At 48.6% G+C, this 70,730-nt stretch overlaps 8 protein-coding genes across 8 annotated transcripts; 6 read left to right on the top strand and 2 right to left on the bottom strand.

The window, feature by feature from the left end:
* Window positions 1-4,725: 4,725 nt before the first annotated feature.
* PtA15_14A284 (uncharacterized protein) lies at window positions 4,726-5,375 on the top strand (the record flags this gene model as incomplete). The annotated part of the gene is made up of 2 exons (XM_053162983.1): window positions 4,726-4,981; window positions 5,050-5,375. 2 exons carry the CDS (start codon window positions 4,726-4,728, stop codon window positions 5,373-5,375), a joined length of 582 nt encoding a protein of 193 aa, XP_053026955.1.
* A 739-nt stretch (window positions 5,376-6,114) lies between these two features.
* Window positions 6,115-6,428, bottom strand: PtA15_14A283 (uncharacterized protein; the record flags this gene model as incomplete). Its single annotated transcript, XM_053162982.1, has 2 exons — window positions 6,115-6,258; window positions 6,336-6,428. 2 exons carry the CDS (start codon window positions 6,426-6,428, stop codon window positions 6,115-6,117), a joined length of 237 nt encoding a protein of 78 aa, XP_053026954.1.
* A 144-nt stretch (window positions 6,429-6,572) lies between these two features.
* PtA15_14A282 (uncharacterized protein) lies at window positions 6,573-8,779 on the bottom strand (the record flags this gene model as incomplete). The annotated part of the gene is made up of 5 exons (XM_053162981.1): window positions 6,573-6,719; window positions 6,798-6,991; window positions 8,445-8,586; window positions 8,679-8,691; window positions 8,769-8,779. The coding sequence occupies 5 exons, from the start codon at window positions 8,777-8,779 to the stop codon at window positions 6,573-6,575; spliced, it is 507 nt and encodes a 168-aa protein (XP_053026953.1).
* Window positions 8,780-18,701: 9,922 nt separating this feature from the next.
* On the top strand, window positions 18,702-19,700 carry PtA15_14A281 (uncharacterized protein; the record flags this gene model as incomplete). Its single annotated transcript, XM_053162980.1, has 5 exons — window positions 18,702-18,927; window positions 18,998-19,126; window positions 19,236-19,361; window positions 19,455-19,559; window positions 19,636-19,700. 5 exons carry the CDS (start codon window positions 18,702-18,704, stop codon window positions 19,698-19,700), a joined length of 651 nt encoding a protein of 216 aa, XP_053026952.1.
* A 587-nt stretch (window positions 19,701-20,287) lies between these two features.
* PtA15_14A280 (uncharacterized protein) lies at window positions 20,288-23,282 on the top strand (the record flags this gene model as incomplete). Its single annotated transcript, XM_053162979.1, has 6 exons — window positions 20,288-20,358; window positions 20,454-20,463; window positions 20,549-20,704; window positions 20,777-22,139; window positions 22,210-22,815; window positions 22,882-23,282. The coding sequence occupies 6 exons, from the start codon at window positions 20,288-20,290 to the stop codon at window positions 23,280-23,282; spliced, it is 2,607 nt and encodes an 868-aa protein (XP_053026951.1).
* A 7,000-nt stretch (window positions 23,283-30,282) lies between these two features.
* PtA15_14A279 (uncharacterized protein) lies at window positions 30,283-31,332 on the top strand (the record flags this gene model as incomplete). Its single annotated transcript, XM_053162977.1, has 7 exons — window positions 30,283-30,427; window positions 30,506-30,613; window positions 30,671-30,715; window positions 30,773-30,817; window positions 30,875-30,919; window positions 30,976-31,086; window positions 31,148-31,332. The coding sequence occupies 7 exons, from the start codon at window positions 30,283-30,285 to the stop codon at window positions 31,330-31,332; spliced, it is 684 nt and encodes a 227-aa protein (XP_053026950.1).
* Window positions 31,333-48,339: 17,007 nt separating this feature from the next.
* Window positions 48,340-50,463, top strand: PtA15_14A277 (uncharacterized protein; the record flags this gene model as incomplete). The annotated part of the gene is made up of 6 exons (XM_053162976.1): window positions 48,340-48,506; window positions 48,777-48,868; window positions 48,983-49,108; window positions 49,184-49,785; window positions 49,851-49,965; window positions 50,024-50,463. The coding sequence occupies 6 exons, from the start codon at window positions 48,340-48,342 to the stop codon at window positions 50,461-50,463; spliced, it is 1,542 nt and encodes a 513-aa protein (XP_053026949.1).
* A 7,066-nt stretch (window positions 50,464-57,529) lies between these two features.
* PtA15_14A276 (uncharacterized protein) lies at window positions 57,530-58,479 on the top strand (the record flags this gene model as incomplete). The annotated part of the gene is made up of 2 exons (XM_053162975.1): window positions 57,530-57,730; window positions 57,934-58,479. The coding sequence occupies 2 exons, from the start codon at window positions 57,530-57,532 to the stop codon at window positions 58,477-58,479; spliced, it is 747 nt and encodes a 248-aa protein (XP_053026948.1).
* Window positions 58,480-70,730: the final 12,251 nt, after the last annotated feature.

Genomic DNA, 70,730 nt, shown 5'->3' with positions numbered 1-70,730 from the left:
TCCGAGAGTGCAACTTCAATGAACATAGCCACTTGGTGATGCGATAAGATGCAAGGAAGGGAGCAAGGTGTGATGAATGGGGATGAGGGGCTGCTGATTCAAGGTGCAGATGATAGGGGGAGGGTAGGTTCACAATTGGATTTTTGGTTGCTGGTGGCCCCATAAAATGTTTCTTGCTGGTGCAAATTTGGGCCATAAAATTACCACCAGAAATTTAAAACTTTGCTGGTCACCCAACAGGGACCAGCCAACAGTGCTTCACGGGGTCTAGTGAATGTTGGGGGGGGGGGGGGGGGGGGGTGGGGGGAGGGGGGGATCAATCATGGGGGCATTCACATATCGGCAATCTTGGTAGCTAGGGCCCTGACGTCGTCCTTGGACGGGCAAACACAGGCCAATTTATCTAAGTCCTCCAACATGGGGGACTCACCGAAGAGTTTGGTGTCCTTCTGGCAAATCAGGCAATGCCACCTACAATACAGAAAAAAGGTCAGATTGACAGTAGATCGCAAGAGCCATCAATACTCCCGCGTTGATGTGATTATTGTTGAGGGTCCTGTTTGCCTGGAGCTGGTGATCTATTGTGTCCCAGTGGGACACGGTCTTGACGTCGGGATCAAAGTGATTCTTGAGCGTGGCAAGTCAGATGTAGGCCCAGCAGGCCTTGAGCATGACGTGGCAATCCTTGCCCAACATTGAATTGATTTCCCTGTTGGTTAGCCAAGGGTTGCCCATGAGCAAGCGCCACATATCTTGGCAGTACACCGCGGGTCAAATTCAACGTCAAGTTGACACCCCTCAGGGCGTCCCTGCGGCCCCGCACGGCCAAAACGCCCCCCCAACGCATTTCTAAGGGCGCCCAGGGGGCCAGCTGTGGCGTCCTGGGAACACCTACTAGGCGAGATCTAATGGCGTCGCCACAACCCCAGCGTCAGAAGGGCGCGATACATGGGCGCTATGGTGGCGCCTCCAGTGGACGCCCATGGGGTGGTTTTCAAAGGTTGCCTTGTAGGCGTCCGGCCGGGGCGCCAGGGAGACCCGCAAAAGGCGCCTCGGAGGGGGTCGTGGGGCGGCCGTTGGGCGGGTAGGCTCTGCCGGGGCGTCATCTTATTAGTCGGGCTTCTACACCAATTTCTGGATGTTGGGAGATCATCGAAGTCTTGATCATCCAGGCGTTGGTCAGGCTGCCTCGCAGATGGCACTCTGGCGTCTGGATTAGTAGGGAGCCCGCGCGAGATTGACCTCATGGCTGCGTGATGGGAGGTGCCCGAAGAGCGCAGCTCCAAGGGCCCCGGTGTCCACGTAGCCACAGGGCCAGGTCCGGTGCTACCTGAGTTGGGTTTCCTATTTCTGTCTATTGGCAAGCTAGTCAGTGACAGGATCAACTAGCGTAGAGCCTGCAGGTAGATTGGATAGGCTTGGGAGTGTCCCAAGACGATGATGACGCCATGAGACCAGCACAAGACATGCAGCAAGGTCTAGAGCCAGGCAAGCAATGCCTGGGCGTCCGTTTCCCGGAGAAACAGAGAGCCTCATAAAGAGGCCGGCAAGCAAGCAAGGCAACAGGAATTCCCCTGTTCCACCTTGTTTCTGCTTCCCGGGAAACACTTTCCTTTTTTGCACCACAGTCATTACTGCAAGATTCCCTTAGCATAAGCACACAAACACTATCTCTTCACTAGGGAACCCGCGGTGTATAACGCCGCTGGGTTCCCTTGAAACTGATAACTGCTGCAGGTACTGAAACAGAGTTTTGAACACTGTAAATTGTAACTGATTATACTGTACCTGTTGCCTGATTTCGTGACCTGTGAGCGAGTGGTAAATAGAGAAGGGGGGAAGCATTGCAAGGGACCAAGTTTTTATAAAAAAAAAACGCCCCTAACCCTAACACCTAACATCTTTATTTGCCAATTTACACTTATAACATGGGAGTCACAATGTATTCATTGTATTAGTGTTGGGTTCCTTTGTTTTTGTGCAATATATTGTTTTAATTGGATGTGATGTTTTTTTTTGTTGCATTTGCTCATCAACAGAAGTTCTACAATGAATTTCAGGGGTAATACAACATTTTGAGACAAACTTTAGGAGGAAAATTCGCCCAGTTTCTTGGTTTCATTCTTGGAATGACTGATTTGTAAAGCTCAAGACTGTGTATGAGATAGGACCGGCAAGTCTGTTTCTTGGTGAAGTTGAAAAGTCAGGACCAAGCATTGGAATCATGCCCACAGGAAAAAAAAACTTACCAAGTCCTCCCATGACGTCTCCTGATCACATCCAGATTCACAACATTAGTAGTTTTTGATTTGGAGGCAGGATCTCCAACAATGCAAATTGATAAGCCGGCGAGATTAGTGACTTGCAAGAGCGCAGCGTATAGCTAACCATGTCCGAAAACGGGTTGGGGCAAGTAGACTGAGACCGCAGATAAGGACTGCCCTTGGGCCTTGTTGATAGTCATTGCAAAAGCCACAGCGACTGGGAATTGATATCTTGAAAAAGATACCCCGTAAACTTGGTTGGCTTTGTGAATGAGCTTCAGTTTAGGAATCACAACCTCTTGTCCAATGCAACACCCGCTGATAATCCAACACCACAAAGCGCCACCTCGGATCCCGAGAATAAGCAGTTGGGTTCTGTTTGAGAGTCCTCTCTTCAGATCAAGATTTTGCAGTAAGATAGCAGGAGTGCCAACTTTGAAGTTTAATTTGGGCCCCGGGAACCAAGGGATTGAGATGGTGTTGAGTACTTCTTCCGGTACCGCTTCATATACCTGTGAGCCGCGCCTCCCACGTACTCACAGGAACAATCATCAGCCTGTCACAGACGCCGGACCGGGCGCCCTCTTAATCCCAGTTCCCCCGCCCCCTCCTAACTCAGCAGGGAAGTACTAAGACTTCCCCTGAGTTAGGTGAGCAAGACCCCTTTTTCATTCCTTCCTTCCCTTTTTCTCTCTCCCCTTTTTGTAGTTAGAGCAGGGAAGTACTAAGCTGACTTCCCCTGAGTTAGACCCTTTGCAAAGCAGATACAGAGGTTCTGGAACTCCCCTCGTGCCCCTCGCCCTTGTCCTCGCCTCGTCAGTAAAGCACTTGTTAGTGAGCGCTTACAATACCATTCTTGTTGCGAGATGGATGCATCTAGGAGGCTGTCAGTCTCAATGGGATGGTAAACAAAAGGTAACTGAAATACTAACTTCAATCCGTACCACTGTCCATGCCATGGATTCACCCTTGCTTGCCAAAAGGGAAAAAGATGGGGTAACAAATGGGAAGATAGCCACTGAACTCGTCGGTAATATGGAAGAGCCCCCCATCAATCGTCCTGAGTACAATATCTTGCGGAGCAATCCCATCTGGATCGTTGTTATCAATGACCATACCAACTTCCAAAGTCCGTGGCGCGTTATAAACTTGTAGATCTTGTCCTGGTCAATTATAATTTCTGAGTATGTATCGGACGTCGTCTTCTGGGTCTGAGTCCCACCCAATCATTCTGAAGAACTGAGCATATGAGTTATTCCTTGATAAGTATTGCTGAATCCTCAGAAGCAATTGGACATTGACGGGTGACCTCGCTTGTCCGGCCCGATATTCAGCTTCACTTAAATCGTTTCCACCAATAACGTAAATCTGAGAGAAAGCTGGTCAAGCGTCTGTCCAAGGGAATACAGTACCCATGTCGTGATAGAGTGCTCCAGTGACCCTGAATGTATATATCCCTCTTTGTCCTTGAACTGAGCGGTCAATCTCGGCGCCACAGGAAGAAAACAACAGCGCATTGTTATAAGCCCTGATCTGACTTTGAAATTCTAACAATACTACAAATAAAAAGATTTGAAGGTGTTTGGTTAATTCACGCTGCTTATTTCCTACTATTTCAGTACAGAAAAAAAGAGCTCACCTTGGTCGAGATCAGTAAGTAATTTGTGCATGAACCAAGGGTATTCGATCTCATTGTATCTGACGGGCATGTTCACCGTCCCTTTCCCACAGCAGCTCGAGTAGCTTACAGTTTCTTTGTGGAGGTCGTTCTTGGTTCGTTCCATTTTCCAGCGGAGGGCTCCAAATGAAGCACATGTATTGTTCAGCTGCCCAAGATCCGCTGGAAAGTGACCGGGGGAGGAATTAACGGCTCGGATCTGGCACTATTTATAAACTTTTGGGTAAGCGTACACGGTGAGCTGATCAGGATCGGGCTAGTGCATCCGATCAAGTTCCTGCTGTCGTCGGAGTGGAGGTACCAGAGTTCTGAGAAAGTTCACCTCGAGTAGATGGGACTGGAGGATATAAATAATAATCCTGCCCTCAGGCAGCTCAAGTTCTGCCACTGTGGGCCGTCTGTGGATAATCTAATCCTTCATTCGGTGCCACCTGGGACTTGATAGCACAGAGAATTTAGAAATAGAAAAAACATGGCTTTTGAGAATTGAAAAAATCAGAGAATTTCACACATGGAAACTCAGAGGAATTCGACACCTGGGAACTAAGAATGAGACAAAAGAGAACAAAAACTTAGAAATGAACCTGAGATCAAACCAAAAAGGCTTTTTTTTTTCTTGGTCCTGAAGACACCTGAGGGTCCTTGCAGCTCGGAACTTGTGTAAACTACAAACTTTTAAGGTATTAATTAAGGTATTAATCAATTAATACCAACAATCTTTTGATCTCGACCGATCTAAGCTGAGACGCACTCGCTTACTTACATAAAACTACCTTTGAAATCATGTCTGATATCGATAACCTCACCGGAGATGTTCTAGGTTTAGAGACCAACCCAAACGCCCCAGCAGAGTCACTCGCGGCAGGCTCCAACTCCAGAAACCCAACCTCCAAAAAGATGGGCAGGACGGTGAAATCGTGCCTATCGCAGGCTGCAGAGAAGTCGAACCCCACCGCCGGAACTGGAGACCAGTCCGATGATGACGAGGATGAAGACGACCCGCAGATTATAGACTGCCTGAGAGCTGCGGAAAAACGAGGTGAGTTTTTACAACCCATCCGCTGTCCCAAAGAGCGTAGTAGATAACAAACCTTACCCAATCCACAGGAGACGAGACAAGCGTGGACGCCGAAGCCAGATTGAAGATGTTGAAGGAAGCGCTAGAAGCCCAAGTCGCCGGCAACTCAGCCAAGGCAGACCAGATCCTGGCGAAGATCCAGCTAAAGATGGTTACCGCCCCCGCCGCACCAGCAGAGAATGCGGTCACGGTAGCAAAGAGAGCTCGAATCGAAGAAGGAGGCAACGATAGAGTGAAGGAGAACGGGTTTGTGTTCTATAAAGCCGAGGTGAACTCGTTCTTGGGGCTAGGCCTCCCCCCGTTCTTCGACAAGAACATGAAGGAACTAAAAGGCAAGCTCTCTCCAGAGGAATAGATAGAAGCAACGAGGCAGACAGGAAGCTGACAAAGCATTTATGAAATACACAAACAGGCCCCTTGCCTATAGCCATCTTCAACAAGAAGTGGCAAGATGCGGCGATCCTCCATTACTCGGAGAAGAAAGCCCGACTCAATACCTCCTCAGATGAGAAGGACAGGCAGTTGCTGTTTCTACTCGGGAATACGGCTCGACACTGCAGGCCAGGGAGAACCTTGCCTCAGAAGAAGTGAAGAGCCACTTTTCCCTTCGACCCACACGCGACTAGGCACTTTGTGAGACACGGGTTACAGCCTAGCCACGTCGGACTCAGTAGCCCACACGGGTGAGCGGCGTGAGAGCTGATCCGCTGCGCTGCGCAAGAGGATAGCACGCCGCGCAGCCCGCATCCACACGGACGCCAAGCCTTGTGCGCTTAGTGGATTCAGAGCCTTGTCGTGGACGACTTGGTGCAACCACGACGGCGATCAGGCGGAGGGCACCGGAGGGGCAATATCTGCGGCGGATGGACGAGCCCAGCCCTTCTGGGCGTCATGCGGCCGGCGGGACATGGTGCGCGTAGGGGCCACTCAGGGGGGCGCGTAGAATCGGAGCAAAAACGGATGGCATTGCAGTAAAATAAAGTAAAAAAACTGCATGGCAGTAACAACTCATAGGGGTTAGGGTTTGGTAGAGGGACGTGGAGAAAAGCTGGTAGAAGGAAAAAAGATGGGGTAAGACGGGGGAGGGGTTAGGGTTAAGCATCCGCCATGTCCACAGCGAGGGCGGCGACTTGCTTGGCGGTCGGGCAGACACAATCGGCCCGGTTAATGTCGGCCAACAGCGGTGGCCGGCGGCATACCCCGGCGGGTAGTGGGTACGTAGGTGGGCAGGGGGTTGCCTGTTGATGTTGGCCTGGGGGAGAGAAGGTTAGACAAAGGGGAATGTGTGAGGGGCAGGATTGGGAACCAGGCTTACCATAACTAGTCGGAAGACAGATCGCTCGCGGTTGTCCCTTGTGTAGGCCTTGATATCCGGGATCAGCGTGGCCTCCCGGGACCTGCTGTGCATGAATTCCTGAATAATGGGAGGGGGGCGAGGCGCAAGAACAGATGAGAGAGAGCGGAGAGAGGAGCACTTGGGGGGTCAGGGTTAACATACCCTCTTGTTGCCGTGGTAATCAAACCGGCGGATCTGTTCCGCCTTGCTTGGGGCCTAATCAAACCGGCGGATCTGTTCCGCCTTGCTTGGGGCCTTGGATCTATCGGGGCCGGTGGGACCTGCGCTGGGCCCGGCCCCACCGCGTCCAATAAGGACCCGCAATGAGGACATTATAATGACGGCCCGCTCCATCTCAGTCATCTGAATGGGTGTGAGGGAGGAGGTGTGTCACATCAGCGACGCCAGAAAGGATGGTGGAGCACCCGCTCCATTACTCACCAGCTCAAGGGCCGCGACTTCGGCCTGCGGAAGGACAGTGACGCCAATATTGACTAGGTATTGCTCGTTGGGAGGCGAAACTATTGGGTCGATGGGCAGGTTGGGGACGGGTGGCGCCCCACCGAGGGGCTGAAAAGGGTTAAAGCCCGGTGGCAATTCTCCATTGCCCGTACGCTGGCGACGGGCAGGGCGGTCTGAATCATCTGGGGAGTGAGGGTCAGTCAAAATTTTTGCAATATCTGACCATCCTGGGTTAGCGGTCACCGTGATGAAATAATCCGGCGGGCCAAACCTTGCGACCAATGCCATCGCGTCTTGGTACAATTGAGCCATGGCCCGTGGGCCACCGATGAAAGATGATGGTAATACAATCTTTCTGCCCGATGGCTCCGCATTTTGCCCTATTGCTTCTACCAGGCAGGAGTATGCATGTAATGCTTACGGTAGCAGACAGGGACAAGCCGAACACTTCTGCAAAAATCGACAGTGTAGTATTGGCAGAGATACCTGACCCAGAGGCAGAGCCCAAGCTCTACCAGATTGTGACGAGGTGCATGTTACATGGGCCGTGCGTTGGGCGTAGTTGCTATATCAAGGGTAGATGCCGCTTTCGATTCCCGAAGCAATTTGCCGACGAAACGACTTTGGTTGAGGGCGCCTATCCACAGTACCGCCGGCGAGACAATGGCCGTTGCATACGGAAAGGGCCGTTCAATTTTGACAATACTGCTGTAGTTCCATATAACAAGTTTCTTTCGCTGCGAATGAACTGTCATGTCAATGTCGAGGTAGCCATCGGTATCCAAGCAGTGAAGTATTTGTACAAGTACATTTGCAAAGGCCACGACAGGTCCTATCTAGCTTTAGAGAACAACGATGAAACGGCAGCCTTTCTTGATGCCAGATATATAGGCCCACCGGAAGGTGAATCCATTCATATATTAACTTGGGTCCCCATTTCAAGCTGTATTGACTCTTTGTGTTTCTTCTATAGCAGCGTGGCGTTTGCTCCAATTCGAAATGTCTGATCGACATCCAGCAGTCCAGCAACTAGCGCTACACACTGAAGACGCTCAAACAGTGAGTCGGCATACAAAATATAAAAACAGGTACCCCATTGAAAGACTCAAATTTCTCAGATGAAACAAGTGATTGACCCATTGCACAGTTGACCTAATGAGGAGGTATAAAAACAGGTCAATGTGGGCTTTCAGATTAGCCAGATAATCCGCCATTTTATCAATGTGCGTCTGGAATATATATGGAGTGAGCTTGCACAGTGCAATCCAAATCAATTTCTTCTCAGGCAACAGCAAATCCGACAAGAAAAACGGGCCTGCCTGGAGCAGAATCTTGAAGTCTTTCCCAACTAAGCTCTTGACGTGCTTTATGAGGTAGATGGGCTTGATTGATGAAATGTTAAGTGAGTCCTTCGAGAATGATTGAAGCCGCCCTGTTAATATGTGTTTTTTGCTATCGTGCACACTTCCTACTAGGTCCCGCACGATGTACTTGACAATGCCCAGAAGCACCACATGCAGCACTTCTACAGGAGTATCCAGCACACCACCAAAACCTGACGGTGACAAGCTGCTGTCAACACCTTACTGCACAATGCAGCAGAATAGATAGAAGGATTACAAATACCTTCTAGCTCCAAGATAGGGTTGTAGAGCCTCTTACTGCTGTTTTCATTGTTTGCCCAATCGGATATTTTCTTTTGAATAGATGGGTCGTCCTTGGCTTTGGCAAGGAGCTTGCTGGTGATTGCATCCTTGACCCCATATTCCTTGGATTTGATGATGGATTGGTTCAGACTAACTGTTTGCGCTATATTGAAGAGCTCATGTGTATGTACTCTGGTTGTTTCCCAATCCCGACCTTGAACGGCCCGCTAATTATAAATGAACACCACAGCCTTAATTCAGTAGATGATATTGATTTACTTGGATAAGTGATGCAATCACTCACCTTTCGCCCATCTCTATCGCTCTGGAGGAAATTTTGAATGAAGGTTCTTGTTTTCTTGAACTTCTTCATGCGGACCAATAAGGTGCACATTTGACAGGGATTGAGACAGTTCCCAGGGATTGGAGTATTCATAATTTTGGCATGCATGGAAGAGTTGGCCAGGAAGCAGAAAACCAAAGAGCGTACCAAGACTGGGCTTGAGAGACCATGATCATACGCCATAAATCCTTCAGGCCCCATGAAGCTATCAATTTGAATGAGGACATGCAACCCAAATCTGTTCTTATTTGTAATCAAATAGCTCACTTTAGTTCCTCTACAATATTCTCCAACATCTCACATGCACTTGCAAGATTGGAAGTTGCCAGGAAATGACAGTGGTATTCTTGATTAGATATTTGCGGCAGGAGCCCAGCCAAGGTGAAGTAGAATGAGATATGCTTGTTAAACTGCTTGGATACATTCCCTGAAGTGTCATCCAAATATAGGGAGATGGGGAAATCACGCATCACACGTCCATTGGCAATTTTCCTCCACGGATTGGGGAATTTAATCACTGTATCCGCCTGGCTACCCGCAAACATTTCTGGAAAATGAAAATTCAATGCTGATCAAGCGGAAGCTGGGATTTTAACAGCAGGACTAGAACACTCACCATAAATCTTCCCTCCACATGCTTCAGAGAGGTGGCGCCCACTATCAATCATGATAATTGAATTGTAGGTACGTGCAAAAAGATGCGCTGGAATCTGTCTCAAACTGGTGTTGTTAAAGCCCAGGTTCCCAGGCATTAAGATTTTAAGGTGGTTGTTCACATTGCGCGCATTAGATTCATTGATTTGAATGCACTTTGTGTGTAACGTTCCCTGGTAATTGAACAGAAAGATTGGGACAAACACCTCTAGAGACGTCAACTGTGCCGGCTCAAAAATGTAAAAATGCTTGCCCTTATTTTCAAACATTTGGGGGCCTGGGCGGGGGATAGGAGTCTGAGCCACTTGGATGATTGAGAAAATTTGTGGATGTTATTATCATCATCCAGCTTGGGATAAAAATCAATGTGATCAGTGACCTGTGTAAGAATACACGCCAAGGGGAACGGGCCCCCTTGCCTAAGGCAAGGAGGGTTCCGCGAACCACAATAGCTGCGGAAGAAGGTAAGCCACGCGAACCCTTCTCCGCAGCCCAAGCTGCTTATGTGGCCGGGAAAACTGAGAACATCTCCCCAATGAATCCAGGTACCGACCACGTGGGCAGCAAGACCGACGCAAGAGGAAACCTTTGTCGATTGTTGTTACTGGAAAGGATCTCATCAACCACCATCGGTGAGTAGGAGAGATCCAGAACAGTTAATCAACAAGGAGGTGTGATGTGACGTCGAGACTCTTTGTTGTAAATCTTTGACTTTATTTTCAACCAGTAGTAATAGAAAACTAAACAAGTAAAAATAATCAGAAATCAACAATGAGACATAAGACACAAACAACCAAGAGTGAAAAGATAAACACGACGAACTGAATAGAGATAATATCCTAGACAAGACAACTGAAAACAATGACAACGACAATGATAAGAACTCAAACTAAAGAACAATTAACTAGAAACAACATGGATTTAGTCAGAGAAACAAGATTATTAAACATTAGAGATAAAAGAAACCAACGTGTTTTACTCCTAATGTGTTTACTTGAAGTTACTCCTCCTAAACCGACTTGATGTTTCCTTGACTTGAGCGAGCTGAGTTTATTCAAAGGGTGTACGAGGTTAATGTTAAGTTGAATACTTGATGTGATAGTCACTCTGTACTTGTATTGCTGATTCTCAAATCACTAGGGCTTTCAGAGTCTTGATCTTCTTGTACTTGATTCCAATCGACTCGAGTGGTTGTAAGCGAGAAAGCCGAGAGAAAAAGAAACTTCCGAGTTTGCGAGTTCAGGAACACCCAGCCTCCACGATTGCATTTACATAATGCATATCCAAAATGCATAAGTGCTTGAATTACCCTCAACACTCCTCCTTAATTAGATAACACTAGATTTAATTGCTTAATAGCACAAGCCACTTTAATGAAACCAAGTAACTTCGTCAGGATGTCGGCAATCATATCATTAGTTGATATATCTTCAATGGTGAGTTGATTCTTTGTCACAATATCTCGCAAATATTGATACCTGATTTCAATATGCTTCGAGTCTTCAGATAGACGCAACTCTTTGCTGATAATTACTGCCCCCGAATTATCATTCTTGATGCACGGAACGCCAACCGGAATTTTCATATCAACTAGGAGATTCTTGATCCAACAAATTTGTTTTGCACAGACATTTATCGCAATGAACTCCGCCTCCGTAGTCGACTGCGCTACAACAGTTTGTTTCTTCGACTTCCAACAGATAACATTGCCTTGAAACGTGACAACGTACCCCGTAGTAGACTTCTTGTCAGGATTTGACATAGCATAATCAGCGTCAGCATATCCAAGAAGTTCCCAAGGCGCGCCGCGTGCCTTAATTTCTAGACCAAGTTTTTTAGTCCCTTTGATGTAACGCAAGAGATGTTTAACCAAACTCCAGTGATGCTGTGTTGGCTTCGAAGAAAACCGAGACAAGAGATTTGTTGCAAAAGCTATATCAGGACGGGTATGAATAGCAAGATAATTGATGTAACCCATTGCTTTCTGCATAATTGAGGCGTCAAACGGCGTGGACTCCAGTTCTACTTGATGAAACGCATTTGTTGGCAGCGGAGTTTTGACTGAGTTCGCTCCTTCCATATTGAACGCACGAAGAATTTTTTCAGCATACGCCTGATGGTGAAGAATAACCGAATTAGTTTTCCACTCTAACGTGTACCCAAGATGCTGGTTTGGTTTTTCTTTCACTTTTATTTTGTATACTTTTTCCAACTCCGACAAGAATGAAAGAATCAGGGATTTATTTTGACCTACAATGAGGCCATCATCTACATAGATGTGTAGAAACAACGTCCGGTCCAAATTATAGAACAACGCATTGTCCATGATCAATGGCGTAAGTCCCAACAATTTCAGAGTTGCAGTTAAGTGATTCTTCCACATCCGAGGAGCTTGCTTCATGCCGTAGAGCGACTTGTTAAGCTTCCAAACCCAGTTTTCCTTTCCTTTTACCTCGAAACCGGACACTTGACGAACATACACATCGGCGTCCATCTTGCCATGAAGAAACGCAGTCTCAACATCGAACTGATAGACTTGCCACTTGTACGACACCGCAATCGACAGTAAAAGTTTGAACGTCTCAACCCGACCAACCGACGCATAAGTTAGATAATAGTGCTTGTTTGGTTCTTGATGATTTCCAAAACCGACCCATCGCGCCTTGTACCAAATAACTTCATTTGCCTCATTCAGCTTCCAACAAAGGACCCACATACCGCCAATGATCTTCTCGCCATTTGGTGGAGGAACCAGATCGCCCGTAATGTGCGCCAATTGCGACGCATGCTCATTCGTCATAGCTTCAATCCACAACGGTTTTTCCTTAGGACTATTCATAGCATCGGTGACCGAAACCTCCTGGACCAGATTGACAATTTCTGGCTGCTTAGCAATAGCTGACGACGACGATTGATTTAACGGTCGGCGTCTGGTTGATACAATGTTCGACTGATCAACATCACCACGAATCTCCTTTGACGCATTGGGATTTGATGACCATTCCCAACTCGGCCTCAGATGGCCAAGAACCTTCTCAGGCAAACTGAAATGTCGGCCTTGATTAGGAGGAGGATTCGTCGAGTTATCAACACGATTAGGCCGAGTTGTGGCATTATTATGTATTTGTCGACTAGCCTGTTCATCTCTTAGTTGTTGTCGACGTCGCATCCACGCAGCTTTTGTGCCTTCTGACACGTCCGAATCATCATCACTATCCTGAATCGAACGTTCAACTTCACGCCTTGATTCAGATGTATCTTGTTTAGACTGTGACTCATCCGAAGACTCCGAGGACTCAGAGGAGTCTGACGTATCACAATCTTCACTTTTCGACGACGAATCTGACTTGAATTTACCAGGAAGACGCGCAACCAATCGAGGAAGTTTGCTTTCCGAAACCTTGACAATTTGCGGCAATGACTTTAAGTCCTTCGTTGGCGGAACATTACTGGAGGTAACTTGAATAGTCGGAACAACATAATCCCGACTTATAATTATGCGATGAACTAGTGGATCATAAAACCGAGTGGCATCCGAAAATGGTTCAAAACCTAGAAACTGTAACTCGATGCCTTTCGGTTTAAGCTTGAGAGACCCAGGTCTATGAACCACGACCCTTGCGCCAAACGGAATCAGTGGCATGTTAGTCCGATCCGGTTCAATTAACGAGTTTAATTTGTCCAGCATTGACGTAGGTGAGCTCCAGTTGATAGACGAATGGGGCAAAACATTCAGCAAGGTTGAAGCGTGTGCTGCGGCCTCATGCCACATTGATTGTGGAACCTGAGACTGTAACAGCATGCACCGGATTTTTTCAAGAAGTACACCATTGAAACGCTCCGCAACGCCATTGGTTTGTGGGCTGTTTGCTGGACCCCTCTCAACTGATATTCCAAGTTCACTTAATTGGTTTAAGAATTTTGTAGAACTGAACTCCCCGCCTCGATCACTGTGAAGATACGCCGGTACTCGTTGTAATTTGTTCTTCAGTTCTTCAAACAACGACAACAATTTGGTTTCAGACTCAGATTTGGCCTTAAGCATGTACAACCGATTGAACCGAGTAGCATCATCAATCACAACCAGAATATAGCGATATCCAAGTTTTGATGGTGGAGACAGCTGAAGTACGTCCGTGTGGAGTCAATGAAACGGCATACTTGATGAGGGGAGTTTCCGAGTATGTGCCGTACGGTGAATCTTGCCTTTTGAGCATATTTCACAGTCCTTGGACTTTGTCGACGAAGAGGATGAAACATTATTATGTCTGCAAAATAATTCAACATATTTGTCCAAAGCATGCCCCAGACCGAAATGCCAGTCGAACTCGTCAGGTATTTTCATGTTCACAACACATATATACTCTGAGATTGGAGTCATAAACAGTTTCCCTATTCGAGGAAACGTCGCCACAATCTTGTCACCACCTTTAATCAAGAATTGATCGGTCTTGAAATGTGGTTTGAGACCATGATCGATGAGTTGTGTAGCCGAAACAATATTTGCGCATCCATTCGGAACATGAAAAACCGGATTGATAAAGTAGTCGCCCATCTTCAGTGTACCAACATGTGTCGCCTCAACCGGTGAAGAAAACGTATTCATGAAATGATTCGTCAAAGGTTGAACGTTGGTAAGTAATTCCAGATTAATTACACAAGACTGAGTGGCGCCAGTATCAAACACAAGAAACCGAGAAAAATACTCTCTTGATGCGTTTTGAACCGTAGCAACAAAAAAGTTTGATCGGTCCGAGTCAACATCAAAAGGACCACGATTAGAGTCCGAGACATGTTCTGAGCCATGCACCATTCCTAACATGTTAGATGACGCAAATTTCTTCATCAATTCGGTAAGATCGTTGACTGATTTTTCAATCTTATCAATTCGGTTTTCAACTGAATCGTGCGCAGCGGTCTTTGAGGAGGAAGGAGTATTCGTTTTCAACTTGTTTGCTGAAGGCTGACTACCGTTATTTATGGTTGGTGCAACAGCTTTCGGCTTTGGAGCAGATGAGTTCTTAGATTTTTTCTTGTTTGACTTCGACGCTGGAGTAGACGTGGATGCGAACATGACTTTTTCTTGCGATTCTTGACGATTGTTCCGGCGTAAAGCTTCAATAATGATTCGATCACTGACATTCTTTAAGTTAAAGGGTTTAATATCATAGCACGTTTGTACCAATGACACCAGTTCCGTATCAAATTCTAGGCTATCGAGAAACAAAGCTGCAGCCATAAACGACGTGACCGTTCCAAATTCTTGGAGGTGATTTGCAGTCAAATCCGCGAGACGAGTGTATGTGCTCTTAAATGCTGAAATGTGTTCGGTTAGTGAAGTACCAGGTTGGTACTTCATCGAATGAACCTTTTTATACGCTGCGCATGTCGTAATGACCGAATTTTGTCCGCAAGCTGACGCTAACGCATTCCAAGCATCGAGAAACGAGTTATCATTCTCCAGAATTTCGTTATGGAGATCTCTACTGACTGCGCCACACAACGCGTCCAACGCCTTAGTGTTCTTTCTTTTATATACCGCTAGGTTCTTCTTGTCTTCCACCCATTTTTTATCGAGCAAATCTTGCAACTTGTGACGCTTGAGATACAAGGTAAAGCGAGATTTCCATTGTACCCAGTTGCCTAAGGTAAGTTTTTCGACTCGACTGGATGACCGATTATCACTCGATGAATCGGAATCGTCCGACATATTGGGTGGTGTGTTCAGTTACTACACTCGTTTTTTCTTTAACTCTGAGTTGAAAGATTCAAGAGTTGACTCTTGCTACCATGTGATGTGACGTCGAGACTCTTTGTTGTAAATCTTTGACTTTATTTTCAACCAGTAGTAATAGAAAACTAAACAAGTAAAAATAATCAGAAATCAACAATGAGACATAAGACACAAACAACCAAGAGTGAAAAGATAAACACGACGAACTGAATAGAGATAATATCCTAGACAAGACAACTGAACACGATGACGAGAACAATGATAAGAACTCAAACTAAAGAACAATTAACTAGAAACAACATGGATTTAGTCAGAGAAACAAGATTATTAAACATTAGAGATAAAAGAAACCAACGTATTTTACTCCTAATGTGTTTACTTGAAGTTACTCCTCCTAAACCGACTTGATGTTTCCTTGACTTGAGCGAGCTGAGTTTATTCAAAGGGTGTACGAGGTTAATGTTAAGTTGAATACTTGATGTGATAGTCACTCTGTACCTGTATTGCTGATTCTCGAATCACTAGGGCTTTCGGAGTCTTGATCTTCTTGTACTTGATTCCAATCGACTCGAGTGGTTGTAAGCGAGAAAGCCAAGAGAAAAAGAAACTTCCGAGTTTGCGAGTTCAGGAACACCCAGCCTCCACAATTGCATTTACATAATGCATATCCAAAATGCATAAGTGCTCGAATTACCCTCAACAGGAGGATGCTAACAGCAAACCACTCCCAAATAGGCAACCAGCCCAAAACCAGAACCCGAGCAGCAGCCACCGTGAGCCACAACGGCAACGCAGGAGGTAAGCAGCCAGTTCCTTAAAAGCAAAGGAAAGCAAAGTCAGACAACTAATAAGCCGACTCTGATAAAACAGAAACCGCAGCTAGTCTTGAACAACCGCACCAAAGCTAAGGCGTAACCAAGAGGAGTTACCTCAGCCAAAGTAAGAAAACCTTACCCAATCTCCGAAGGAGAAATAGGAGTGGAGACTGACATCCAGACTCAACGCCGAAAACAGCAACCGTGCTGAAGAGCAGCAAACTACTCCTTTCCTTAATCAAACCTAGACAGCGGCCAGACAGACTGCTTCTAGGTAAATTTCTTTTCTCTCAGTCTCACTTGTCAATGTTACTAGGATTGTCAATCTAAGCTAGAACAGTTGTCTCATGAAATATCATTTCTAGTTCTCCAATTTCTCTCAACCTGGGGGTTTGATAACTCCTGAAAAAAATGGTTGCATTCTATCAGTGTCACACTTACCAATCCTTTCCACCGACTACCCAAAACTCACCTCTGAAATAATCCTTTGGCGCTCAGCAAAAATAGGGTGTGTCGAACACAGAGACGCTGGCCTGCACTTTTGAACCCAAGAGGAGATTGATTTGGGCACATGAAGCGCGCACAGTCAACCACGCAGGGTATTTAATACCACAAACACGCAACACTGTGCATATCTTGTTGTACTGTGTCCTTGATATCATTAACCGGGTATGACCAACAATCATAGAACCAATCAGTTCCTGAAATACCCAAGTCAGTTGTTAGTATTAGCCTAATAATGGATTAATGGAATGCAGGCAAAGCAACAACACACCCACTGGTTCCGGAATGGGTACCAAGGGGTGCTGGCCACTGTGCGCGTATTAGTCGACCGTGCTTGAGAGTGAGAGTGAGTGATCCCAGCGGGTGCCAACGAGATATTGTGAAGCTCGTTGTTCATCACCTCTTGCCAGTCGGCATTGGGGTTTACAGGCGGTTGTGGATTGTCATTCTCCTCGAGCTCGTCGTCCATTGTCCTGGCTTTCTTAGTGGCGGCCTCAATATCATTCCAAAACCGGCTATCAACAAGGTTGTCCTCATATCGCAATGGATCAGCTGTTGTGGGATCCTCTTGATCAAGTGTTGGTTCCGCAAGTGGCGGGGGCCCTTGAGACTGGGGACCAGCGGCTTGCGGGGGCCCTTGAAACTGGTTACCCTGGGCATCGGCCCTCTGGGCCATCCGAAGACCAACGTTAAGTCGGTGTACCGGAGTGCGTGTGTGACGCAGCCAACTGATGTTCCCCCTAGAAAGGGGGCAGGACTTACATAGGTACTTTGTACCATTTTATATGTAGTCTAGAATCAACAAACAAGGAGAGTTGGTCAGTTCTGACATGATTAGCGTGATTCACTGATGCAACCTTACCATCTGTCTCGATGCGCTGGTTGCCGTCCTCCATGATATGATTGGGTTGGTTGTGAATGCAGCCACGCTTTTGCGGGTGGGGCGGGTGTGGCTTGGATCAGATTGCTTCTCTGGGCTGGAACATGAAACATGGGGTCATTGTAACAGCCCCATGTATAATGTGACCGAGATGGCTTCACCATCAGTCATAATGACTCCTGGAGGGAGAAGCGATGACGGCCGGCATGGCCGGATGCCAGTGAGCCATCCCTTTAGCCCAGGCTCTCCAGGGCCCGAGGGCAGCATGGTGGCCGCCAGGTGTCGCCTCCGGGCTGCCACAGGCACAGGCAGCCGTGGTGTCTTGGGGGCGTGGCCTGAACGCATCATGGTGGCCGCCGGGGGTCGCTTCCGGCAGCAATGGGTAGTTACGTTACGTTACGTTATTCACGTAATTTGGGTAACGTAACTACCCTCGTTACCCGCAGCTGCCCGTTACGTTATTTGTAACGGGGTCTTTGCATGCCTTGCGCGTAACGTAACGGGCTGTTTTTTTGAGGTCGTTACTGCGCGTTATCCACCAGATAACGCGTAACGGTCCAAAATTGGCCGTTATCGGGCGTTATATGGCGCTCCGCAGGCGCCAGTAACGTAACGAACACCAATATTTTTCTGTCACGTTCCAGCGGTACCGTAACGCACTGCCGTTACGAATAACGGTAACGATAACGGCTGAAAAATCGTTACGTTACCGTTACGTTACCGTTATTGGCAACGTAACTACCCACCGTTGCTTCCGGGACGCCGCGGCGGCGGACAGCCATGAAGTCTCCGGGGCGTGATGGTCTCACAGCCGCCTCGGATGGGGGCGCAAGGTGGGCGACCCCGGGGCCGCCCCTGTGACGCTGAGTCATTCGATGGTCTCGCCGGCGACTCGGTGCCGCCCTGACGGCCGTGGCGCCCAGGAGGCGACCGTTGTGGCGCCACCTCGTCATGGGTCACCTCTTCGCCATGGTGGCGCAAATTGTGGTCCTTGTGGCGTCCTGGGGGCTGAAGAATACGGCCGCGCGATCGTGGCGCCACAGCCTTTTCGAATTCGCCCCGCGGTTTACCCGCGAATCAAAGACATCAGTATCACACTAGGGACAGCTGTATAGTAGGCCTCTGTATCGCTTTAACGCGGGCGAGGCAGTTGAACATCCTGCAGGGCGTCCCGGAGGCAAGCAACTGGTTGTCCAGAGGGCGTGTAATTCTGGGTTTCTAGAAATACATAGCCGTAGCTCGCTTTTGCCTCTTCAACCTTCACACCAACCAAAAATCCCAAAACGCTTGAAATCTTCACCACCAGTATGTTTGCAGCCGGTGCGACCTGGAAGCTATACGTTATTTCGGCCGTCATTGCTCTGGCCGGCCTACCCGCCGTCCAGCTTGCCGAAGTCCAGGGACACGCCCTTTCACGAAGAGCCCCGACACCGAGGGACGGAGTCAAAGCAAATGGTCCCGTACGCTGTGGACGCAGCTGGAATACTCAACCATATCCAACAAAAGCTCCACCAGTGGTAGGGCGCCCTGAGCGTAAGCTTACAAATCAAGTGATTGTTTTTCTGAAGGGAGTTGCTCAAGCTCTATCTCCCTCAAAACCCAGCATTGAATTTGGCTACATCATGTAGAGGGGACGATGGTCTGGGTTACCTGTGCAACTTCGACTCATGTCATCAGGCCGAGAAGCAAAGCAGCTACCATAGGTCGAAGACCGAAACCTATCATTTACCTCGTAAGTTCGATTTTTCATTAGAATCATGGTTAAATTTTCGACAGTGCCAAACTAAGACTAACAATCGTCTCCTCCCCTTAATACTCTCTATTGTCTCATCATCCGTCAGTCGAGTCTCTTCGCTTTGTAGGATGCACACGGTACCGCAATGCTAACGAGAAAGGGCCACTCCAATCGAAAGTAGAATTCATGCATCCACACCAAATCTGGCCCGACGATGGATCTGGAAAGATAGGTGCGTGATTTATGTAGCTCTCATTTTGGCCATACGTATAAAGTAGCTCTGAAGCTCATCCCCTATGATTGGAAATCTTCGGGCTGTATGTAGCGGTCATGGGTGTCGACGTGGCCAGTGGTTGGAACTATCCAAAAGACAGCATAGATCGTCGGCATGAATGCTCGAAACTGGAACCAGTCAACAACCGCAGACCGGGTGAGCCCAAGCTTTGAATCCTGAGCCATACCAAGGTCATTCTGCTAAAATTGTGTACTTACTTCCACCTTCCCAGTGTGTGATGAATGCATTCACCATACCTTCAAAGAGGTCGCCCCCCCTGCAATCCCGAAAAATTAGTCTGCTGGTCAGATGCATACGGCCACCCCAATATTCTGATTCACAACACCGTCCATCTGTCCTCGTCAGAGTTGAAGCGGCAAGGCTACAAAAACAAAATATACAAAGCTACTAAGGGACTTTCTGTGGATCTCACAAGATGGAGGGCTGCAGCGAGACCATGTGGATTTCGAATGTAGGGACCGATATGGAGGTCTTTTTTTTTCTTTTGAATCTTTCCCAGAAATCTTCTACTTGAAGAGTATGCAATTGTAAAGGAAATGTAAATACCAAAATTGAGGACTTTCTTGAAAAACTTGTGAGCCTCAGGTCACCAGGGTCATTTTTCTCCTGAGCAGGGGACGCTGCTCGGAGGGGCTGTTGAGCTCGACGTGAATATTTACATGTTGCTGTGGTGCGTAGCTGACGGGGGATGTCCTGACCGGAGTCATCCCGGGTGGTTGAGTTAGGGCTGTGTACGTCGGAGTGTCGGCCTCGGGATCTTCTTGCAGCTCCGCTGGTGTTCCGGGCGGGCGATAGACTCCGCCACAGAAAAATATTTAATCAGCCCAGTCGGAGTTCTGAAAACCCCCAGAACATGAACAACGATGGTCTCCCTTCAGCCCTCATCCAAGAGTAGCACCTCAACCAAGTCCAAGCCAGCATCGTCTCGCTCAAGGTCAGCAAACAAACAGAATGAGGAAAAAAAAACATATCACCCACTCCGCTAACGAAGCCCCCTTCTCTCTTCCGATCTGTCCATGCGATGCACAGTTCATCGACGGTATGTTGATATTCTCGATCGTCTCGTCCTGGCAGATCGCACCACTAACTATCTATCAAGATTCTGTCTTTGTTTTTACAAAAAGGACCACCGCAACCAGCAGCAGCAGCAGCCCGTGCCGAGCTCACCCACCAAAAAAATCAAACTCAGCCATCTACCTGACTTCTCAAACCAGTCCACCCAGATGCTGCTCAAGAATGGCAAGAACAATCTGCCCGACTCAATCGCCGTCACCAAAAAAGTGCATCTTGATTATTATTATCTTTATACCCTTTCAGACACTCAAGCTGACGCTCCTCCGACTGATCCACAGAGACTCAAGCCCAAGAAACGGCCGCCAACTACCACTCCGGGAGCGCGGAAAACCCCCGCCAAAAAAGCCCGATCACGCTGGCTGTTCTCCTTCCTGCTCCAGGTCCTGGTCTGCTATCTCGGCCTGGCCTACTTCTACTTCTGTCCCAAAGACCCGAGCTCGAACCCGGTCGTCTGTCGGAACCTGGCCGAAGTGCATTGGGCACTGGAGCCCCACATTTCCCCCTATCTCGACCAGCTCAACAACCAGTTCCGGTACCCCCTCCAGAAACGGGTCGACCGGAAACTAAGGCCTGTCTACGAACACTATCTCCTCCCCACCTGGTCCCATGTCCAACCCCAGCTATCCGCCACTCTCCGGCTCTCAAAGCAGCTCGTCCGCCAGTCTGGACTGCTCGAGCAGGCGCACACTCTCCAGAGCACCTACTGGACACCCCTCATGGACCATATTAACCAGCGATACGAGCAGAAACTCCAGCCACACATCCGGTACACGATCGAGCAATCCAAACAAGTCTACAACACGCTCCGGAACTCACGGCTGATCGGCGCCCTGAAGACCTATCTGCCCCATCTGCGCGCATTCCTGCTCCACAACCTCATCCAGCCCGTCCGCCACACCGTCCTACCGGCCCTGATCGACCTCTACCGCCACCATCTGCACCCCCTGCTGGCCCGTCTGGCCCTCAAAACGTACAACTATCTGCTCGTCGACGACTCCAATCTGCTCAAAGACCAGCTCGCCAATCTCAAGCGCACATACCGTCACCGGCTCCTCAGGCCGATCAAGAAACTCAGCCAGATCTACGTCACTCCCCAGATCGCTAAGATCGCCCTCAAGCTCAACGAGTACCGGGCCCGCAAAGCTGACTCTCCTGGTGGCATGTCTCCGAATGATCAGCATCACCAGAAATCTCCTCCTGTGGCATCGCATGTCCCAGATCCCATCGATAAGTCTGCGCCGTCTGATCCTCCCCTGCACTCCGACAATGACCACCATCTAGCCGCGACTCCAGCCGCCCCGTCTTCGGAAGAGCCCACTGACACGTCTGGTCCCCCCGTGAGCCCGGAAGACGATGACCACCATGCCCCATCTCCAACTCCAGAAGACACCTCGCCGTCCGAGCCTGTCATTGGCACCCAGAAAGAGTGGCCCGCCCCACTCGCCACCGAGCCTGACCTCGTGGACAAGGCGCTTGCTTCGCAGGACGAATTGGCCGACGAAGAAGAAGACCTTGAACAGTCTTGCCCCGAAGACTCTGCTCCGCAGCCGGAGGACCATGACGACCCGATACCGGAGGCCGAGGCGCAGGTCGTCGAGGAGCCGCTAGTCGAGACTGAGAACTTGTCAGTCGACATAGACGGTAACTTGTTTTCCCGGACCCTTCTCTTTTTTCCTGTGTAGTCAATGACGCGGCCTTTTTTGTTGGACAGAGTTCATGAACGAGATCGATGAGGAGATTGCCTCTGAAGCGAGCGATCCCAAAGCGAGTGCCTCAGCCACAGACGAAGCGGATGGCGAGCCGAAGAGCCGGTACACTCCGGAAGAGATAGCGCAGGAGCGGCAGCGCTTAGAGACCATCGCGGCGGACGGGTTCGCGCGGATCTGGGCGATGGAGGCTGCCCAGACGGCGGAGTTGGTGGCCGCGATCAGCGCCAAAAGGGACGCCTCGAACCTCGCGAAGCATGCGGAGATAGTGGGCAAGCAACGGACGGCGGGGTTGGAGGTTGAGCGCACGAAGGTAGTCGAGCGGCTCCGGCGCTGGCTCGAGCGCGCCCAGACGCTCGAGACCGTGCCCCCCGCCGAAACCGCGTCCAAAGCACAGCTCATCATCGGCAAGTCTAAGCACAAGTTCTTCGACAAACTCGTCGCGCCTCATCTGGCCGAACTCGACGGCTTCTCGGCTGCCCAATACCAGCTCGAGAGCGAGATTCTGGAGAGGGTCTGGGAGCCGATCGCGACCTTCGCCTCGGACTTCGAGTCCGAGTTCGGGTTCGGACTCACTTGGTTGGCCGACTCGTCTCCTCGCGATTGGACCGGTACGTCCCCCTTACCCCTCTGTTTTACTTATATGTGAGATGCTGATGAGTTTGGGCGTTTTGCAGTATACAACAAAATCAAGAAGGACCTCGATCAGATCAAGACCCAGATGCAGGCCCTCATCAACGGCACCTGGGTCCCGCCCACGGCGGCGGCCGAGGCGGAGGAGAAGAAAGGACGGGACTGGATGAGCGAGGTGCGGGTGCCGCAGTTTTTCGCCGACTTGGCGCGGGCGAAAGCCAAGGTGGAAGATGTGTATCAGGCGTTCGCGACGGATCTGGACCGGCTGTTGGGCGCGTTTCTCGAGAAGGTTTCGCCCCCGTCGACTGCCGGGCAGGATGATGAGGAGGCCGAGTTGGACGCGGCGGGTGGTGAGGAATCGGCCCCTGCTTCTGCAGGAGAAGAGGAAGAGGGGAGCACTGCTGATGAGCAAGTGGACGACGGCTCACCACGAGACGAACTCTAAACCCCACCCAAACTCTCGTACTCCCACTCCCGTTTCTCTCGCCCTTTCTTCTCCCTCCTCTCTTGCTCTGTTTTCACGAAACGTGCTCTTTTCTCGCCCGTTATTGACCCGTAATCCTCTCCCCATAAATCCCCTTCTTATGTCCTTTTTTTGTTGCTTTTTTGTTTTGTTTTTGTGGCTTGTTGAGATATGTGTGTGTGGGCATGGTGTGTATATGTGTGAGTGAGTTGTGAATCGACGAAAAGTTTAAACGCCTCTTCCTCAACATCTCTAGTTTCCCTGATCTCTCTCCCTGTTTTTTTTATATACAAATGCAATAAGCAAATGAACTCAAAGCAAAGCAAAAAGTGTGCGCTTTCTTATGACTGTGAGGGGGGGGGGGCGTATGCAAAAGAAGACCAGAAGAGAGAAGATAATGCAAGCCTGAACTTAACCCAAGTCCCTCGCTGCTGCGGGCGTCTGGTCTTGCGAAGCAAGCCTCCGATAGCCCTTGGCAGGAGGGACTTGCGCGCTATCGCCCCTTTTTGGCGTGCCAAGATTCTGAGTTTGGCTGGGTGGTTTCTTCAAACCATCACAGTTCCTTGCCCTCAGAACCTAAAGGCCTAAAAATTTGCTAGACACAAAGCCTCGCGTCTTGCCTATCATCCAATACAATCTGAGTTCTGTTGCACAACCTCTTCAAGTGCAAATAAATCATCCAAGTAACTCAAACCTTGGAGTTTACTGAAGTTGAGTAACAGAGAATACCTGTGCTCAATGAATTCATACACGGGTTTTTTTTTTTGACTTACAGTCAGCTCTCTGAGCCCTTGATTGCCGGCACAGACCGGCCATCGAGACCATACAACCCTCTGGATGACCGGTACAGACCGGTCATCGAGGGGATATGTACAACGCCCTGGATGACCGGTACAGACCGGTCATCGAGGGGATATGTACAACCCTTGATGACCGGTCTGTGCCGGTCATCGAGGGGACTCAACCTGACTGGTGGGTGCTCTTCGGAGACATCTGAGGTGGATTTGTTGTTGGGCATGTTGGGACAGTTTTTCCTAATGCTTGTTCGGGGGTTGCAGCCTTGGTTTCATCCATCTCTTCTCTACTCACCGGCACACTGGTGAGCACGTTCCTCAAACTAGCTACACCTTAGGGGTAATTGAATGCGGGCCTGTGCTCTGGCAATCTACCGATCTGCCTTACAGAGTCGGTTACTTTTTTGCAAGTAGTTTGGTTTGTTTAAGTTCTCAAAGAATATGTGTCGCAGTACATACATATAAAAAATTACAAGGCTCTTGAATAACATCTTGCCCTGACAAGCAGCCAAAAAATTTTTAGGAAAGGTGTTCTATGAAAAGTGCACAACAAAGAAAGTGAAAAGAGGCATGAAAAATCCAATCTCCGTGCGCCAACTTGGGGAGGTATGGTCTAAGTCCCTCCTGACGGAGGCTCGCTTTGCGAGTTCAGCCTACCCCCCGGGGGCCCGAAGTCTTGAGGGACTTTGTTAAGTTTGATGCAAGCCCGATGCGAGATGTCATTCCAAGGGAGAACAATGTTGTAACAGCTGCGCTGCTTTTAGCGCAGCGGTTTTTTGTGCCGCTGCGCTAAACGTTTTTTGTTTTCCCGTTGAGGAGAACATGAACCCCAGTGTTGCTAATTCAGACTAGAGATGGCCATTATCGATGCTGTAAGAGCCATGCTTTGCTACGAAAAGTGGCACTTTTGTGTAGCAAAGCACAAAACCACTGTTCTAGATCCAGAGTTGCTGTCAGTTGACATGCAGAAGCTCATTAAAGGCAGCAGGTGGTGCTTAGTTGAACCTTTGGCATAGGTTACTTCAACCAAGCTTCAATGCACATTGATTGTGCCAAGAAATATTATTATGTACTTTGGTGGTGTTTGAATGGCCATTATCCTGGAGCATCTGGAATAAATTAAAATTTTCAACTTGTTTTGCCATGAAGTCTGTGCTTGACTACATACAAGGAAGCAACTACTACGCTAATTACATTAGTGGCGCTAATTCTGTAGCGTAGTAGTTGGCTGCTAATGATTTTGGCTGTTAGTGTTAGCTGTAATACAAAGCCGCTATATCACGCTAACGCTAAATTACAGCTAAATTACAGCTAATTAGCTACCCATTACAGCTAAATTAGCTGTAATTTGCAGCTAAAATTACACTTTTCTCTCAAATACCTGTTAGCTTTAAATGTAATAGACTTTAAGCTACAATCTAGCGTAGCGGCCTCAAAAACCGCTAAGTTAGCGCTAATTACGCTAAACGTAATTTAATAGTTGCATCCTTGCTACATAGAACATTGGCAAAGGGAGACGCAAGGTATTTGCCATTGTCACAAGACATACTTGATTGCAAGATGTTGACACACATGGTTCCAGTCCTGAGTAATATAGACACAGGTAATCCCTACAAATGCCTTGTGAATTCCCTTCACCAGGAAAAAAAAGTATTCACTTGATGACAAGTGACATGATGCAGCTTTGGCTTCAGCTCCAACACTGCTCCAATGCTGCTCCTCTCCACCAGGACATCTCGGGCTCACATGACAGGTGTCAGGATCAAAGCACTCAATGTGAAAAAACCAGATGATGCTCAGCTTTGGCCCTGGCCCAGCTGATGCTCAGCTTACCCTGGCTCAGGTGATGCTCAGTTTTTGCCCTGGCCCAGCTGATGCTCAGCTTTGGCACCGGCTACCTGATGATCATCTTTGGCCCTGGCACAGCTGATGCACATATGGTGTTCAAAATTGCATAAGATGTGTTTACATAACAGCATAACATGTGATTTTGGCTGGGAGATGTCAGCGTACATAAAACTTAAAGTGACATCTCCCAGCCAAAATTGCAGCTTATGCTGTTATGTAAAAAAAAATTATGCAATTTTGAACACCACAACAGTCTTGGCCTTGGCTCAGCTGATGTTCAGCTTTGGCCCTATCCTAGCTGATTTTCAGCTCTGGTCCTGTCCAAGCTGATTTCCATTATTTTCCCTGGCCTGGATCAGCTTCAGCTGGCCAGCTGGCCCAGGCCTGGGTCAAAGCTGGGAATCAGCTGGGACAGGACTAGGGAAGGCTGAGCACGGACTTGTACAAAGCTGAGCATCAGCTGCGCCAGCACTAGTACAAAGCTGAGCATCACCTGGGCAAGGACTGGTCAAAAGGCTTTATTCCAATTCTGAGAGTGAGCTGTGTGAAAAAGCTGAGCAAAAAAGCTGAGTATGAGCTGGGTACCAAAGCTGAGTATCAGCTGGACAGAACTGAGGATCAGTTGGTCTCATCAAAAACTGAACAGGACCTCCTTGGTAAATTTTGGAAGTTGAGGAGATGGTTGGGAGATTGGGGTAGATAGTGGATAGATATTGGATAGATGGCGGGTAGCTGGCTGGAGCTGGTGTGATGTCACTGGTCATCAACTAGCTATTTTCTTTTCCTGGTGCTTGGTGGTCCATATCTCAGATGTGAGGCATATCTGTGAGTCAGATTTCTTGAAAAAATTGGTGGCATGAATATCAGTTTAAACTTAAGTCTGAACACGGTGGAAAACTTGAAATAGCCAAGGCATAGCTTGATTGCATTTGAAACATACACCTTGCTCAAGGTATAGCTGATTGGCGTGTGTGGTGGCCCAAACCCAAGTGTGAAGTTATGAGTTGTGTTACTTTCAGAGGCAAAAACTAAAGGTTGTGTTTCAGTCAGAGAGATGAATAAGAAACAACAGAAACAAGATACTGAGAAATAAGGAAAAAGGATAAATACCTAAAGCATGGAGGCAAGCTAGAAATGAAGAAGACTTGAGAAACCAGAAACACACAACCACTACAATCCACACTAAGTACAAGTGGCAATAGACTACATGAACAAAATCAGCTGAGACATAATGATGATTGAAAGTGAGAAAGAAATTTACCAAGGGTCTAATTGCTGGCAGCGGATGATATTGAATTCTTGTCCTCCATTCTCCTCTCTTCCTGCCTTCTGCCTTCATTCCTCATCATTTCCTTCCCTCCAGACTCCAATTGATTCTTACTCATCACATCTTATGCACACTCTCATCTTTGGTCTGATTCTATTTAGAGGTCATGTTTGCTATTCCGTACTCACCTTGTTGACATTGTCCCTGCCATGATTAGATTGTCAAACTTTCCCATATGTTTCTTATCCTAAAGATGTGCGCCCGCTCTGCTTGTGACAGACTGGATTCTTTTGTGACATGTTTGTTGAGAGTTCCATTTGATTCCATTCACTTTACTTTCATATTCAATATGCTCAACCAAAACTTGATCCATTATATCTAGTCTATTTTAGTTAGCCAGATACAAGCAATCAAGCCTCATTGGTTTTTCCTTCATTTTCCGCGCCTCCATCTTGAGCCAATCCGGTGAGCCATCAACCCTCACTGCCCTCTCTCGAGCCCACTGGCTCATCCTTGTGTTTCTTTGTGCTCCGGTCTTCAGTCAAAATCCCAACAGATGATCTCAAGATGGATGACTGAATGAGGCTTTATGCTTGAATGATTTGTTGTACACTTGCTGGACCTTTTTGGTATGGCTTGAGATGAGAAAAAGGATGAGGATTGAAGTTGGACTGGGATTTATTTCTTCAAACTGTGCAGCGTTGGACTGCACCTTCTGTGCACTTGAGAAGATGGAGGCTTATTCTAACAAGTTTTAGTCAAACGCCACACAAAGCAGAAAGTCCTCCATTTGTATCCAAGGCAAAGAATGCCAGACGGTCCACATTACCACATGTCTCCATGACACAAGTCATCACCATGAAAAACTGAGGGGAATAGGTGATGAGGATTGGGCCATTGTTATCCTAGGGGAGTAATGTTTGATTTACGACTGGAATTTCAACACATGTTACTGAATTTCACCTGAAACCCATTCACATCATTTTCTCATGTTGTATAAGCCTCTCCTAAGGAGAGCCCCTTTGGAACATGGGGATCCTTTATTTGCAAGACTTAGTAATTATCACCTTCTGTCATTGGTGTTGGTTTGTCCAACCAATCCTTGATTGGAGAGTTTTGGACAAACCAATTCACCTTGCCTCCATAGAAAGCCACAGAAGCTTGAGGTCTGGTTTGAAACAGGTTATACACTACAAGAAAAACTCTCTCAACTGGTAGCAGTTGACATGCAGGTTACTGATGTGGAACTGCTACTCTAGCTCCACTTAAACACACATAAGCTTTTTCTGCACAGTGACTGTGCATTGAAGCTTGGTAAACAGTTAGCGTGTAATAGTATACCACAAGCTTGCTTGGAGTTCTTGCATGTCAATTGCGTGCAGTTGCTTGACTTATTCTTGCAGTGTTAAGACAAACATGTCCCCAATGTTTAGTGTCCGCTTCTGTCCAAGCTGGACAATTGGGCAACACTTTGAGGCAATCTAGTGTCTATGGGAGCCCTCCAAAGTATATTTGGCCTGGTCTACTGGTTAGAGAGCTCCATCATGTGTCTCCTGGTGTTTTGGGTTTGAACCCTTCAATCTTTTTGCTAAGGGGCCCGCAACAGGCTGCCCCGCTTCAGCATCGGAGTTATGGGCTTGGTTTGGTGAATTTTAAATACTTGTTGGACAAGGCGATGCGCGGATTGTTCCCCTTTGGGGACAATGTTTGTCACCCAGCGAATTGGTTGGCTGAACGTTTGGGACAAACATTAGTTCGGCGTTTGAGTGACGCGATGGTGTAGATATTTTTGTCATGAACACCCAGATTTACACCACTGGGTCACTTCCTGTGAAGTTCGGGGATGTCGCGGTGGACCCAAGTTGGTCTCACCAAGCCTGAGTGTGTGGTTAGCCCAACCGTCGAACCACACGTTGGGCCAATGTCCCAGTTGTCCGGTGGTGTAGACTCTTGCCAACAGCCCGCAGTTACATTGTTGAAGTAGCACCCTGTAGCGTCTTTTACCAAGAGCAAAACCTACCTGTGAAACAAATAAGCATCGAGTGTAAGATGGCCCTGAGCAGCCGGCAGCTTCACGAGTCTCAGTGTCTCTCCATCCGACAGATCGCTTGATGCGTGATTGCGCTTCACGCCCCTGTCTGCGACAGCGGATAGGACCCGATCCTTCCTGCCTCCAGCCTCTTATCTCTTTCTCCACTCAGATAACCCACAGCGAGCTTTTTAACACCAGACTGTGTAGTGTGGGGACTATCATTCGGCGTAAAAGTTTCACTTATCGCAGGAGATACGAGACTGGATGTGAGCTCATGTTGGGGAATTTGTGTGTTTATTTGCCCGGGACGCTTCGTAAAGACAATCCCGATCCTCTTCGGAGTCCTGCCTAGTTCGTCCACAGGGGGCATGTGGAGCGCAAGTTTATGCAGTTTGCACAATTCCTCTGAGCCGCAGTCAAGGTTGACTCATCCTGCTGGCAGCCACAAGAACAAAACATCCGATGTACCTCGCATATATGTACATGTACTATGTATCCCCAGTCACACGAAACTCCTCCGTCAAGCATGTCACAAATGTGCATACTTATCTAGGATGTCTCATCAACCCCGGGTCAGAGTCAGGTAGAAAGTCAGCTAAGTAAATATCGTCAATAGCGAAAAGCAGGTGGGAGAACAATAATATTTCATCGAGAGGGTAAAGAGACGCTGATAAGGAATGCGTCGCCATATGTTAGGAGACGCTGATAAGGAATGCGCCGCCGTTATTAAGTATGTTTCGCTCGCCCAGCACCCAGAAATGTGTAGCAATATCTTTCTCTCACCCAGCACCTAACCTTGACGTCTGAAACACAACATTTCTCAGTTCTTCGACGGCGCCTCCCTCCGGTCGGCCCAAGTTTTACCACTCCGCACAAGGGGTGAGGGGTGAGGGAATTTAGTTAAATAAGTTGGCGTAGTTGCCCATTCATTCCCGCTCTCAACTTTTAGAATCTGACCTATAGCTTCGACCATTCACATAGATATTTACATATTTCTTGATCTGAGATTATATTGGAATTCCCTGCCTTTCCCTGCCCATCATGCCGTACAACTTGAGTATCCTTCGTCTATCTTGTTTGCTACTTGGCCTGAGCATCGCGCCGATTCAGGGAGCTCCGATGTTAATGAAAGCCCAGTCATCATCGGGCCTCTCTACAGCTATGCGATCACATAATTCGAATGACAGTAAGTGATTCGATGAATCGAATACTTATGACTGGTCCAAATCAAATTGAGCTTACCAACTATTTTCAACTATGGAAGTTTTCTTCGAGATTGGAGATCAGATGGATCACCCTTTTGAACTGGACGTGCGAGTAGAAGAATTGCTATCACTAAAGGACTCTATGCCCCCGACCCTAGCTTCTTCGAGTAAGCATCCTTTTTATCATTCGGTTAGAAAATTACTGATTTGGAATAACTATTCAGCCGTGCATCCAACCGACGTGACGCCCCCGACCCCAGCCTCTTCAAGCAAGTATCCTGTTTCTCATTCGGTTGGAAAATTACTGACTTGGAATAACTATTCAGCCGTGCATGCAGGCGACGTGAAGCCCCCGACCCGAGCCTCTTCAAGTAAGCGTCCTGTTTGTCATTGGGTTGGAAAATTACTAATTTGGAATCACTATTCAGCCGTGGATCCAAGCGACGTTACTCCCCCGGAACCAGCTTCTTCAAGTAAGCATCTCGTTTTTCATTAGTTAGAAAAACTCTAATTTGGCAAAACTATTCAGCCATGCATCCAAGCACGATTTCTTCTGGGACACCCTTCAGAATTGAAGTGAAAACTATAAAAAAAAATCCTGAGAGCAAAGATGAAAAACCGCTGATCAGGACCTTCATAAGTGAGTGGCATAGTGGAAATTTGATTGCGAAGTTTCCATGCTTAGACATAACTGTGACCAGGAACCTTGTCGCATTCAAACCTGAATAATTTGGGCTCTGGCGCAAGCATGAATGGGAACAAGGCATTTGCACGACAACTAGTCAACGATGAAATGAAACCAAAGTATGGTGAGAGTAAAATCCACGACGAAAAAGATTACGAGTTAGAAGTCGTTCCCGATCTCGATCGGGCCATGGAAAAGTGAAAACATCCTTGTGAATCATCCTTTACGCATTTTGATGAAATGCATTCACCACATCATACATAGATCTCTATATTCATTCACCACATCATACATAGATCTCTATATTCATTCACCACATCATACATAGATCTCTATATTCATTCACCACATCATACGTCGATTTCTATTTTCTGTTATTATCATTGGTTGATAATATCAACTAAAAGGTTTGTTTACTCTTGAATTTATTCTTTCTTTGTGGAAACTTGATGGCCTGTGGAGAAGCATTAAATCCTAGTACGATCCCTAACATTTCCACACATGTATGTATTTTCATTGGCCCTGAAAGAAATGTTAATTGCGAGTTTTTTTGTCCCTTTTCTTTTAAAGATGTACTTCGCGCACTGCAACAAAATTGTCGCGCACTGCCGAGGGCGTTCACACGACATCCTGCCCTGGTCACAGTGCGCGGTAGCTCAAAACGCTCCCGGCACTGCAAGAGAAAAACCATGAAGTTCACAAAGACAAAATCTGCCAGCCAACAGAGGGGATTTCTCTTGCCACTCCGCCAATTTCTTGGAGTATTTGCACCTTGACACCAAAAAAAGAATGAAATATATATATATATATAATAACCTGAGGCTGAGTGCAGGCTCCCGCTCCCTGGGGATTTTCAACCTGCTAAAAGCTCATGGATTGGGTACACAGCCCCTTGAAAACAAAGTTGAGGGGCTGAAGCTCCAACTGCCATGCCAATGGCCGGTGTGGTGATTTATATAGGCGAGTGTTACAGAATTTCCAACTGGCAATAGCGCAGGCGGGAATGCACACACGGCTGATCTCACTGTGCATTTGGTGACATAAGCACTTATGTGATGCTTTTCAAGAGCAGGAAATATGCGAGCAAACTTAGTTGGTGTTCCATTGCAGGGGCAAGGAGGTCTATTTATAGACCAAAGGATGGAACAGCCCAATAAGTGAGTAAAAAGAGATGAAAGGGAGTCTCATTGGATGAGCTCTTAGGGTCTTGAGAGGATACAAAAGGAGTGGCCAGAATTGGAGAGTCCGGTGGCAATAAACATGCTAATATACGCGTTTTAGGGTATAAGTTTAACTATGGAAGAGATGATAATGTAAGCATGCCGCAAATGGCTACAGTCAAACCCTTGGAACCGCATACCCCTTGGTGGACAGAATTTGCTATGTATGTGGTTTGGCAGGTTATGTGGTTACAAGGGTTAGCTACAGGCCAAAATTAAATTTTGGTGGACCCAAATCAGTATGTGGTTTAGGAGGTTATGCCCTTATACAAGTATGCGGTTTCACAGGTTTGACTGTATATGTGGGGTACAGGCCAAGAGCGGCAGACAAGAGAGTTAGACTATAGTTATGATACAAGGGAGAAGATATGAGGCCAAAGTCGGCATAAAAAGGATATGAATGACCAATAGCGGTCATGAAAGAAGGGAAGGTATTACCTTAAGAGGAAGTGGAAGTTGGGGGCTTCACACTGAGGATAATTTTAGAAGGCATGAATAAAAGCATACAGAAAGTTGCAATCACAGAAAGCATGGAGTGGGACAACTCTCAGATTACGGACTGTGGGAGGTTGGACCAGAGCGGAGGGAAAGAGCTGGACTGCGGTGGACCAAAGGTGTGGACTGGATAGCAGTGGCTTGGCAGCAGGTGAGGCAGGTCAGCTGAAGCGGCTTTCACCAGCAGATGGAGCTGGGGTGGAGGTGTTGGTGAGAGACTGACTATTGTGTTGAGTTATTGGCGTAGTGTGGCACATGGTACATCAGTCATGGAGTGTTGATACTCCAAATTTGGAGCTGTTGACCGTTTACCTCAAAGCCGCAGTTTACCATTGATTTAATTTCTTCTTCATCTCAACACCATATCTTGAAACCCGCAAGCTCATTGTATCATTGAGTCTTATCTGTGGGATTCTTTTGTCAAGGTCATTAGTCTAGACAGACTGCTCAAAAGGTTCTTATCTCTATTTTTGCTTCCAATCCTGTTTACCATGATTGTATCTAACCTTCCTATTTCTAATAGTCATAAAATTCCTAGTGCGTGGTGGTGGTTTTCTACAATCCTGTTCTCATCAAACTCATGGTTCCTGTTTCTCTTAGGTATAAATCTTTTCCTTTATTTTTCATTGTACTATTTCTTATTTTTCTTCATGCTGAATAATAAATTTTCTTTTAGTCTGAGAATTCTCATATTGGGGGCTAGATAGAGGACATGGCAGGTCAAGTGTCAGAAAGGACTGGAGCCTGGGAGTGAAGCATGCAGAATTCGGGCATAGATGGAAGACTAGTGCAGAAAATTGTCACAGTGTGGACTTGGGTGGGAACGGGGAATGGACAAGCATGGAGGGGATGGGGGAGAAGGGTTCATGGTTTATCTTCTCTTTGGGGATCATCATTGTACTTAAACTTGCAGACAGTAATTGAATATTAGAAGAGTTTTAAATGACCCTTATTCTTACTTGCTATCACAGCCTTGGTGCTTGCAGGTGAGTGGTGTATTGTAATGAGTATTGAGTTGAACAGTTCTCATTACTGTCACCAGCCAATCAACAAAAATAATCTTAGGTCCTGGCCAATAAATAATTTCAAGTAAAATTAAAATTACCAATAAAAGTAAAGAATAATTATTTCTTTATCTGATCAGAAAGAGTATTACAAAATAGCACTGACATAGTCCAAATAATTTATTTTTCAGTTAAAAGATCTACCATCTCAAGAGATTGTAATCTTTGCAATCATTATATTTTCTTATCAATCTATAAATAAAGATAGCTAGTATAATTGTACCTGCCTTTAGGTATTAATAATCTTTATCTCATTTTTTTTTATAAAACCAAGCAGAATACTTCTCAGAAATAAAACCTTTATTTATCTGAAATCTTTCAAAGATCAGGCTCATTGCACGGACCACTGAAGATTAGTGGAACAAAGCGGTCAGGAGCGGACTTCATCAATCATCACTCAAGGCCGGATAAACGTATTAGGGGGGTTCACAATAGGATAAAAATAAAAATTTTAAGCTAATTTTAAGGCCTTTATGATCCATTTTTTAAAAAATGAAGAATTTGCTCTGATTCTCAGGGGACAACCAGTCCTGTACAACTTGCCAGATTTTTAAAAAAATCTTAACAAAGGCCTCAAAATTGACTCTAAAGTTTTATTTTTATCCTATTGTGAACCCCCCTATTGAAGAAGTCAGACACAGACATTTATTTAACACAACCAACCTTTATTTCTACACCCCCTGTTCCATCCAACCTGCCCACCTGTCCCAACCATCAAGACCCACAGCACAACAGAATTTTGTTCTGATGATGAAGAAAACTGCAAGGCTCTTGAAAAAGATCTTGAAGCATTTAACAATGAACAGGAACATCTCTACTAATCATTACCCCTCCTTCCCATCACTCCTGTTCCCTCCTTTTCTATTCTGCTCCCTACCTTCAACATCCCCTTCTACTTGTCTCTGTGGCCCAAATTGCTTCACACCCTTCTCCCAAGTGCTCCAACCTTCTTTTAGGGGGCCCAGTTTTAATCCTTACAGCCAATAAGAGATTCCACAGCTTTAATCAAGCTAAAAAAAATCACAACAATCAATGAGGAGACCAAGGAGTTGATCACTGCCCCATGTTAAGATTTCAGCTCTACCTGTGGAGGCGAAGAAAAGGGGGGGCTATCTTGAGGTGAACAGATAGGACCAAGGAGTAGGGTTGAGGTTGTTGAGGCTCAGACTTGATGATTTTTATTTCATGTCGGAGGAGCAGCCTTTAACCAAACAACTAGAGAGACCCCCAGCAAGATCCAAAGGGGGGCCTAACAACAGTAACAGGGGACAGGACAGGTGACTAGAGATGGCCCCGACAAACCCGTTGCGGGTACCTGCCCATGGTCGGTGGGTACCCGCCAGCGTGTGCGTGTTTGGGTGTGGATGCTGGATTTATGGGAGAAATTGAGCTGGTACCTGCTCTTGTTTGGGCAGGTGGCGGCTACCACAACAACCGGAAAGACTGGGAAGGCCGTCCTTCCGGTCAAAGATGTTTTTTAACCTCTTTGACTGGAAGGAATCCTTCTGGTCAAACGGGTTACAGAAACTCTTTGACTCAACTGGAAGGAAGGCCTCCCAGTTGAAGAGGTTACAAAACCTCTTCGACTGGAAGGGAATCCTTCCGGTCAAAGGGGTTACAAAAACTCTTTGACTGGAAGGGAATCCTTCCGGTCAAAGGGGTTACAAAAACTCTTTGACTGGAAGGCCTTTCCGGTCAAGGAGGTTTTGTAACCTCTTTGAAGGCCTTCCAGTCAAAGAGGTTACAAAACCTTTTTGAGCGGAAGGATTCCTTCCAGTAGAAGAGGTTTTGTAACCTCTTTGACTGGAAAGGCCTTCCAGTTGAAGAGGTTTTGTAACCTCTTTGACTGGAAAGGCCTTCCAGTTGAAGAGGTTTTGTAACCTCTTTGACTGGAAAGGCCTTCCAGTCAAAGAGGTTCTGTAACCCCTTTGACCAGAAGTATTCCTTCCAGTCAAAGAGGCTACAGAACCCCTTTGACCAGAAGGAATCCCTCCAGTCAAAGAGGTTTTGTAACCTCTTTGACTGGAAGGAATGCTTCTGGTCAATTTTGAGGGGCAGCTACCTGCCGGTACCCGCTCTGACTGCCCCAGGCGGTGCGGGTGCGGGTGTCAAACTTTTGGCAAAAAATCTGGCGGGTAACCGCATCCAAACAGGTACCAGGGTTCACAGGGGCCATCTCCACAGGTGACAGGGAACAGGAGACAAGTCATGGCCACTTGGCCAAACAAATCAGGACAAGTGACAGGAACAGGGGACAGGAACAGGTAAGGATGGCTATCAGGCGGCCCGCCCAAACCCGCGCAGGCCTGGGCCAGGCTTGGACACATAATTCAGAGAATTATTTAAAATTGGCCTGGCCCGTCTGACCCGTTTAGTAAACGGGTGGCTTGCGGGCAGCCCATGGGCGCCTGTGGGCTGCCCCCGGTCGGGGGAACAGGGGATGCAGTTCAGACCAGCTCTGGGTCCTCTGTGTTCTTGGTATTGGAACTGGCTGCAGTGACTGCCTACCAGTACCGCCAACCAGCCATCAACCAGTCCCCCTCTGACTAACTCCCGATGACCAAGCGGACAACACGGGCCCACCCTGATTCTTCCAAGGAAGAAGGCAATACTGATGATATCCGCGTCATTGAGAGATTGGAAACTGAAACTCCTTCAACCACGCAGCAGGAGACTGATTGGCAGCCACCTAGAACTGAGGCTTCAGCCCCACAGACACCAGCCCCCACCAACAGTTTGAGTTAATCACAAGAAACCACCAAAGGGAGTCTGCTCAAAAAAGTGTGAACTCACCAGCAAGGTGTGGGATCACTTTGAGAAGATTGATGAAGGTCAGCTGCAGTCTGTTTTTCTTCCCTTCTCAGTTTCTACAGCCATATACAGATTAGACTGAAATGTATCACATATCTTATTACTTAGGAGGTGTATCAAAGGCAATATGCAACTATTTTAAACTCAAACTTTTGGCTACATCATTGGCAGGAACGAACCACCTCCAACAACATTCTGAACTATCACCGACAGCGGGGCACTTTTCCAACCCAGACAAGGACTTCTTGGTTTCACTAGCTCCTCCCAAACAACCAGCAACTGTGTTTGGATATTTTCTCAAGATAAAACTTGAGCAAAATTTTTAAAAGCAATTATTGAGCATGAATACCCGTTTGCAATGGCCGATCATGAGGGATTCCAAGAGTTTATGGAATCAGCCCAGCCCAACTTCATCATGCCTCGGCGCAAGGCGGTGCGGAGTGATTGCATCTCTATATACAATCAAACTAGAGTACAAGGCGGCTACGCCGCCGCAACCCCAGGGCGTCAACTCCACAGCCCACCGCCGGCCCAAGGCCCAAGCCCAGCGGCCAAAGGCACAAGGGCCAAGGTTGCCACCCGCGCAACGGACACCCCCGCAGGCTTTACGCTCATTTTAATCAGCCATCTGGCAATGCCCCGCAAATATGCCCAAAATGACCGCAGGTACCCGCACCCGCCACGAGTACCCGGGTCCACTCAGCGATCTCTAATTGACAGTAAGTACCCTCTTTCACTGACCTTGTTTATATCAGAGGAAACCCTGTTGCTCTTGACTTCTCTTCCCTTCTTCCAACCCTCAAAGATCAATCAGGTTATCTCTTGTTAAGACCTTAAAAACCAGAGCAGAGTAGAAACCCTACTTCTGATTCCCACCACCGTTTCCTTGGTGTGAGTGGAGACTGTTGCACTCTTTCAGCACAGTTGGCAGCCTACATTTCCAGTTAGAGCTTGGCCCATATTAAATCTTAATAAAAGATCATCTCTCTCTACTGCTTGTATTTCTTTATCCCAAAAAATTCAATCAGTGCCCACCCAACTTACTTTTGTCATGTTGTCACTTTAGAGACACAGGCTCACAGATATCAAGGTAAATACAAGCATGAGTGTTTTATAATTAGGGGGTTTCACAATTGAAATTTGTAGGACACATTTTCAGGTATTCATGAACATTTTTTTCAAAAGTTGATTAATTGCATTGATTGATCAGTATCACCTGCTGCTTTCCATCTTACCAAAATTCTTGAATTCTGGTCATATAGGTCTTAAATCTAGCTCCAAAGTTTTGTAAAATTTGACTGTGAATAACCTTCTTGTTTCACTGCCTGCATGTAAAGTACTGCTCAAAAGATACAAATTTTCAGATGTGCTACAGCCACATTGGTCTTTTTGTCATTCATCAAGTGTTGCAGAAACCTATCCTCACTTTTTCAGTGGAACCAGTTGTAATTCACATTGACAGAAAATTCAGCAGCTTATAAAAATGAGCCTCCATTCCAGTCAAAATTCTGTCCAGTTTCAGGATTGTTTTTTTCCCTTTTGTCTGATGATTCATGATTGTTGGGCTGCAAATATATTGAGTCCAGGACTCAATTCACTTGACCTTTTACAATATTCAAAGTTTGTTTGACCTTAAAAGCTTCACAAACAGCATAATTTCATGTTGGGGTAGGTCTGAGCTCAAGACTCAAGTTCAGCACCAAGTTGTACTCCCAATAAAACAAGATAGTTGGGGTTGTTGCATGAGCCCAATAACTTGGACACCACCGGCTGGGGCCATCAAATGGTCATGAGGCCTGGCACCACTGGCTTTGGAGGTGTCACCCTGGGATTGGCCCGCAGCTTCGGGAACTGGAAGATAAAGTAGCGCACCCCGTTGAGGCTGATGATGGGGGGGAAGTGTCTGAAGGCGCCGGCATGGGTGGTGCGAGCCTCGCCGCTGGCGCGCGGGCCGGAGACGCCAGCGGCGACGGGAATCGAAGGGCCGCGTGTGCGGGGCGAGTAGCACGGCTTGGACCCGCCGGGCTCATCTGATAAGGGCTTGCTGGATGGTGGTGTGTCCGGAGAGACCAGGCCAGCGGGGAAGGTGCGCGGACTGTCGGGGAGGTCCGGGTGGCTTGACTGGCCGCCACCGCCGCCTCCGTCGAAGCCGGGGGATTAACGCTCGTGGGGGACAAGTATGTAGAGTGAGCTAGGCGAGTAGACGGGCTCCTAATTCGGGTTTAAATGGCGCAGCGTCGCAAGGGTGCGAATGTTGGAGGCGCCACCAACCCGCAAGCAGTTTCTTGTTTTGATTGCTCCGAAAGGGTGCGGACTGTTGCGGACGATGTATCAGGGCTGCTGTTTCAGGTCGTCCGCGAAAATGAGGGGTTTGACTTGATGGGGTGAACATAAAAAGGCGTCCTGGCCGTGTCCTATCCTCCACGGATCCAGTTCCCCTCTCGCACTTGCGGAGGTAGAACACAATCCGTCGGTCGATAACCCTCTCCACCCTTGCCTTTGTAGGGGCCCGAGGGGGTTAATCTTATTTCTCTCTCCCCTGTCGCACTTGCGCAGGCTGATAGAAACCCCTCCGCCTTTGCACTTGCAATTGCCCCAGGAAAAATGTATTATTCTGCCCCCCTGCTGCACTTGCACAGGCTGGTCAAAAAAAAAAAAGAACACACAAAAAAAACCTCCCCTGTTGCGCTTGTGCAGGCTGAGCAATTCATTTGAAACCAACCATTTGCCCGCCTCTCTCCCCTTGCATTTGCAACAGGCAGAGGAGGGAGAATCCGGTCCCTTTTCATTCATGTTTCATGAATTGGGGGATCAGTCCGAGGCATTAATGTTTGGGGACTTTAAATTTAATTTTCACAGCAGCAAAGTCAAACATACTTCTGCCTGAAAAGATGGGAAATGTGGGAAACATTGCCAAGTTGGCCACTGCCACACTGGCAGCCCCCTTTTGGGGCCTTTTTGGAAAGGGGGAGGGTGAACCCATGAACCAAATTTACACAAAAGTGTGGATTTAATATACTTAGATGAAGGAAGTCAAAATCTTGAAGATGGCAAAAGCAAAGATGATCTTGTTGACAACTGACATGTGGACCGGCTATATGGTAATAACGGCCCACTACATCAACAAGTGGGAACTGACCAAGAAAATCATTGGCCCCTCCTGCCTCCGCACACTGGTCACACAATCTTGGAGTGCATATTCCAAGTCCTAAACAATTGGAAAAGCTTGAACAAGGTTGCATTTTTTACGCTTGATAATGCTGCCAACAACACCGCAGCTGTGACTCAACTAGAGATGGCACTTCGCACCCGGGTACTTGTGGCGGGTGCGGGTACACGCCAAATTTTCACAAAATTTGGACACCCGCACCCGCACCCGGCACCCGCTGGCGGGTACCTGCCACGCCAGACAGGTAACCGCCTACAGGCGACAGGTACCTGCAAAATGGTACCCAGCGCCATCCCTACCCTGTAGGATGGCACTTTCTGCGCAGGTACCTGTGGCGGGTGCGGGTACCTGCCTGAATTTTCACTGATATTGGACACCCGCACCCGCACCCGGCACCTGTTTCCAGATACCTGCCTCCCAAAGGAGGTACCCGGAAACAGGTACCGGGTACCTGATTCCATCTCTAGACCCGACTACAGCAATTGATAAAGGATTTTTCTGTTGCCAGCTCAACTACTACGACCTCGCCATACTTCCATGTCCATTGGTTGGCCCATGTCATCAACCTTGTGGTCAAGGATGGGATAAAAGCTGTAGGTACCGCAGTTGAGTTACTCCAAACTAGTGTGCATTACATCCACGGATCTTTGTCACAGATGGATGCCTTCAACAAGGCGCTTGTTTCTGTGAATCTAAACGAAAACATGAAACACCCATCAAAGGATGTACCAACCCAATGGAATGCAAAATTCTTAATGATCAAGTCGTCACTGCCATGCAAGTTGGCCTTCCAGCAACTTGATCTTGAAGATGACAAATTTGAAAATTGCCCAAGCAAAGCTCATTGGGAGGAACTCAGTGTCATCCAAGATTTCCTTGAGTCTTTCTACCAAGGCAAGCTTATTCTACTATTAGTATGAGCTTCCATTGCTCATTTAATGACTTCATTTATTTTGCTTGCAGCCACTGTTGTCCTAAGTGGAACGCGGTATCTGTGAGAATAAAGGACCAGACCCTGACCCGCAGCAACCACATAGGAAGCTCGCGCAGCAAAACAAAACCCAAACCCCAGCTGCTATTACTAAGAAAGGTAAGCTTTAAGCCCCTTTTGCAGTCCCAGACCTAACCCAGACCCCAGACCAAAAGCTAACTGTATTGCTCCGCCAATTGCAGAACCCAACCTTCATTGGTAGCCGCCCCGGCCAAAGCCAAGACAAAGCCAGCTCTAGAGTTCAAAACCTTGTACATCCCAAGATAAGATTGCAGCAGACTTCTCGCAAGGCTGACTGAATCTTGTTCCTTAAACAGAACACTCGCGGAACGACTTGGCAATAAACCAAAAGACACCCTCCTAGACAGGATCACGAACAGTCTAACAACAGGTAAGTGATCCAATGTCCTCAGACCACAAACAGGAAAAGAAAAGAAAAGAAAAGAACAACAGCTGACTTGAACAAACCTTGTTTCTCAAGCAGATCAAAACAGCATAACAGAGCTCTGCCGCAGGGATAAAACAAAGATTGTAAACTGACTTTGTCCCACACTCCTAGCTTTTATACTAAACCTCTCAGCAAATCCGCACAGAGTTTGCCAAGCTATCCCACTCTTGTCTCCCCAGCCAACCTCAGTAACAACTCAAGTTTGCCTTGAGTTGCTTTCAGGTACTACACACGCAGACCTCTTTGTTTCTCATTATAAGTTGTCTTGCAATACATGTTGTACTAGTTTCTGATTGGAATGAACACCTTTCAGTTGCACCAATTTTTTCAGTTTTTAACCATCAATCATGCCTACCGCGCGATGACAGCCATTCAGAAGCAACTAGCCTATTATGCATGCCGGACCTTGCACCAGCCCTAGTGAAATAGAAGCTTGCCTCCATAATGTGGTCAAGCCAATGATCAAGAAGTTTGACAAGTACTGGGATTCATCAAAGGAGCTTGCCGCTATTGGACTGGTTCTAGACTCCCGATATAAGATTTGATATCTACACTACAGCCTTGAGCAGCAATCCCACCTCCCAACATCTGAGGTTGACGCTTTCTTGGGAAAGGTTAGGTCTGCCATCCTATTGCTCTGGAACCAATTTGTACCCCCTCAATCACCTGTCTCCAAACAATCCACTCAAGCCACCTCAACTGCCAAGGTTAAGAAGATTGATGAAGATCTATCCGGGTTCAACAAATAAATGGCCAGCACCATGTCTGAACATCAATTCAATGCTCCTGGAGCCAAATTGAATTTATATCTAGAAGAACAAAACATCATCTGTGACCCAAATAGCGACAAAAATTAGTTCAATATCCTTGGCTGGTGGGACGGAAATGCGGCTTGATTCCCTTCATTCTCCCAGTTTGCAAGAATCATGCTCATGATTCCCATGACATCTGTGGCATCTGAGTTGGCTTTCTCAACAAGTGGCCGTGTGCTGGACAATTATCAAATGTGCCTTAATGATGAAACAGTTGACACATTGCTGTGCACTCAAGACTGGATCAAAGGAGCCAGGGCCAAGGCTAGGTCTTCATCTTGATTTCCCCTATAAAAACTATTTCTTTTGTTGTTAACGGTGAAGTGATAAACATGACTGGTAAAATAGTAGGTTGCCAAGTGGGCTGCCAGCAGGCCGCCCACGGGCGCCTGCGGCCCGCCCGTTTAGTAAACGGCTTTGGGCCGGGCTGCATATTTAGCTGAATTGGCCCGGCCCGGCCTGTCCGCTAACTTCACGGGCTGGAGCGGGCCAGCCCGCGCCGCGGACAGCCTGAGCCCGCTGTAAGACTCAAAAATGGTTGTGAAACCCTTTTGCTGAATGGAGAAGGGGATGAAGGAGGTGCAAGCTCTGCCCTTTTATACTACCAGCTACAAGACCCACCAAGGTAAGCTTGGCATGTTTTAATAAGTGATAGGAGTGGTTAGCTCAAGATAAGTTTCTCGTGACACAGTATGAAAAGGTTGTTATTCAGTATGTAAGGGTTGTTATATGTAAGTAAGAGGGTTGAGTGGGTACGTAAGTGTTTTGGGTGATGGGTGAGTAATAAACTGCGGAACTACAAATGGGGGGGAGAGAGCTCCTTATATAGACAAATGTGAGGGATTTTGGCTCCAGGGCAGCCCCTGAGTGAGGTATTTTAGCTGGCCTGGGCTGTACAACATGAGGGAGTTAAGAGGGAGTGGCTGTGTAAAATTTATGCAAGGGTTGCATACATGAGGAGGGGCTGTGCCAAATGATGTCATAGTTCATGCAAGGGGCGCATAAGCTGTGCAGGGAATGATCATGGGATGTAATAAGACCAAACAAAGTGGAGTTAGAAGGAACTAGAATGTGGGGACCATTCAGTTGAGGGGGCACAGCCTGCAGGGGCAGTGCTGCATAATGACATGTAAATAAAAAACAAACCCAAACCAATATATGTAGTGGGGATGGAATGGTGCGGGGAATGTGACTTGAGAGCATCTCCACCGCGGGAGCTAAATCGAGGGACTAAACCAAATTTAGCTCCCCAGATCCGATTTAGCTCCTCCACCGGAGGCGCTAAAGGCTACCCTAAAGTAGGAAAACCCATCCGGGGAGCTAAACCAAGACCAGATTTAGGACACTATAGCTCCCCATATAGCTCCTCTGACACACATATCACACAGCCGGAGGCCTGTGATACTCCGCTCCTTCCCGCACACAACCCCCGATATCCCCAACCCCAGACATCCACGTATCAACGGCCGTCCCGGCCAAACCAACCATGTACACAAAAAACATATATGAACGGCCGGTACCGGACATCAAGGGGACTCAGCAGTACAGTACCCTCCTTTGATGACCGGTCTGTGCCAGTCATTGAGGGGACTCACCACCTCTTGATGACCGGTACAGACCGGTCATCGGGAGGATGCACAGCTCTTGATGATCAGTCTATACCAATCATCTAGGGGAGTCACCACCTCTCGATGACCGGCACAGGCCGGTCCTCGGGAGGACGCACAACTCTTGATGACCGGGCTGTACCGGTCATCGAGAGGACACACATCTCCTCTCAATGACCGATCAATCACCGGTCATTGAGTGACTCACACAGCCATGTTGATGGCCGGTACTGACCGGCCATCAAGAGGACTACATCTCGATGGCTGGTACTGAGCGGCCATTGAGAGGACTGCATCTCAATGGCCGGTACTGACCGGCCATCGAAAGGACTGCAAGTCAATGGCCGGTACTGACCGGCCATCAAAAGGACTGCAAGTCAATGGCCGGTACTGACCGGCCATCGAGAGGACTACATCTCAATGGCCGGTGCTGACAGACCATTGAGAGGACTGCATCTCGATGGCCGGTCAGTACCGGCCATTGAAAGGACTGCACTTCGATGGCCGGTACTGACCGGCCATTGAAAGGACTGCAAGTTGATGGCCGGTACTGACCAGCCATCAAAAGGACTGCAAGTTGATGGCCAGTACTGACCGGCCATTGAAAGGACTGCAAGTCGATGGCCGGTACTGACGGGCCATTGAGAGGACTACATCTTGATGGCCGGTGCTGACCAACCATTGAGAGGACTGCATCTCGATGGCCGGTCAGTACCGGCCATTGAAAGGACTGCACGTCGATGGCTGGTACTGACCGGCCATCGAAAGGACTGCAAGTCGATGGCCAGTACTGACCGGACATTGGTATTGCACCTCTTGTGCTGACCGGCCATCGGGGAGTTGGGGGTAGCCGGTTTCACAACCTGGAGGTGCTACTGTGGGAACCTTGCGGTGTGAAAGAGACCTCGGTCGGGAAGCTAAAACTGCGCCGCAGTCGCGCGAGCCTGGGATTTAGTCCCTCAGATAGTCCCCCGCGGTGGAGATGCTCTGAGGCGCCTGGCAGGTGGTTGACTGGGTGCTACATGTTGTCCAAAGGGTCTAACTCCCAGTGTAGTGGGGATTCAGTGATGCTTCCAGTGGGGAATAGGGGTTACTTTAGCCATGGTGCCCATTTATGGTGTCCAATGGATGGTATCTTGAGGCCTTCTATGTGTACATGAGAAAAACTTTTGATTTTTCACATTTTTGAGTACCACACCGCCCAATAGGCATCCTTAGGAACAGGGGACCACTTGGTCAAACAGGACAGGACAGGATTTGACCACTTGGTCAGCCAGGTAAAGAGGACACAAGAGGACCCCGGCAAGCCCCTACTAGACACCCTTACGTAAATTGTTTCAAAATGTTTTTTTTGGCAAAAATTATACTTACGTAAACCTGTGAAACTTGTTTCAAATGGACAGTTCTGGGAATTTTTTCTTCTGGGACATACTGACGTACCCTGTTTCAATCTGGTCTTCCCTTCCAAGGGAAAAAATGACATACTTACGTGTTTTGTTTCAATTTGCTTTTGTGCTTAAAGGTGCAAACATTATGTGCATACATATTAGTTCCTCCCTGTTCTCTCCTGCTCCCATGTTACGTTATAGGGGTTGAGGAAGGTCTGAAAGGCTTCTAAAAGTGATTTTTTGTTGATTTTAATCAATACACCAGCAATGATAACCAGAACATCAATTTTGCACTTTTCTTATCCAAAACCCCCACAAATGGCTGCAGATGTTACTTACGTAACTTGTTTCAATCCACTATGCCAAAATTTGCAAAATTGAACTTACTGACGTAGTTGGTTTCAAACCGTTGGTTCTCTCCAAAGAATCAAAACTACAGCTGTTTCAAAATGGCAAATTCCCGGGGTATCACGTAAGGGTGTCTAGTAGGGGCTTGCTGGGGTCCTGACACAAGTCCAGACAGGAAGGAAGGAAGAGAAAGCAAGCGGACTATGAAGCTCAAATTCTGACACCCCAACATGCCTAAAGTGCAGCAATACCTATTTGACATACAGGAAAGCTGGTGAAAATTCAAAAAATTATCAGGCTGTGAAATTACACATGAACTATCATACTGTGAAGCTTTTGTGGCTACTGGGTCACAGGAAGCGGCATTTTTAATGCTTGCTGGATCAAAATATGATTTTTTCATGTCAATTATCTCTAGGCTCAAGGAGACCCCTAACTGACTTGATTATTTTTTTGGGGGATCATAAAAAGGCATTCTATTGATTTATCTAAAAATATCTCACAAAAGGCAAGCAGTTTTTTCTGGGGGGACACACAGTGCGCAAAGAGCTGTGGCAGAAGCATGCACAGGGGGCTGGACATTTATGGTATTCAAGTGTTCAAAGTTGGTTTGCATAATTTTATGCATGCATAAATCATAAAATCATAAAATCCTTTTTGCAGGGGATATGACTGTCTGATTATGTAATACAAAATTTCCTCACCAAAGTATTTTTATGATTTTATGATTTATGCATGCATAAAATTATGCAAACCAACTTTGAACACCATAATTGAGACAACAACCCCTTCAGTGCGCAAAGAGTTTTCCGCAGTGCGTGAAGTAAGACCAAAAAATAATCCATTATAGGAAAACAACTCCCAAAAAAAAGCTGTAGCCCAAAAAAGGGGGCTAGGTTGACGTCCGGACCCGGTCGCGATTTGATCCCGGCGACGTATGGGAGTGGTTTCCTGAATTTTTGGGAGTTGTTTTTGCAAGTCTCTTCATTTAGGGATGACACATCAGGCCCACAGCCAACCACAACTTGCATAAAATCCAGCTCTGGCACTCACTCGACGAGACTAGAGAAGCCACCGCAGGTTAATTGCTTGTGGAGACAGGGGGCACCCGGCCCAAACCTCTCAAATGGGAAAACCGCACTTCATGCTGGCACCTTCCCCCTCCAAGGGTGGGAACAGGGTTCATTCCCACCCGTCTGTGGGGCGAAATAGAAAGAGATCAGGAGGCGCATGGACGGGCGTGTTGAGCAAGCTCAGTCTGAGCCGGACATCTTTCCCTGCCACTCGCCGCAAGCCTTAGTCAGGCCGAGGCCTGGCCTGGCCACCGACCTGTTTTCCTGAATCTGCGAGAGTGTTGTGGCCTCGGTCTCCGGAGGGCGCCCCATCCCCGCCATCCTCCTCTCGCCCAGCCGCCACAGCTCACCCCCACTGGACCCCGGCCGAGCCCCCTGGGCCGGGACAGTGGCCGAGGAGTGGGGCGGGCCTCCTCCCGGGGCCGACGGCCAGAGTCCAAGACCGTCTGCCCATGTGGCCGGACACACAGGCCTTCTTCCTAGTCCAGCCGCAGTCCTCGCCCGGGCCGCCCCACGCACCCGGGCCGAGTGTTCCCTCACCCGTGCTTCGACGCATGGGCAAGAGGGGGGGGGGGGGGGGGGGGGGGGGCAGAGTGGGGCTCTCTCCCCGCGTTACGTCCGCCGCGCGATCGCCGATCTCCGATCTGCTTGCGTGCCTCGCCCGGCGCCAGAAGATCTGTCGGCCGCGGCCGCTCCGCCAGCTCGGTCTGCTGCCCCCAATGACGTATCTCGTTCTCGGCGGGCAGCAATTCTGGCTGCGCACGCCGCCGGGGGCCGCAGCCGGGGAGCCGTCCCAGACGTCTCCTGAGAGGCCTGTGGGTGCAGAGAGAGAGGGGGGCAGGAGGGCCGGCTTATGGGCGCTGTCGGCTACGGCGCCCGGGCCGGGCCCGGCGCCCATCCGCCAGTGTGTGCCCACAGGGCCAAACAGCGCCACACGGGCGATCCAGAGACCCCTCTCTCCTGCCCTACCCCCACAATCCGCTCGGGCCATCGGCGGGCTTCGCCAGCCCAGACGCCAGACAGCCGATGGATGCCCTGTTTGGCCGCCGGCGCTGGGCCCGCCCGGATGTATGTATGTAGCCTGCGAAGGGCTGGCGCCTTGTCCGCCGCCGCTGGCGAGGTGTGAGTGTGGATGTGTTTGGCGCAGGCCTGTCCGGGGGCGGCGGCTGGAAGCTCCTGATTGAGCGCTCGCGTGTTTATATGTAATACATATGTATGCATGGCTGAGCAGCTGTGATGGATGGATGGGTGTATGGGTTATGTATGTGTGTGTGTGCTCAAGTGCATAGCAATAATAATCATCAGCATGCGCAAGTCAAATGGGGAGTGAAGTGTTCCCTTGATCCGCCCACTCCCAGCCGGCGCCACGAAGACAAGAAGCACTCTCGCTCGAGCTCGGCTCGCCCCTCTCTCTCTGCCTCTCTCTCTCTCTCTCAGCTTGCTGCTCGCTCAGGCCCAGCTGGGGACCGCGTGCCTGATCGGCCACTCCCTCCCACCCTCTGACCTCCTCTTAAAACTCCCGCCTCGATCCTCACTACATACATACACCGTCCCAGCTTAAGAACACACCCCGCACTCCCTGAAACGACCAGCGGCCCCCTCAGGTGCGTCCACACTCCCCCCGTCCATCCCCTGCGACTCGCGCCAGGGCTTGGGTCCACTGTCTCAGCCCAACTGAATGGCCACCCGCCAGAGCTGAAACTCCCGCCGTCCCGCACTTATAATCACCCCTCCATCCCCCTCCATCCCGCTGCTGCTGATGATGGTCGTGGTCGTGTAGTCATGCAGCAGCACCAGCCCCACGAGGCCTTCTTCGCCTTCACCGTCCCCCCCAAGCCCGCCAGCCAGCAGCACCTGCTCGCCTCGATCGTCACCGACCTCGACGGCCACCGCGCCCAGTTCGACCTCCACCCCCGCGACCCCCACTCCGCCTCCCCCACGACTACCGGGCCCTCCTCGGCCACCAGACCCGGCACCGCCGGGCCCTTCGCCTTCTGCGTCCCCTCCGTCTCCCCCGCCTCCTCCTCCACCACCCCCTCCTCCGCCGCCGCCGCCGCCCACCTCTCGCCCAACAACAACCACCATCCACCCACCTCCGCCTCCTCCCTCTCCGATCGCCCCTACTCGAGCTCAGGCCTCCACAACAATAACCCTCAGACCCCTGCCCATCATGCACTCGCCCACCACCACCACCACCACCAACACCACCACCTGCTCAGCTCGGCCCCCCGCGCCTCCTTCCCCAACCCTCAACCCCGCTCCGCCCACCCCTCCTCCCCCCTGCCTGCCCCTGCCCAGACGTCCAACTGCGGTGAGCCCTGCTTTCCGCGTGCTTCCCCCCCCCCCCCCCCCCCCCATCCCAAACATCGCCCACTAACCCACCCCCTGCGCTCCGCGTAATCTCCCTCGGCTATCGCCCCACCAGCCGTCAACCTTCACCAGTCCCGCCCTATGACCGCGCCCGGCGCCGCCTGGGTCGCCAGCCACCACCCTCTGCCGGACGCGCTCGACTTTGCGTCTGCCCATCTGGGCCTCTTCGGCCAGGCCTCGCGTGAGTCTCTTCTTTGCCCCGCCTATCGCCGCGGCTCCTGATCCCCCCCTCCCCCTTGTTTTTGTGCGCCTCCAGCCTACTCGCTCCACCCCGCCAGTCTGTCCGCCGCGCCGCTGGCGAAGACGCTGTCTGCAGACTTCCCCAGCCTCCGCCACCCCTCGCCCCCCGGGATGCCCGCAAACCACGGCTCCTCCGCGGCCTCCTCGGACCCGGACTTGGGCCTGCACCAGGACCCCCCGCGCCCCGTCTCGCCCCTGCGCGCCGGCGGCCCGCCCGCACACTCGGCCGACAGCTCGCCCGAGTCGCCCGGCTCGGCCTCCGACCCCGACCCCGCCCTCGGCTACATCCACGCCCTGCCCCCCAGCTCCGTCTTCCACACCCTGCGCCCCAGCACCCACGCCGGTACCTCCTCCGCCTTCGGCCTCCTCGACCGTCGCCCCCACCCGCAACGCCCCAACACCGGCTACCCCGGCTTCTTCGACCCCGCCGCCTTCAACGCCCTCCAGCCCTTCCCCTCCCGCCCCCACATCTTCCCCAACCACTCCTCCCACATCTACGCCCCCACCGCCGCCCAGTACTCCCATGGCCCCGGCGCCCTCGACGCCCACGACCGGCTCTACAACTTCAACATCCTCCCCGGCGCCCCGCGCAAACGCGCCCGCCGGAGGTTCGACGAGGTCCGTTTCCCCCCCCTCCCCCCCCCCCTTCCCCTTAGATGTCTCGCTGACCCACGCATTCGCAGGTCGAGCGCCTCTACGACTGCAACTACCCCGGATGCTCCAAGGCCTACGGCACCCTCAACCACCTCAACGCCCACATCTCCATGCAGAAACACGGCCCCAAACGGCTCCCCCAAGGTCCGCCCCCACCCCCCCCTCCCACTCTCATCCTGGCTGACCCTTCTGTGTCCGACAGAGTTCAAGGAGATCCGCAAGGAGTGGCGCGCACGCAAGAAGGCCGAGGCCGAGGCCCGCGCCGCCGCCCTCAAACACCCCACCCCTACGGCCGGGCCGCAGGAGTACGCCTCCCAGGAGTACGCACCGCAGGAGTACGCCACGCAAGAGTACGCCTCGCAGGAGTACGCGACGCAGGAGTACGGAGCGGGCAGGCCGCCGGGGCTGAGCTCGGAGAGCAGCCCGGCCAGCTCCGCCGGCCGCGCCTCCTTCCCGGCCCACTTCCGGCTCCCCCCGCCGACGTCCGGCGCCGAATGGCCCGGCCCCCGGGCTCCCGCCATCCCCGAGCACCCCGAGTACTTCCTCCCCCACCCCGGCGACCCCCACCCGCTGCAGCCCCTCACCCCGTCTCTCGCTCACCCCCTCCTTCCCCCCGCCTCGTCCGTCCACCACTCGTGTTAACCCCCCCCCCCCCCCCCCCGGATCAGTCACGCCCTCGGCCTCGTCTCCCGCTCTCTCTCTCTCCCCAAAACCTCGTCCAAGGACCCCCCCCCCCCCCACCCCGATGTACTTTACTCTCCCCCCGCCCTCGGCGTCGGACCGTCGGCCTGTCTCCCTCGCTGTCCCTCTGGGCACCGCCCCCTCGCCCCGCGCCGGCAGCACGCCGGCGCGTATTTATCTCCTCCTCCGTTGTCCTTTTACTTATATATACTTCGTAATGGTTTAGTGCGCTTTTTTGGCTTCAAGGCTGGGCCTGGCTTGGGCGCCCGGCGCGTGCTTCGGGCTTTGGGCTTGCGTGTTTAAGCGTGTGTGTGTTTGTGTGTGTGTGTGTGTGTGTTTGAGTGTGTTTGAGTGTGTGTGGGGTGTAGTGAGTGTAGTGAGTGGAGGATGTGCGATATAGGGTGTCGGGACAGGGAAGGCGCTCGAGCGTGTACAGCCTCTCCGTCGAAGGCACGAAGTGCGGGAGAGGCTTGTGTCTAAAATGCGCATGCTCGCGTGTCACGGTTGGGCTTCTGAGGTCCTTTTTTTTGTAAAAATCCTATAACATACACCCAAATACCCAGTCAATAATAATGTTGGGCAGGGTGTGCCCAAGATGGGGTTCTTCATCCCCATCAAGAAGGATTTTGAATTTTTCAAAAATTGTATGTGTAGGATTTTTTACAAGCCAATTTTAGTTCAACATGACTTGGTTTTTTTTTCTTCAAACCAAACGATTCCTTATGTAATCAATAGAGGACAAGATGGCCATCCCAGGATAGTAAACAAAATTGTTTTGAGGAATTTTGTGAAGGAGGGATCCTGGTTGAGAAGCCAAGAATCAACTTCAGTTCAATCCTGAAGAGTCAGATTTTCAGATTTTCAAAATCTTGAAAAAATTCCTGCTGGTCCAATTTTCAATATTTTCTTTTGAAAAGTGGATGAGGAGGTCCGCACCATCCTCCTCTATCTCTGACCCAACTTTTTACCTCCGGGGAGATGGATATACAAGAGGTGAAGCCGTCCAAAAGTCGGCTACACCAAAACTGGCCAACCGTGACACGGTTGTAAGTCAGTTTTGGACTCAAGTCCCTCCTTTGGAGGAGTTGCTCCGCGACCAGGGCTGCCCGCAGAAGAGGGACTTCCACAAGTTCGGAAGGCGCTGTGCTGAGGAGGGCCAGGAAGGCCCGCGCGACCGGCCCTCCGGCGGCCGCTTTGTTGCCGCTGGGATTCCCTCGACTGCATGCGCCTGGAGATGGTGGAAGATGTGGGCTCGTGCGGGAAGGCCAGGGAAGTGTGTGGATGACAGTTATCTGAGGAGGCGGCGGGCCTGCGCAGCTTGGTCGGCGCAAAGGGCCCGGGGCAGGCCGAGCTTACCAACCTTAACACAAGTCCGACTCCCAGCCTCCGTGCCGAGCTTAACTAAGCCTCCCAGTGAGGCAGACCCGCTGGGTCTCTGTCTCACAGAGAGGCTTACCTTCAACAACCTCTATCTGGCCTGAGAGCCCAAGAAATATCAGCCTGCATATCAGGCTTTTTTTCACTTTGTCCTTTTTTGTAAGTCAGCTGTCAGCCCGCTGAGGCTGCCCCTCTGGACTTATGAAGTGCTCAGGAGGCCTTGTAGCTGCCAATATAAGGCCTGATCCTTGCATTTGAAGTTTTCAAACACGGAGGAAAATATTGAGAGAGGATTGTTTTGTAAATGCATGGGGTGTTGGATCAAAAGCTGGTTTGATCTCTTGAAAGGCAGTCAAATACTGTGTTCCTGCTTACATCAGCAGGCTCAAAAAGAGGCCTTCTTCAAACTGCTCTCCAGGCCATGAACCAAGTGCTATCAGCCTGTGACTGCCCCCAAATTAAAGAGGAGAAGCAGGCCTTTCTGTGGTATCCGGGCCCGGAATCAGTTCTTTTGGGAAGTGGGCCGGGTTTTTGGGGGCACAAAGTTGGCCACCTGCACAAACTAAGAGCTGTAGGCGGGGCTCTCACGCCAGGAATAAGGGATTCCTGGCAAGTCCCTCCCTGATGGGAGGTCGCACCTTTGCGCCGGGCCCCCGGCAGGCGAGGGACTTGTGCTAAGTTTGCCTCCGTGCGGGCGTGCAGCCTGGTTGCAAAGCGACAGGACCCTGGCAAGCGCGGCCAGAGGCAAACTTAACAAAGTCCCTCAAGACTTTGGGGCTGAACTTGCAAAGCAAGCCTCTGTCAGGAGGGACTTAGACCCTAGCGCCCCAAGCTCGCGTAGCAAGAATGGAATTTTGGGGTACTTTCTTGATTTTTTCTATAGCTCACCTGTCACACCCACTCCCATGTGATTAGCTCAAGGTCAGCAGAAGATGATGGAGAAAAGAGTAGAAATTATTCTACCCCCATTGATCCCCTCTACCTTTTATTGTGGACAGAACTGTGGAACTGAGGTGCTTGAGCACAGACCGTTTCCATGTAAAATCCACAGATCCAGTGTTTTTGATGTTTTTTTTTTTTTTTTTTTTTTTTTTTTTTTTTTGGAGTGGAGGGAATGGATTGAGATGGCTCAAATTCTCCAGGTTGGACGGGCAGAATCCAGTCTTCAGCCTCGCCAAATTCAACCTCAAGAAGGTTTTGGTAGCAAGGAATTACACACTGTTGGAAATTCCTCCCACCAAATTCTAGAATCTTGCCCGCGCAAAAAGGGGCAATAGGGCGCAAGTCCCTCCTGCCGAGGGCTGTCGGAGGCTTGCTTTACAAGACACACGCCCGCAGCAGCTAGGGACGTGGTTCAGTTCGGGCCAGAGGGTACGCATGAAAATGTATGAATGTTTCAAGCCCCTTTGGCTCACAACCAAACACAATAAATGTATTCTGAAAAGATGGGCACATGTACGCTTAAAGGGAGAATAATGTACTGCTAATTTCTCCTCAGAATGTGGTAAATGTTGGCAAGAAAAGCCAAAAATATCTTTTAAAAATGTATGAATCCCACCATTTTTGAATTGATTTTCATGCGTACCCTCTGGCCGCGCTTGCCAGGGTCCTAAAGCAACCCTGACCGGTGAGGGACTCCTGTCCGTAAAAGCGGAGGCAGTCGTGTGAGGGGAAGGTGCGGTTTAGGCTGCCCTCGTGGTGGGTGGTCCGTAGGGATGAGCGCTGAAAGGATTCGAGATAGCTGTGTGGTTGGGTGGTTTTGAGATGTTCGCCGGGGTTTTGGATCCGCGGCGGCGGTTGTTTGTTTGGAGGGAAAGGGAAATGTGATCTTAAGGAAGAGGAAGGAAGGGGATCTAGAAAACTCTGATGCTGATGATTCGGCGAGCGGAGCTCGAAGGTTTGGACTCTGAAGATCGGATCTCTAAGCTCTGATGATGGACCGTATTCTGGGGATCAGAATGCCATGGCCACCCATCATCCAAGTTCGAGCTGAACTTGGACTCCGGGCGACATGTCGCATACATTTCATCACATCCTCCGCGCGCTACACGCGCACACACTCACAACAAACAAGATAAAAAAGAAGAAAGGAAACAACACAAGGGAAAATTAAGGAAAACACAGTGTGATGAGTCAGGAAGAAAAGAACCAGAGGGAGGAAAATAAAAAAGAGGAAAGAGAAAACAGAAAACACTCAAGACAGGCAGAACAAACAGAAGAGAAAGAAATCAGAAACAAACAAGGAAATAAACCCACATCAGGCGCTGTGTTAGGACCAAGAAAGCTGAAGAGGCATGGGGAACTGAGAAGGAAGGGAGATGGGAAAATGGACAGAAGGAAAAGGAGAGATAGGGGAGCCAGTTGAAGGTGGAAATGTGATGAGAAGAGATCTTGAGGCCTGGGGAGTCGGGACTGCACCATAACTTTCATTGAGTCGCAAGACCCAATGTTGGATTACCTAATCAACTTTCATTGAGTTGCGGGACCCAATGTCGGATTACCTAATCAACTTTCATTGAGTCGCGGGACCCAATGACGGATTACCTAATCAACTTTCATTGAGTCGCGGGACCCAATGACGGATTACCTAATCAACTTTCATTGAGTCGCGGGACCCAATGACGGATTTCTGTCCACCCCAGCGTGGAAATTGAGTCTTGGGAAGTGAAAATAAACTTGAGTCTTGATGATCTTGCTGGCGGCGGTGATGCTCCTGACTAGCTGGCCACGAGAGGGGCCACCACACCGGAGGGAGGGCCTTGCATACTAAAACACTTTTCTTGCGTGAGCCGATTCCAAGGTTTGGCTGGGAGCAGCCTTTTTTGCATCACAACACTCTCAACACTCAACATAATCTTTCAAGTTTTTGATACATCATAGTTCTACATGTTCTGGATTTTTCAGTATTATTTTTAGCGCAAACTCTTGATTGTTTCTACTGGAAATAGATTATTGAAGTTCATGATCTCAAACTGGGATTTGGCCTGCGCATCATGGGACAAGGACCGTGCGCAGCCATACTACTTCTTGTTGTCAAGCTTCAAATGTGAACGGGTGAGAGTACAGCAATAAAGAAAATACTGAAAAATCAAGAAGATGGTAAGCTGTCAGATAAACAAAAAAAGAAACAAATTCCGATGAGTGGCATAGAAACCAGGAGAGGAAGAGTGGCCTCTATGTCACGCTTGGCTCACGCGAGCTTTGTGTTTAAGTTCATAAGCCTCTCTGGTGAGACTGGGCTGCCGCCCAGACCCACTCACCACGAGTGGCTTACAGCAGAAGCAAGAAAGCTTGCGGGCTTGTGTGGCTGAAAATGACTTCTGCATTTCAGCCACAGGCCTGTACAGCTTCACTGTACAGGCAGTCAAAACCCCTTTGGGTGGCTGGGTTGGCTCAAGGGGGGTGCCAGAGCGGCCATGGGTGTAACAACTTGTTAAGGATGCATGGCAACATTATGCTGATAATTATGCGTTTATTATATAAGCTCTATTCAGGCTTATCGGGATCTGTATTTTTTTGTTGTCATTATGGGGAAAATCCAATCTGCATGATTCATGACGTATTTCTAATTTGATGTCGTCATTGGGAGTCGTTCAAATTTTTCATTATATGTTGTGCTCCTCCGAGTTTACTCTTCTCCTCCTTTCCTTTCTTTTCCCATTGGGATATTCCATATCATAGTTTCCTCACCATTTATATACTATTATCAAATCCAAGTAATTCATTCTTGGAAAACGGTCTATCAAAAACCTTATTATCAATGGAGACAATCTTAAATCTTAACCTTACTATTCAAACATATGGCAAACTACCCTCTCGGGTAGGTTTCAGAGCCACATAGTGAACTGAGTAGTAGGAAGATACTCACAATGGGGCAGCGGGGGGGGGGGGGGGGGGTGCAACATGGAGCCGGAATGGCACAAAATCAGTCCAGGATTCCAATGGTGCAACCCTGCAGGCCCCAAAGTTAAAAAGAAAGAAACTAAGATTTTTCTTCTGACTGCATTCCTGACATACAGGTGACATACACGCTTTGAGGCTGAACTCAGCAGCCAAAAATTTGGGCCTCCCCAACCGCAAGCTTTCTCGCTATTGCTGTAGTTAAGCTTGCAAGCTCACACAGCCTCTCTGGAGAAGCGCCCCGCAGGGTCTTGGTCTCGCAGAGAGCGCAATGGCCGCCCGCCTGCCAGCTCCAAAGGGAGGACTGGTTGGGCTGCTCCCGCCTGCTGGCTGAAACCAGACACTTTCCCCCCCGGCTATCCGCTAACTTAACAGTCCCTCTATTGAAGGGGGGACACCATCCAAAGGAGGGACTTGTGCGCTATGTCAACCCCGTAGCAGTAGAGAATTGGAAAAAATGACCTTTTTCAATCCTCTCTGGACGCGCCATTTGTCACCAGGTAATAAAATGTTGGGGGAGCAAAATGTGCACAACATCATGGAGTTTTGTTTTACAAATTTTACAAATTTTTTGGGGCCTTGAGTGCCCCATGAAGTCCTTTTTGTGACTGACAAGTGTCCACTTCATTGTGCATTCCACATTTTGCACTGCACAGAATCTGAAATTGATAATGTTACAACAATGATTGCAGCTCAACCAGAGGAGTTGGAGACAAGAAAAAATTGTAGAAAGAAGGGGACAGCTTAAGCCATCCCAGAAATGAAAACTAGATAAAAAAAGGTCCAGAAACAAAGCCCGCAGATTGATTTTAAAAAAGTCTCTGCCAAAAGTGCTAATTCTCTACTGCTGCAGGGTTGACATAGCCTGTAAGTCCCTCCTTTGGAGGTTGCTTTGCTCCCCCAAGGAGGAGGGAATTAGCTAAGTTAGGGCTGTCTGCCCCCATAGGCAATCACGACTTGTGGCAAGTTCCAAACTTTGCTAAGTCTGAGGGTGGAGCCTCCACCGGAGGGACTTACGCTGCATTGGTGATTTAGGCCTCAGAGGAATGGCCAAAAATACCCTTTCCAACAAAGGTTGCAGCAGCTCCCTTACCTCTGAAGATTTCACCACTATTTTTGGATATTAAGAAAGCCCTGCATCTTGGCTAATTTTCAATGCTCTTATAAGATCCTCACATTTCCTCATTCCTTGCTCATGATAACACATCAAAGATGGGGGGTTGCAAAAGCCAAGCATGAGGTCCGCAAAACATCCATACGCTTTCCTCAAGAGAAACAAAATGACAGGTGTCCTTATTGAAACTGGGTTGACAGATCCGAGAGCGTCCAGATGGTGCGGGATGCTTGTGGGACCATGCACTTGGGCATGTTCACTCAAGATTCCGAGGGAGCTCATTTGAAAAACAGCATACCTTGACTGTTTTGCCAGCATGAAGTTTTTGTACTACTTGCCTTGTATCTTGGGTTTGGGAAGGAGACAAATGCACACAAAGGTGGCAGGAGATAGCTGCCAGGCATCTCAAGAGTCTGAGTGTAGATGTAGAGCGTGATGAAACCAAGGCAGCACCGTGCAGGGGCCTTAGCACAAAAAGGTAAGGATTATTGTCATTTCTTTCAGGCAAATTTCACCGATGTGAAGGCAGACGCCGGCCCCAGCGCTTTGTCTGCTCGCTTCGTCTGGGGCGCCCCGCGCCAGCCAGGCTGTTGTATACCCCAGGCCCTCCGAAGATGGAAGTGAGTCGAAGTCCGGATGGATTGTCTGCGCCGGGGCTGCATCAGCCACCGCCGTGCTGCTCGAGTGAACATCGTCACCTCCCCGTCGACCAGCGCCGGGGCCGCGGAGACATTGCCATCATCTGTTCAGCCGATTGGGAACAACGGGGTTCATGATCTGGTGCACACCCCCTTGCCCGGGGTGCTTCTCGGCGCTGCACTCCTCGTATCCTCGAGGGTCAGGCGTTGGAGGAGGACTCCTTGGTAGGGCCTCCTGCAATCTTTCTCCACTCTTCAGGGCTTCTTTTTCCGCGTCGACGGCCATTGAAGTCCGTGTGATTGATGGTCCATCGTGCCCATCTTCACACGCACTTGTGTCCGTGTCCTCTGCTTGGCTGGCCATCGACATGTGGGATCCCATCGGATAACGGCACGGGTCAGCGGCTTGGATCTCCTGAAATAGGACAACGGTTATCGGCGACCATTAAAGACTTGCCGGACCATCGCAGTGTTCAATCCCGTGCCCAGTCGCAATCTCGTTCGAAACACACCTGGAGAATGAAACACCGCCCCGTCGCGTACATCGTCTGCCTGACAGTTCTGCTGGCCGACTGGTGCGTGGGCACGATTCTGGACTGCGCCGCCTGCGGCCACCGCACGGCCCACGAGATCCCCGGCGTGCAATTCGAAGCCCCCTGCGGGAAACTGCTCCTGCCTGAACGCAAGATCTGCAAGAACCTGCGCAGGAAGAAGTTCCTCCGCTGCCACAGGTCCGAGTGTCTCCAATACTCCCGCCTCAATGCCGGCTGGCAAAATACGTGCAGACATTACTTCAAGGAGCACATTGTGCCCCCGTTCAATAACCCTACCGTCGTCAAACCCGCGGTCTCCAAGAAGAAGCAGCCTGCCGTGCCGCCCCCTGCGTCTGCAGTAGATGGGCCCAGCCCTAGCGAGCCCAGGAAGAAGATGAAAGCACAGATTGAGTAGTTTATCATGTGTACAATGTTGATTTGCATGTGTACAGCTATAACCTCCCAATCTAAAAAACAAAGATCCTGTAACCAGACATTCTTAACTTGGGCAACAATTCTAAGCTTGGTCACACAAGAAACCATCAGCTCAGTGGTCTCAGCATTTTATGATGCCAATTTTGGCCAGCTTTGCTGGAGGTGGGTTGCTATCAAGATCTGTGGCCCTCCAGCATTGATTCAACACCTCCAACACTCAATTTCCCTGCAAATATCTAGATTGGCATCTGAGAGAGTCACCACAGATAGCCAGTGTGTTTGCCAAGCGGATGAGTCAAGGATCCAACTTTGTATCTCCTGTGCTATGATAAACCAGATATCAAGCGTACCACAGCTGATAACTGCTACACAGGCAGAATAAAAAAAACAGTGCTCACTTTTGCTCAAAAGAGAATCACAGCAATAGTGAAGGACTGCTGTATGTGGGTTATCTGCTAATTTGAGGGGAAGAAGACATGTAGTCCACCAACCATTTGTTTTCTGTTTGATGATTTAGAGGATAGCAGAGGATAGGGGAAATGGTGACAATCAGCCATGTGGTTGATCCTCTGATTCAGCAGAATGCCCCCACTTTGAGGCAGCTATCCAACAAACCTGAAGGTAGCAGTCATGCAGCACACCAGCTATGTGCTTGCTGTCCACTGAAGAAGAAGAAGCTGGAAAATCAGCAGCTGCTTTCTGCAGCTTGAATTTGGCTTGCACCAGTGATGGGGAGATATTTTCTCCCAAATTTGATTGATGGTTCTTTTTTGTAAAGAAATGTACTTTCATAACACTCCCTCCCTCAAAAAAGGAGGAAAAAGAAAGGAAATAACAAACAATATAAAAAACTGAAATAGAGTTATTGATGGATGATAAAAGACGGATTGGATGAATAAGAAGAGTACAGAAAGAATTGGAAAGAAGAAAAAAATCAGAGACAAGAAGGGAAGAACAGAATGATGGAGATTCAGATAACCAGGTAAATGAGGAGAAGCCAGACGCTGGAGGAAACCTAAACACCAAGTGCAAGAAATAAAGCATAATAGGTTAAGAACTGTTGAACTAATCAACTGTGTGATGCAGCAGATCCGGGAAGGAGACAGACAATTGTGGGGGGTGTATGTTTGTTGCAGCTAGCATATACCTTCCCCCCTATACTTGCCAAAGTGGATGACAGGATCCACAGACCCATCTGAGCAGCAAACTCATTTACTTTCTTCCATTCCAGGACCTTGGTAAAGATATTGGCCAGTTGGTGATCAGTCAAGATACAGTCCAGACAAGCTTTGCAATGATAGAGGAGCTTGTTGATCACGTGAAACTTGCAATCAATGTGAAAATTTTCATTGCAAGTGCCACAGTCTTTTCTGATATGGACCACCACCTTGTTGTCAGAGAGGATGAGTGGTGGGGAAACCAGGAAGAATTTTGACAGGAGGGACAAAAGGTAAAAGGCATCCTTGGAGGCAAAGGAAAGAGCAATGTACTTGGCTTGACACATCAACCTTGCGCAGCATGTCTGACATTTTAAGGCCCACAAAACTGGAGCGCCCCAGGCTGTGGATATGAAACCATGGACCAATTGAGATCCTTTGCCGCCCCAGTTGTCATCAAAAAAGGTCTTCAGGCAATCAACCAAGTTGCCAGACACAATCATTTGAAGGGAAGCAGATGCCATATACATATCTCACATAGTATATAAGATGGTCAAGATCCAACCAGTCGGAGTCTTCCAGGGCCATAGAGAAGCAAGCAAGGAAGTTGACGGCAAAGGTTACATCCAGTTATGATCCTTGGTAAAGATAAAGTAAACAACCAATAACTGACTAGTAAGACCAGTACATTTCAATGGAGGGATTGAAAACAAAGTCTGAGGAGGAGATTGGTGTGCAAGTCTTTATATTGGATGGGATTAAACTAGTGATCTTCTTGATAAGCAAGATTTGGTCAATACAAAATCCTCCTGGCACTGTCAGCCTTGAGCGTTGTGAGAATAAAAGCTGGTAAGTCGGTGGAAATTTCCGCTAACCACCTTCTTCAAGAGTATTTGTGTCCGGGCTGTGTGATTATTGGTGACTTGGCTCCGCACTGCTACTATCCGCTAGCCTTCAGCGCTCCTCTCTGAGCCTGATCTATAGTGTAATAATCTGCAAGTGAATAAAGCTCTGCACTCTGCAATCAACTCTGAAAGTAGAGATAAGGTCTTTATAACTCTCCTAATACTCCAGTACGTCCGTAAGTGTAGGTACAATAATGAGTAATCCGTAAGATGATAGGATAATAGGATGAGGAAAGAGAAGAGAAATCCCTGAGCCTTTTCCCGTCCTTCCCTCCATGCACGTCACCGTTCCCACCCGGTCCCACTCATCTGACACTTTCCCGCACTAGTCCTTCAGCTCCGCCTGCTTTTCTGCACGTCATTCTTGCTGTAACCTGACTGTTAGGTTACAGCTCTGTGACACTTGCCCTCCCACGAGACCACATTTGATCCCGGGAACAAGCTGTAGAGCTTGTTCCTCCACTTGCATTGTTATTATCTACTTTTCAGTCACTTCAGGTTATGAGCCTGTAAATCTTGCCATACCTTTATCTATCCCTATCTCTACTCCAATTAGGTAGCTTTGAACCAAGCGTAATTGTCCTGAATCCAATTTTATCATCTTTTTCGGCACGGGTATCCCAGCACAGGGAGTAATCGCCCCAGGAAATTTTTTTCTTTCCTCTCTTCATCTTGCAATTGTCACCGACTATCCTATTTCATCATCATCTTCCTTCTCCGGCCCTCGTGGTCCATCGGATCTTCTGAGGTAATCGAGTACCTGCAACTATTTGCTTGATTTCCTGAGTTCTTCCTTGAATTCCCTTAAACTTTCTCTGACGGAGGAAAAACAAGCACATTGCGATAAAGCGAAGCAGTACACCAAAACCGTGAAATCTACTCCCTGGCACGGGGTAGGGCTTAGACGCAATCTTGTGAATCCAAAGTCTACTCCCTCTTTTTTCCTTTTCTGAAGAACTCAGACGATTGAGCAAGTAGTCTCAGACTGCTCGCTTGCTTCGGGTGACTCTTTGGTCTACCTCCCCGCCTCCTTGTCTTTTCCTGTTTTATGTCTAATCCCAACCAACCAGCCCTCCCTTCTGGATCACTCCGCCGCACGTCCGCCTCCTCCGCCTGGTCCGGTCGCTCAATTGCAGAGCTCAGTGGTCAAGACCTCGTCGACGCCGTCACAGCATCAATTTGTGACACCCCCCATTGTCTGGAACAAATTTTCGGTCAAGTTCCCGGACCCAGAAACCAGCCTACAACTGAGTCAGCTCTCTTGCCGGGCGAAACCACAGTCATCAATCAACGGATCCCAGGTGCTTGGCAACAAGCTTGGCCAGCCACGCCCAGAAATCAATATTACCCTCAACTTCCCGCGCTTCCCAACCTTTTACCATCTGACGCAGAAGTTGCTTTGACAGAGCGCCACTACGTACCTCTTCCTTGATCAACTTTTTGAAAACCAATCTTTCCTCCACCTGCTCCTCCCCCTCCCTCGTTTGCATTGACGGTGCCGTCACAAGAGGCTGAGTCTTCCTCCAACATCACCATCCCTCCTTCCCCGCCTTCCCCTAATCACCCAACCCCGGTCTCTTTTGCCATGGAACCACCGCCTCACCTGTCAGCATCCCAACATGCAGCCGATCTAGCCGAGGCGAAAATTCAACTTGAAGAGTCAAAGATATTTGGCCAAGCTATTCAAGCAGCTACAACCAAAATTCCCAATCATGCCGTCCTTTCAGCTGATGGTTCCAACTTCAAACTCTGGCATCGGGAGCTAGGGGAGAAATGTGGTATCCACCTAAACAACAAAGAATTCTTTGTTGAGAAGAATGGAAACTCGGTTCTCAAAAAGATTGGTCAAGCAATTTTTCTCGCAATGATTCACGAGTCGCTCAAATCTGATGTTCACAATTCCGGCACCTGCTATGACATGTATCAGCTCATGTTCAAGAAATTCAAGACAGTCAGCCGAGCCGCACAACTGGACGTCTTTTACCGGTTTATTGAGTTCAAAAATTCCGACAATCCTACCTTGGCTGGGGTGGCAGCACGACTGAAGGATCTTGTGACCGAGTGGAAGAACCTAAAGGTCAAACTAACTGCGGACGTTTTTATGGGTTTTATATTGCAAAGCAGTATTGGCAGAGATACCTCCATAGGACAAGATTTCAACAGAAGAGTCGAATTGGAGCTTCAAACGTCCAAAGAAAGCGTCACGCTGACCTTCAACAGACTTGTGCAAATCCTGTCGGCCTGCAAATTGCAAGACAATCATACTTGACCTTTGTCTCGACAGGTTTTATCTAGTGGAACGTCACCAGCACTCTTGAACACCAACAGCAATCTGCCGCCTTTTGATCAGGCCGCATTCCTGGCAGACATCCCGGAGTCTGAGTGGTCTGACGCTCTTCACTTTTTTCACGTCACAGCCAACAGGTGCTGGAGTTGCGGCGATAGAGCCCATTATCTTTGTGATTGCCCGACTCGAGCCAGATCCCAGCCAGTGAATTGACAGCAAAGAGGACCCGGTGCTCTGTCATACCGACCCCAAATCTTTCCTCGCACAGCATATCAGCAACCACCTTTCCTGCCGATGATTGGTGCCGTGTACCGGCCACCCATTTTGCCCTACACCAATTCTCCCACCAGCTTTCAACATCGACAACTGGCCTTTCCCCAGCAATTCTACCAACCAAATATTCAGCCATACCCCCCCGTTCAATTCAACCAACAGTCAATGCAACAACCTCAACAGCCATCGACTTACCGGCCGGCTGACTCTTATTGACCTCAGCCGGGTCAATCTCAACGACAACCACCACCAGCCAATTGGTTCAAATCCAAGAATCAACGGGGGGTGGGCCTTCGGCTAAGGAAGCAGAAGTGGATGGGCTTCCCGATGGCATCGCTGATGTGGATTTTGGGGCCATGACAGCCAAAATTGACGTAAGTACAGCAGCTATTGTTGACTCTGGGGCAACCCACAATCTCACTGGGGACAAAAGCCTTCTACATGATTTCCGAGTGCTCAAAAGACCCTTTGCTCTCAATGTAGCAACTGCAGGGTCTGGAGCCTATATATCAGGCGCAGGATCGCTTCATTTCCGAGGGCCGGGCGGATCAACAATCACCGTAAATGGAGTATTGTTTTGTGAGCAAGCGTCCTCTACTCTCATCTTGCTTGCGGCCCTCCGGAAGGCTGATTGGTCTTTTATATATAACCAAACAGCAGACTCCTTTGACATTTTTAACAAGGTCAATCGACTTATTTTCCAATGCCCTTTTGATCACAATTGTAACCGCTGGTGCATCCCTTATCCGATGGTCAAACGTTCAGTCAATCTGGCCCCACTTTCTCTCCCAATTCACTCTCTTTGCTCTGTTCCAGCTAGTGCTGTTCCCGCCTCTGTTTCTACTGCTCCTGTCTCTTCTTCTCCATCATCAATAACCTCTTCTGTCACTGTGAGGTTTCACAAGACTAAGAGTTTATATTTCTTGTGGAAGTACGCAATCTATCCTAACAAGCTAGGAGATATAAAAATGAGAAATGAAACAAGCTTGTACCTAAGAGTGGATACAAGGCCAACTCTTCAGAGAAAGATAGATTGAGAAATAGAAACGCTGCAGTGCAGACTTTGACACGAGATCGTGCTACAAGAACAGAAGTTCTGTTAAGATCAATTAGACTTGGTGTCAGCACCTATACTCAGTTTGACTTGAGTTTAGTTGGCAAGAATTTCCTTACTTAAACTCAATGGAGCTTGATCCTCAAGGACTCCAAATACGAGCTGCTAAGGAACCGGAGAAGCTGTTGTCTAACATAGATGTGACAGACAGTCAGCTTCCAATCCTTGCTGTATAATTGGGCTTCTGCAACAATTTACTTACCTCCTATTCAGGATGGTAATTGGGCGGGCCAACCCAAAGCCGACCTGAGACGTGACAGGTCGGGGGTTGGGTTCGGACACATTTTGGAAGAAAATTGACTGACCCGCACCCAACCCGACCCGGCTGGTAAATTTCTTGGGCCGGGTTTGGGAAGCCTTTTCCTTTTTCAGGTCGACCCGAAAGCCCGACTTTGACCCAATTCCCCGACTATGACCAGGGAATATTGACTTCTGATGGTCTCTCTGAGCTTTTTCTGGCTTCCACATCTCCTAGGACCCACACCCCAATGGCGAGATTCACCAGAGCAACAAAACGTATACGATCACCGGCTGTGGAACCTTCCGCTTCCTCCCAGGGTCCAACTCCAACCCAAGTGTCTAGCACTGAAACCAAAGATTTGGCCACCCCAACTCCTAATGTCTCACAACAGAAACTTGCCAACCAAAGCGGAACGGTCACCAGTAACAAAGACACAGCTCCAGAGAAGAAGAAACAAAAGACTACCAGCAATGTTTGGACTCACTTCAATAAGGAAGTTAACGGTCAGTATAGTCGTGCCATGTATGACAACTTCATCCTGTTTCAAAGCTAACATTAATTGATCTTTTCCAGGGACCAACGTCCATGCGGTGTGCAAGGCATGTAAGCTCAAGATGGAAGGGAAAAGTTCCAATGGAACCAATCACCTCTGGCGCCACCTTGAGCTATGTAGCTCCCACATCAGCAAGCACAAGCAATTGCTACTGAAGTTTGGTGATAGTACGTCAGCCTCGACTTGGAATTTCTCTCAAGAAATTTCCCGCGACTTATTGATCAAGATGATCGTTGTACACGAGCAACCCTTCAACTTGGTCAATAATCCGATGTTCCAAGCGTTCATAGCCTCTTTACAGCCACGGTTTAAATTCATCTCCCGCGGTAACGTGAAGACTGACGTAATGAAGATGTATACATCAATGAAGACAAAGCTCCTGGCTGAAGTGCAAAAAACTGATTGAGTTGCCTTAACCACCAACCTATGGAATTCCTCTAACCAGTCCTTGTTCATGGTAGTCTCCTGTCATTACATCTTGGACGACTGGAACCTCAACAAGCGCTGTGGTGCTCCATTGGCGTGACAATGCCAAAAGCACATTGCAGAGGTATTGGGACAGCATAGATACAGCTATCATTCATTATAAGAGGAGGAAGTTATATATAATACAAGCAGTGTATGTGTTGATGGGAGGAATGGATTCATTACAGACAGATGGATGAGGGATAGTGTTAGCACGGACGGAATGGCAGACTAGGATCATGTAGGATGGACGGCGTGATCAGGGATGGAATGGAGGACCATGACTAGGTAGGATGGCAGGGAGGATGGTGTGGTGTATCAATAGAAGAGGTGGAAGGTATTGGGAGAACATGTCTCAAACAGGAATGGAAGGGAGGATGGTGTGGTGTATCAAGTAAGGCAGTGTTATAAGGGTATATTACTTGTATAAGGGTATATTAGCTTTATAAAGGTGGTATATTACTTTATAAGGGTCTAGGATTCAGTATGATGGGATATGGGTGGAAGTATTAATGAGGTGAGGAGGAAGAAGGAAGGAAGGAGCAATGTGGGAGGAGAGGCTTTGACCCCCAATATTCTGGATGGAAGAAGGCAACAGCTGGAAATGCAGGCATATGGTAGGTTACGGAAGGTTGTTTGGTTCACCTAGCAACACATGATATCATGCAGTGCAGCATATTCAGGCAGATAAGGTGTTCAAGGAGCTTCCTGCAGAATCAATTACATCATTGTTTGGCAGGCAGTGCAACACATGCATATATTGCTGTGCAACTGATATCCCCTCCTGCAGAATCCATTACCTCATTGTTTGGCAGGCAGTGAAACACATGCATATCTTGCTGTGCAACTGATATCCCCTGCAGAAAATAGCCCTCACAAGGAGTTCCCCTGGAGCTAAATTCCCTCACCCTTCAATATATAAGGAGGCCTCTTTCCCCCCCTCATCAGATCTTTTCCCCATCAGCCTACAGAGGTTTGGTCACAGTGGTTAGTTTAGTTACAGTGGTAGTTTAGTGGTAGTTTAGTGGTAGTGGTAGTGGTAGTGGTAGTGTTAAGTTTGAGTCAGTAGTAGTAGTAGTAGTCAGGAGCTCTAGTAGTAATTAAAGTGCCTTATCAAGAGATTGTTAAGGAAGAGATTATTACCAACTTCATCAACAACAATTATAACAAGTAGTAGTAGTGTAGTAGCAACCAGGAGCTCTAGTATTGATTAAAGTGCCTTATCAAGAGATTGCTTAAGGAAGAGATCATTACCAACCTTCTCATCAACAACCCAACATCAACAACAATTGTATTTTACATAATTGATCCCACTGGATTACATTATCCCTCCAGCATCAGAAGTTGTAACAGATCTGCAAGAATAGTGATTTGAGGAATCTAGGTCTGATAGAGATTACTATACAAAAGTAAGATCTATCTTGGAATCAGCCACATCTTTATAAATATTGATTACAAGACTCTTAGTTATTTGCATAGTACCATTAGAGGGGCAGATCTTTCAAACCACCCGTAAGTTGTAATAGCCTTTCAACCTATTAGCAATTTATTTCCCCCTCAGAGGATATTTTCACCAAATAAACCTTTAGTGTCCCACAAGAGTCCCTACAGCGCTTGATATCTTTCAAAGAAATTACTTCTCCCCACACCGGCTTAGCTATTTCTGATCAGCTCATCTCAACTATTGTCAAATGGAAACTTATCGATAAGGTGGCCTTTATCACTGTTGACAATGCTGCCGCAAACGACACGGCTGTAGATCGACTCTTATTGATTCTTCAGGATTGCAGCCAGTCTCCCCAAGCCTTGGATGGAAAGTATTTCCATGTTCATTGTTGCGCACACATTATCAATCTAGTTGTGAAGGACGGACTCCAGAACGTCTCAAAGGCAATTACTAAGATACGAGACGGGGTTTGTTACACCAAGAGCACACCATCCCGCAAGCAACTATTCCAGGAGGCAATTGATGTAGTTCAGATGAAAAAGCGAGCTCTACCATCTGTCAACGTTCCAACCCGCTGGAACTTGACTTATGAAATGCTCCAATCAGCTCTACCCTATCAAAAAGCATTTGAAACCTTATCAATGCAAGATTCCAACTTCTCTTATTGCCCCCGTCCAAACGAGTGGGCAGAAATATCGGCGATGTGCGACTTTCTATCGATATTCAAGACAGGTTTGTATTTCCCTTTTCATTTCCAAGTGTATCTCATGTCACTAAGTCAATGATTCCTTTTTTCCGACCATTAGCCACGTTGAAGCTTGGGATGACCCATTATCCAACTGCGCACATTGTATTCAAGTACATGAAAAAGATTGAACGACATCTCAAGGACACCGTTGAAAATAGCCCCACCCACATCAGCAAGCTAGTCCAGCCGATGCAATCGAAATACAACAAATATTGGTCAAAACTCAAGGAATTGGCCGCTGTCTCCATTGTATTCGACCCTTGGTGCAAGTTGGAGCTAATTGAGTTTCTTCTCTCCGACAAAGTGGGATCGATCAAAGCAAAACACGATGTAGATGAAATCAAAAAAATCTCTATGCTTGGTTCAACAAGCTTGTTGAATCCAAGAAAACTCGTAATCAGTCCACTAATGCTACTTGTGAACCTGATCCACCAAAGAACAACACTCAAACTAGCGCTGAAGACAAGGAGCGGGAGCGCTATAAGAAGTATCTTGCTTCTAAGAAAACCATCAACACTTCATCCTTGACAGCCAAGCTTGACCTTTACCTTCAGGAACCACCAGTTGGAATCAACTCACCAAAATTTGCAATCCTCACCTGGTGGTCCGACAACGCTGCCCAATTTCCTCTCCTTGCCACACTTGCCAAAGAAATTTTGATGGCTCCAATGACATCTATCGCATCAGAATCAGAGTTCTCAACTGGCGGCCAAGTAATCAGCGACTATTGAAGCAGGTTAAAACCAAACACTCTTGAAGCTCTTGTCACTGGGCAAGACTGGATCAAAAGCAAGGAGGGCCTCTATGCCTTTGACGACATCAAAGAAAATGAAGATGAGGTGGAGGTACTTGAATAAAATTCTTTCTTCTCATCTTCCCCCCTTTCCTTGTATATGCACATGCTATCATACAGTTTGTGTATGGTAGAATACAATTAAAATATCAAAATTAGTCAAAATGGTGGCCATTGGCGCAAAAAGCCTTGGGCTGGCCTGGACCCGAGGCGACCCAACCCAAACCCAACACACCCCTAGTCAGGTTTGGGTTTGGACAGCCTATTTACAAATTTGACCCGACCCAAGTAAAGCTCGGGTCGGGTTTGGGAACATTTTTTTGGCCCGAACCCGACCTGTTTACATCCTGACCTCCTATGGAGGGGTCCGATATGCGATTGTTGAGGCTAGAACCGTTTAGGTCTGATTCGGCATTGGGTGCGGGCTTACTGCAGTTTTGTACATCAAGTATGCATCAGCTTCCGCACTTCCTAGCTTATGACAAATCCTATACAAGCGTGACTTACCTGCTTGAGGGTCCGCTTTGCTTAGGTCGCTTGGGCTCTTTGTCTGGGTTTGACGCGGCTAAAGGAGAGGAACAGAGTTTGCGCTTTTAGCTTCAAACTGCTGTCTTGGAGCCTCATGCATATGCATGGGCCTATTGAATACGCGGACTCACCTCTGCCCCTCACGGGGTTAGGGCTTTGATCCTTGCGCTTCCTGTGCGCTTGCGCAACACCCGAGTCTTGACAGCCCGCCGTGCTTCGAGCCGGTAGGCTGGAAGCAACTGAAGATGAGGGTTTGATGCCAATAGTGTCAAGTGCTCTTCGGATATTGACACACCCAACAGGTTTGGTGAGGAAGTCAGTGGCATTTGCTTTGGATTGGATGTAACTGAGCTGAATCAACTGTTGAACCACTAGTTCCCTGACGAAATGCAAACGTATTGACATGTGCTTGGTGCGAAAACTGTTTTGCGAAGTCTCGCTTTTGGCGAGATCAATTGCGCCACGATTGTCCACTAGAACTTGTATATTCTTCAGTTCAGGTCTCGTCTTCACTTCTTCTGTTAGATTTGATAGCCATGCTAGCTCCTGACCTAGGTTGGATAGCGCCTTGTATTCCGCTTCAGTGGTGGACAGAGAGACTGTAGACTGCTTTGAGGATTTCCAGGCAAGAACATGAGACCCTGCCAGGATAGCGAAGCCGGTTGAGGATCAACGAGTATCAGGGCAATTCCCCCAATCAGCATCTACATACGCCTTGAGTGTGTTGTTGCTGTTCTTCAGGAACGTGAGTCCCAGATCTTTGGTACCGGCTAGATACCTATATACCTGCACAGCCGCGTGATAGTGAAGAATTCCGGGCTGCTACAAATACTGCGACAGTGAACTGACAGCATAAGAAATGTCAGGGCGAGTCAAGACACTTAGATAGTTCAGCAAGCCTATGAGAGCTCAATAGTTCACCCCCGTCTTGCGGAACTCTGAGATTTCTTGCTGTGTTGCTTTCTTCATGTAGACTTTTGGATTAAGCGGACATGTTGCTGGATGTAACACGTCAAAACCAAACTCCTCCAGCTTACGCTCCACAAACTGTGACTGATTAATGTGTACACCGCTTTCGGACCGCTTGATATTCATTCCTAACAAGAACTTTGCCTCACCAAGATACTTGATCTTGAATTCTGCCTCCATTTCTTTCTTGAAGACCATCGGACGCTTGCTGACAAAGACCAAATCATCGACATGAGCAAAGACATAGGTGTCTTCCCTGCCTGTAACGCCTCTTCGGTAGAAGACACAGGGATCCGCCAGCAATATTACAAACCCAATTGATTTGAGATATGTTAAGAGCCTGTTGTACCATACCAGCGGCGCCTGTCGCAAGCCATAAATGGCCTTCTTGAGCTCTAGAGCGGGCAAACCTGAATGTAGCCTAAACAAAGATCACCAATTTAATTTGGTTGTGGATTTGCAACAACAGCAAAAAAAAGTGCAACAAAAAAAAAGCAACCGACATGCCCGAGTAGCAGCGAGTAGCCTCCCTGGGAAGCGGGTGCTTTAACTGCTGGAACAGACCAGTTATCAAGGCTCAATGACCGGAACAACTTGGCCATCGAGGGGACTTGTGTGTTACCCCTCCCCGTGGCCGGTAGTATTGCTTGGCGCTCATCTACATATGTGTCAGCATGTATCGGCGATCAATAGCCGGGTAGCTGGTCCGTACCGGTCATCAAGGCTGAAGAACTCTTGATGCCAGGTGTGT

Source organism: Puccinia triticina, chromosome 14A (genome assembly GCF_026914185.1).
Source record: "Puccinia triticina chromosome 14A, complete sequence".
NCBI classification, from domain to species: domain Eukaryota; kingdom Fungi; phylum Basidiomycota; class Pucciniomycetes; order Pucciniales; family Pucciniaceae; genus Puccinia; species Puccinia triticina.
This window is presented reverse-complemented; position numbering and strand designations above follow the sequence as displayed.